The sequence below is a fragment of the Pan paniscus genome, chromosome 12 (assembly GCF_029289425.2).
Source record: "Pan paniscus chromosome 12, NHGRI_mPanPan1-v2.0_pri, whole genome shotgun sequence".
NCBI lineage: Eukaryota > Metazoa > Chordata > Mammalia > Primates > Hominidae > Pan > Pan paniscus.
In genome coordinates, this window is record NC_073261.2 from 34,391,224 (window position 1) to 34,463,312 (window position 72,089).

The window sequence follows — 72,089 nt, forward strand, 5'->3', positions numbered from 1 at the left end:
TGTGATGATTGCATTCAACTCACAGAGCTGAACACTCCTATGGAGACAGCAGTTTTGAAACTCTCTTTCTGTGGAATCTGCAAGTGGATATGTGGACCTCTTTGAAGATTTCTTTGGAAACGGGAATATCTTCACATAAAAACTAAACAGAAGCATTCTCTGAAACTTCTCTGTGATTTTGGTGTTCAACTCGCAGAGTTTCACACTGCTTTTCATAGAGCAGTTCTGAAACATTCTTTTCGTAGTGTCTGCAAGTGGACATTTGGAGAGCTTTCAGGCCTGTGGTGGAAAACGAATTATCGTCACATAGAAACGAGAGAGAAGCATTGTCAGAAACTTTTTGGTCATTATTGCATTCACCTCACAGAGTTGAAGGTTCCTTTTCAAACAGCAGTTTCCAAACACTCTTTCTGTGGAATCTGCAAGTGGATATTTGGACCGCTTTGAAGATTTCGTTGGAAACGGGATACTCTTCACAGAAAAGTTAAACAGAAACATTCTGAGAAAATTCTTTGTGATGTTTGCATTCAACTCACAGAGTTGAACTTTCCTTATGAGAGAGAAGCTTTGAAACACTCTTTTTCTAGAATCTGCAAGTGGACATTTGGAGGGCTTTGAGGCCTGTGGTGGAAAAGGAAATATCTTCCCGTAGAAACTAGATAGAAGCATTCTCAGAAACTACTTTGGGATGATTGCATTCAAGTCACAGAGTGGAACATTCCCTTTGACAGAGCAGTTTGGAAACTCTCTTTTTGTAGAATCTGCAAGTGGAGATATGGACCGCTTGGAGGCCCATGGTAGTAAAGGAAATAACTTCATGTAAAAGCTAGACAGTAGCACTCTCAGAACCTTCTTTGAGATGTTTGCATTCAACTCACAGTGTTGATCCATTCTTTGATAGTTCATGTTTGAAACACTCTTTTTGTAGAAACTGCAACTGGATAATTTGACCCCTCTGAGGATTTCATTGGAAACGGTAAAAACCGCACATCACTAAACTGAAGCATTCTCAGAACTTTCTTCCTGATGTTTGTATTCAACTCAGAGTGTTGAACCTTTCCTTGATAGTTCAGGTTTGAAACATTCTTTTTGTAGAAACTGCAAGTGGGTATTTGGACCTCTCTGAGGATTTCGTTGGAAACGGGATAATTTCAGCTAACTAAGCAGAAGTAGTCTCAGAATCTTCTTTGTGATGCTTGCGTTCCAATCCCAGATTTGAACCTTCCTTGGAAAGTTCAGGGTTCAAACACTCTTTTTGTAGAAACTGCAAGTGGATATTTGGACCTCTTTGAGGACTCTCGTAGTAAGGGAAATAACTTCATATAAAAACAAGACAGAAGCATTCTCAGAAAATTCTTTGGGATCATTGAGTTGAACTCACAGAGCTGAACATTCCTTTGGATGGAGCAGGTTTGAAACACACTTTTTGTAGCATCTGCAAGTGGATATTTGGACCTGTCTGAGGATTTCGTTGGAAACGGGATAACTGCACCTAACTAAACGGAAGCATTCTCAGAAACTTCTTTGTGATGTTTGCGTTGAAATCCCAGAGTTGAACCTTCCTTTGATAGTTCAGGTTTGAAACACTCTTTTTGTAGGATCTGCAAGTGGATATTTGGACCACTCTGTGGCCTTCGTTCGAAACGCGTATATCTTCACATAAAATCTAGACGGAAGCCTTCTCAGAAACTTCTCTGTGATGATTGCATTCAACCCACAGAGCTGAACACTCCTATGGAGACAGCAGTTTTGAAACTCTCTTTCTGTGGTATCTGCAAGTGGATATGTGGACCTCTTTGAAGATTTCTTTGGAAACGGGAATATCTTCACATAAAAACTAAACAGAAGCATTCTCGGAAACTTCTCTGTGATGTTGGTGTTCAACTCACAGAGTTTCACACTGCTTTTCATAGAGCAGTTCTGAAACTTTCTTTTCGTAGTGTCTGCAAGTGGACATTTGGAAAGCTTTCAGGCCTGTGGTGGAAAATGAATTATCGTCACATAGAAACGAGAGAGAAGCATTGTCAGAAACTTCTTTGTGATAATTGCATTCACCTCACAGAGTTCACGGTTCCTTTTCAGACAGCAGTTTCCAAACACTCTTTCTGTGGAGTCTGCAAGTGGATATTTGGACCGCTTTGAAGATTTCGTTGGAAACGGGATACTCTTCACAGAAAAGCTAAACAGAAGCATTCTCAGAAACTTCTTTGTGATGTTTGCATTCAACTCACAGAGTTGAACTTTCCTTATGAGAGAGAAGCTTTGAAACACTCTTTTTCTAGAATCTGCAAGTGGACATTTGGAAGGCTTTGAGGCCTGTGGTGGAAAACGAAATATCTTCCCGTAGAAACTAGATAGAAGCATTCTCAGAAACTACTTTGGGATGATTGCATTCAAGTCACAGAGTGGAACATTCCCTTTGACAGAGCAGTTTGGAAACTCTCTTTTTGTAGAATCTGCAAGTGGAGATATGGACCGCTTTGAGGCCTATGTTAGTAAAGGAAATAACTTCATATAAAAACTAGACAGTAGCATTCTCAGAAAACATTTTGTGACGACTGAGTTTAACTCACAGAGCTCAACATTCCTTTGGAGGGAGTCGTTTCAAAACACACTATTTGTAGAATCTGCAAGTGGATATTTGGACCTCTCTGAGGATTTCGTTGGAAAAGGGATAAACCGCACATAACTAAACAGAAGCATTCTCAGAACCTTCTTCGTGATGTTTGCATTCAACTCACAGTGTTGAACCTTTCTGTGATAGTTCAGGTTTGAAACACTCTTTTTGTGGAAACTACAAGTGGATAATTGCACGTCTTTGAGGCCTATCATAGTGAAGGATATAACTTCATATAAAAACAAGACAGAAGAATTCTCAGAAAATTCTTGGGGATGATTAAGTTGAACTCACAGAGCTGAACATTCCTTGGGATGGTGCAGCTTCGATACACACTTTTTGTAGAATCTGCAAGTGGATATTTGGACCTCTCAGAGGAATTCTTTGGAAACCAGATAATTTCAGCTACCTAAACAGAAGCACTCTCAGAATCTTCTTTGTGATGTTTTCATTCAACACACAGTGTTGAACCTTTCTTTGATAGTTCAGGTTTGAAACACTCTTTTTGTAGAATCTGCAAGTGGATATTTGGGCCTCTCTGAGGAATTCGTTGGAAGCGGGATAATTTCAGGTAACTAAGCACAAGCACTCTCAGACTCTTCTTTGTGATCTTTGCATTCAAACCCCAGAGTTGAACTTTCCTTTGAAAGCTCAGGTTTGAAACACTCTTTTTGTAGGATCTGCAAGTGGATATTTGGACCACCCCGCGACCTTCTTTTGAAACGGGTATATCTTCACATAAAATCTAGACAGAAGCATTCTCAGAAACTTTTCTGTGGTGACTGCACTCAACTCACAGAGTTGAACACTCTCATAGATTGGGCAGTTTTGAAACTCTCTTTTTGTGGAATCTGCAAGTGGATATGTGGACCTCTTTGAAGATTTCTTTGGAAACGGGAATATGTTCTCTTAAAAACTGAACAGAATCATTGTCTGAAACTTCTCTGTGATGTTTGTGTTTAACTCACAGAGTTTCACATTGCCTTTCATAGATCAGTTCTGAAACATTCTTGTCGTAGTGTCTGCAAGTGGACATTGGCAGAGCTTTCAAGCCCGTGATGGAAAACGAATTATCATCACATAAAAAGTAGAGAGAAGCATTGTCAGAAACTTCTTTGTGATGATTGCATTCAACTCACAGAGTTGAAGGTTCCTTTTCAAACAGCAGTTTCCAAACACTCTTTCTGTGGAAGCTGCAAGGGGATATTTAGACCTCTTTGAAAATTTCATTGGAAACAGGATAATCTTCCCAGAAAAGCTAACCAGAAGCATTCTCAGAAACTTCTTTGTGATGTTTGCATTCAACTCACAGAGTTGAACTTTCCTTATGAGAGAGAAGCTTTGAAACACACTTTTTCTAAGATCTGCAAGTGAACATTTGGAGGGCTTTGAGGCCTGTGGTGGAAAAGGAAATATCCTCCTGTAGAAACTAGATAGAAGCTTTCTCAGAAACTACTTTGGGATGATTGCATTCAAGTCACAGAGTTGAACATTCCCTTTGACAGAGCAGTTTGGAAACTCTGTTTTTGTAGAATCTGCAAGTGGAGATATGGACCGCTTTGAGGCCTATGGTAGTAAAGGAAATAACTTCATATAAAAACTAGACAGTAGCATTCTCAGAAAACCCTTTGTGATGACTGAGTTTAACTCACAGAGCTGAACATTCCTTTGGAGGGAGCCGTTCCAAAACACACTATTTGTGGAATCTGCAAGTGGATATTTGGACCTCTCTGAGGATTTCCTTGACAACGGGATAAACCGCCCATAACTAAACAGAGGCATTCTCAGAATCTTCTTCGTGGTGTTTGCATTCAACTCACAGTGGTCAACCTTTCTTTGATAGTTCAGGTTTGAAACACTCTTTTTGTATAAACTGCAATTGGATATTTGGACCCCTCTGAGGATTTTGTTGGAAACGGGATAAACCGCACAGCAGTAAACAGAAGCATTCTCAGAACTTTCTTCATGATGTTTGCATTCAACTCACAGTGTTGTACCTTTCTTTGATAGCTCAGGTTTGAAACACTCTTTTTGTAAAGACTGCAAGTGGATATTTGGACCCCTCTGAGGATTTCTTTGGAAATGGGGTAAACCGCACCTAACTAAACAGAAGCATTCTCAGAACCTTCTTCATGACGATTGCCTTCAACTCACAGTGTTGAAACTTTCTTTGATATTTCAGGTTTGAAACACTCCTTTTGTAGAACCTGCAAGTGGATAATTTCACCTCTTTGAGGCCTATAGTCGCAAAGGGAATAACTTCATATAAAAACAAGACAGAAGCCTTCTCAGGAAATTCTTGGGGATGATTGAGTTGAACTCACAGAGCTGAACATTCCTTGGGATGTAGCAGTTTCGAAACACACTTTTGTAGAATCTACAAGTGGATACTTGGACCTCTCTGAGGAATTCTTAGGAAACGGGATAATTACAGCTAACTAAACAGAAGCAGTCTCAGAATCTTCTTTTGATGTTTGCATTCAAATCGCAGAGTTGAACCTTCCTTTGATAGTTCAGGTTTGAAACACTCTTTTTGTAGGTTCTGCAAGTGGATATTTCGACCACTCTGTGGCCTTCATTCGAAACGGGTATATCTTCACATAAAATCTAGACAGAAGCCTTCTCAGAAACTTCTCTGTGATGATTGCATTCAACTCACAGAGTTGAACACTGCTATGGATAGGGCAGTTTTGAAACTCTCTTTTTGTGGAATGTGCAAGTGGATATGTGAACCTCTTTGAAGATTTCTTTGGAAACGGGAATATCTTCACAGAAAAACTGAACAGAAGCATTCTCTAAAACTTCTCTGTGATGTTTGTGTTCATCTCAAAGAGTTTCACATTGCTGTTCATAGAGGAGTTCTGAAACATTCTTTTTGTAGTGTCTGCAAGCGGACATTTGGAGAGCTTTCAGGCCTGTGGTTGAAAACGAATTATCATCACATAAAAACTAGAGAGAAGCATTGTCAGAAACTTCTTTGTGATGATTGCATTCACCTCACAGAGTTGAAGGTTCCTTTTCAAACAGCAGTTTCGAAACACTCTTTCTGTGGAATCTGCAAGTGGATATTTGGACTTCTTTGAAGATTTTATTGGAAACAGGATAATCTTCCCAGAAAAGCTAAGCAGAAGCATTCTCAGAAACATCTTTGTGATGTGTGCATTCAACTCACAGAGTTGAACTTTCCTTTTGAGAGAGAAGCTTTGAAACACACTTTTTCTAGAATCTGCAAGTGTACATTTGGGGTGCTTTGAGGCCTGTGGTGGAAAAGGAAATATCTTCCCATAGAAACTAGATAGAAGCATTCTCAGAGACTACTTTGGGATGATTGCATTCAAGTCACAGAGTGGAACATTCCCTTTGACAGAGCAGTTTGGAAACTCTCTTTGTAGAATCTGCAAGTGGAGATATGGACCGCTTCGAGGCCTATGGTAGTAAAGGAAATAACTTCACATAAAAACTAGACAGTAGTATTCTCAGAAAACTCTTTGTGACGTCTGAGTTTAACTCACAGAGCTGAACATTCCTTTGGAGGGAGCTGTTTTGAAACACACTATTTGTAGAATCTGCAAGTGGATATTTGGACCTCTCTGAGGATTTCGTTGGAAGTGGGATAAACCACACATAACTAAACAGAAGCATTCTCAGAACCTTCTTCATGATATTTTCATTCAACTCACAGCATTGAACCTTACTTTGATAGTTCAGGTTTGAAACATTCTTTTTGTAGAAACTGCCAGTGGATATTTGGACCCCTCTGAAGATTTTGTTGGAAACAGGATAAACCGCACAGAGCTAAACAGAAGCATTCCCAGAACCTTCTTCGTAATGTTTGCATTCAACTCACATGGTTGAACCTTTCTTTCATAGTTTAGGTTTGAAACACTCTTTTTGTAGAAACTGCAAGTGGATAATTGCACCTCTTTGAGGCCTATCGTAGTAAAGGGAATAACTTTACATAAAAAAAAAGACAGAAGTATTCTCAGACAATTCTTGGGGGTGATTGAGTTGAACTCAAAGAGCTGAAGATTTCTTGGGATGGAGCAGTTTTGAAACAAACTTTTTGGAGAATGTGCAAGTGGATATTTGGACCACTTTGAGGAATTCGTTGGAAACGGGATAAGTTCAGCTAACTAAACACAAGGAGTCTCAGAATCTTCTTTGTGATGTTTGCATTCGAATCCCAGAGTTGAACCTTCCTTTGAAAGTTCAGGTTTGAAACACTCTTTTTGTGGTATCTGCAGTGGATATTTGGACCGCTCTGTGGCCTTCATTCGAAACGAGTATATCTTCACATAAAATCTATACGGTAGCATTCTCAGAAACTTTTCTGTGATGACTGCATTCGACTCACAGAGTTGAACACTCCTTTTGAGAGCTCAGTTTTGAAACTCTCTTTCTATGGAATCTGCAAGTGGATATGTGGACCTCTTTGAAGATTTCTTTGGAAACGGAATCATCTTCACATAGAAACTATACAGAAGAATTCTCAGGAACTACTTGGTGATGTTTGTATTCAAATTCCAGATTTGAACTTTCCTTTGGAAAGAGCAGCCATGAAACACGCTTTTTCTATAATCTGCAAGTGGACATTTGGAAGGCTTTGTGGTTTGTGGTGGAAAAGGAAATATCTTCACATAAAAACTAGATAGAAGCATTCTCAGAAACTACTTTGTGATGATTGCATTCACCTCACAGAGTTGAACATTCCTATTGATAGAGTAGTTTGGAAACACTCTTGTTGTAGAATCTGCAAGTGGAGATTTGGAGCGCTTTGAGGCCTCTGGTAGTAAAGGGAATAGCTTCATATAAAAACTAGAGGGAAGCATTCTCAGAAAATACTTTGTGATGATTGAGTTGAACTCACGGAGCTGAACATTCCTTTGGATGGAGCAGGTTTGAAACACACTTTTTGTAGAATCTGCAAGTGGATATTTGGACCTCTCTGAGGATTTTGTTGGAAACGGGATAACTGCACCTAACTAAATAGAAGCATTCTCAGAAACTTCTTTGTGATGTTTGCATTCAAATCCCAGAGTTGAACCTTCCTTTGATAGTTCAGGTTTGAAACACTCTTTTTGTCGGATCTGCATGTGGTTATTTGGACCACTCTGTGGCCTTCGTTTGAAACGGGTATATCTTCACATAAAATCTAGACGGAAGCCTTCTCAGAAACTTCTCTGTGATGATTGCATTCAACTCACAGAGTTGAACACTCCTATGGAGACAGCAGTTTTGAAGCTCTCTTTTTGTGGAATCTGCAAGTGGATATGTGGACCTCTTTGAAGATTTCTTTGGAAACGGGAATATCTTCACATAAAAACTAAACAGAAGCATTCTCTGAAACTTTTCTGTGATGTGTGTGTTCAACTCACCGAGTTTCGCATTGCTTTTCATACAGCAGTTCTGAAACATTCTTTTCGTAGTGTCTGCAAGTGGACATTTGGAGAGCTTTCAGGCCTGGGGTGGAAAACGAATTATCGTCACATAAAAACTAGAGAGCAGCATTGTCAGAAACTTCTTTGTGATGATTGCATTCAATACACAGAGTTGAAGGTTCGTTTTCAAACAGCAGTTTCCAAACACTCTTTCTGTGGAATCTGCAATTGGATATGTGGATAGCTTTGAGGATTTCATTTGAAACGGGAATATCTTCATATAAAATCTACAGAGAAGCATTCTCAGAAACATCTCTGTGAGGATTGTATTGAAGTCCCAGAGTTGAATCTGCAAGGGATATTTGGATAGCATCGAGGTTTTCATTGGAAACGGGAATATCTTCGTATAAAATCTACAGAAGCATTCCCAGAAACAACTCTGTGATCTTTGCATTGAAGGCACAGAGTTGAACATTCCCTTTCATAGAGCAGGTTTGAAACTCTGATTTTGAAGTATATGGAACTGGTCATGTGGAGCGCTTTGTAGCCTATGTTGAAATAGGAAGTATCTTCCCATAGAAACTAGAGAGAAGCTTTCTCAGAAACTAATTTGTGATGTGTGTACTCAACTAACAGAGTTGAAACTTAGCAGTTTTGAAACCCTCTTTTTGTAGAATCTGCAAGTGGATATTTGGATAGCTTTGAGGATTTTGTTACAAATGGGAATATCTTCATATAAAATCTAGACAGAAGCATTCTCAGAAACATCTTTGGGGTGTTAGCATTCAGGTCACAGAGTTGAACATTCCCTTTGAGAGAGCATGTTTGGAGCACTCTTTTTGTGGAATCTGGAAGTGGACATTTAGATTGATTTGAGGCCTATGGTGAAAAAGGAAATATCTTCGCATAAAAACTAGACAGAAGCATTCTCATAAACTTGTTTGTGATGTGTGAACTCAACTAACAGAGGTGAGTCTTTCTTTTGATACAGTAGTTTTGAAACACTCTTTTTGTAGAATCTGCAAGTGGTTATTTGGATACCTTTGAGGGTTTCGTTGGAAACGAGAATATCTTCGTATAAAATCTACAGAGAGGCATTCTCAGAAACATCTCTGTGATCTTTGCATTGAAGTCACTGAGTTGAACATTCCCTTTCATAGAGCAGGTTTGAAACAGTGATTTTGAAGTATATCGAACTGGTCATTTTGAGTGCTTTGTTGCCTAAGTTGAAATAGGAAATATCTTCCAATAGAAACTAGACAGAAGCATTCTCAGAAACTAGTTTGTGATGTGTGTACTGAACTAACAGAGTTGTACCTTTCTTTTGATAGATTGGTTTTGAAACCCTGTTTTTGTAGAATCTGCAAGTGAATAATTGGAAAGTTTTGAGGATTTCATTGGAAACGGTAATATCTTCATATAAAATCTAGACAGAAACATTGTCAGAAACATCTTAGGTATGTTTGCATTCAAGTCAGAGAGTTGTACATTCCCTTTCATAGAGGAGGTTTGAAACACTCTTTTTGTAGTATCTGGAAATGGAAGTATAGATCTCTTTGAGGCCTATGGTGAAAAAGGAAATATCTTCCCATTAAAACTAGATGGAAGCACTCTCAGAAACTGCTTTCAGAGGTGTTTACTCAACTAACACTGTTGAACCTTTCTTTTGATAGAGAAGTTTAGAAACACTCTTTTGTAGAATCTGCAAGTGGATATTTGGATAGCACTGAGGATTTCGTTGGAAACAGGAATATCTTCATATAAACTCTAGACAGAAGACTTCTCAGAAACATCTTTGGGATATTTGCATTCAAGTCACAGAGTTGAACATTCCCTTTCATAGAGCATGTTTGGAACACTCTTTTTGTGGAATCTGGAAGTGGACATTTTGATCACATTGAGGCCTATGGTGAAAAAGGGATTATCTTCGAATAAAAACTAGACAGAAGCATTCTCATAAACTAGTTTGTGATGTGTGTGCTCAACTAACGGAGCTGAACCTTTCTTTTGATAGAGCAGTCTTGAAACACTCTTTTTGTAGAATCTGCAAGTGGATATTTGGATAGCTTTGAGGATTTCGTTGGAAACGGGAATATGTTCATATAAAATCTAGACAGAAGGATTCTCAGAAACATCTCTGTGTAGATTGCATTCAAGTCCCAGAGTTGAACATTCCCTTTCATAGAGCAGGTTTGTAAACATGAGTTTGTAGTATGTGGACCTGGACATTTTGAGTGCTTTGTGGCCTGTTGTGAAAAAGGAAATATCTTTCCATAGAAACTAGGCAGAAGCATTCTCAGAAACCAGTTTGTGATGTGTGTACTCAACTAACAGGGTTGAACCTTTCTTTTGATAGAGCAGTTTTGAAACACTCTTTTTGTAGAATCTGCAAGGGGATATTGGGATAGCTTTGAGGATCTCGTTGGAAACGGGAATATCTTCATATAAAATCTAGACAGAAGCCTTCTCTGACACAACTTTGGGATGTTTGCATTCAAGCCACAGAGTCGAACACTCCCTTTCATAGAGCAGGTTTTAAACACTCTTTTTTTGGAATATGGAAGTGGACATTTAGATTGATCTGAGGCCTATGGTGAAAAAGGAAATATCTTCACATAAAAACTAGACAGAAGCATTCTCATAAACTTTTTTGTGATGTGTGAACTCAACTAACAGAGGTGAATCTTTCTTTTGATACAGCAGATTTGAAACACTGCTTTTGTAGAATTGCAAGTGGTTATTTTCATAGCTTTGAGAGTTTCATTGGAAACGGGAATATCTTCATATAAAATCTACAGAGAAGCATTCTCAGAAACATCTCTGTGATCTTTGCATTGAAGTCACAGAGTTGAACATTCCCTTTCATAGAGCAGGTTTGAAACTCTGATTTTGAAGTATATGGAACTGGTCATTTTGAGCCCTTTGTAGCCTATGTTGAAATAGGAAATATCTTCCCATAGAAACTAGACAGAAGCATTCTCCGAAACTAGTTTGTGATGTGTGTACTCAACTAACAGAGTTGAACCTTTCTTTTGATAGAGCAGTTTTCAAACTTTCTTTTTGTGGAATCTGCAACTGGATATTTGGATAGCTTTGAAAATTTCGTTGGAAACGGGAATATCTTCATATAATATCTTGACAGAAGCAGTCTCAGAAACATCTTTGGGATGTTTGCATTCAAGTCACAGAGTTGTACATTCCCTTTCATAGAGCAGGTTTGAAACACTCTTTTTGTAGTATCTGGAAATGGACATTTAGATCGCTTTGAGGCCTACGGTGAAAAAGGAAATATTTTCCCATAAAAACTAGACGGAAGCATTCTCAGAAACTACTTTCAGATGTGTTTACTCAACTAACACAGTTGAACTTTTCTTTTGATAGAGAAGTTTTGAAACACTCTTTTTGTAGAATCTGCAAGTGGATATTTGGATAGCTTTGAGGATTTCGTTGGAAAGGGGAATATGTTCATATAAAATCTGGACAGAAGCATTCTCAGAATCATCTCTGTGAGGATTGCATTGAGGTCCCAGAGCTGAACATTCCCTTTCATAGAGCAGTTTTGAAAACATGATTTTGTAGTATGTGGAACTGGACATTTGGAGCGCTTTGAGGCCTGTTGTGAAAAAGGAAATATCTTCCCATAAAAACTAGGTAGAAGCACTCTCAGAAACCAGTTTGTGATCTGTGTACTCAACTAACAAGGTTGAACCTTTCTTTTGATAGAGCAGTTTTGAAACACTCTTTTCATAGAATCGGCAAGGGGATATTGGGATAGCATTGAGGATTTTGTTGGAAACGGGAATATCTTCATATAAAATCTAGACAAAAGCCTTCTGAGAAACATCTTTGGGGTGTTAGCATTCAAGTCACAGAGTTGAACATTCCCTTTCATACAACATGTTTGAAGCACTCTATTTGTGGAATCTGGAAGTGGACATTATGATTGATCTGAGGATTATGGTGAAAAAGGAAATATCTTCGCATAAAAACTAGACAGAAGTATTCTCATAAACTTTTTGTGATGTGTGAACTCAACTAACAGAGGTGAATCTTTCTTTTGATACAGCAGATTTGAAACACTGCTTTTGTAGAATCTGCAAGTGGTTATTTGGATAGGTTAGAGGGTTTCGTTGTAAAAGGGAATATCTTCATATAAAATCTACAGAGAAGCATTCTCAGAAACATCTCTGTGATCTTTGCATTGAAGTCACAGAGTTGAACATTCCCTTCCATAGAGCAGGTTTGAAACTCTGATTTTGAAGAATATGGAACTGGTCATTTTGAGCGATTTGTAGCCTATGTTGAAATAGGAAGTATCTTCCCATAGAAAGTAGACAGAAGCATTCTCCGAAACTAGTTTGTGATGTGTGTACTCAACTAACAGAGTTGAACTTTTCTTTTGATAGAGCAGTTTTGAAACCCTCTTTTGTAGAATCTGCAAGTGGATATTTGGATAGCTTTGAGGATTTCATTGGAAACGGGAATATCTTCATATAATATATTGACAGAAGCATTCTCAGAAACATCTTTGGGATGTTTTCATTCAAGTCAGGGAGTTGTACATTCCCTTTCATAGAGCAGGTTTGAAACACTCTTTTTGTAGTATTTGGAAATGGACATTTAGATCACTTAGAGGCCTATGGTGAAAAAGAAAATATCTTCCCATAAAAACTAGATGGAAGCATTCTCAGAAACTACTTTGAGATATGTTTACTCAACTAACACAGTTGAACCCTTCTTTTGATAGAACAGTTCTGAGACACTCTTTTTGTAGAATCTGCAAGTGGATATTTGGATAGCTATGAGGATTTCGTTGGAAACTGGAATATGTTCATATAAAATCTAGACAGAAGCATTTTCAGAAACATCTCTGTGAGGATTGCATTCAAGTCCCAGAGTTGAACATTCACTTTCATAGAGCAGGTTTGAAAACATGATTTTGTAGTAAGTGGAACTGGACATTTGGAGTGCTTTGTGGCCTGCTGTGAAAAAGGAAATATCTACCCATTAAAACTAGGCAGAAGCATTCTCAGAAACCAGTTTGTGATGTGTGTACTCAACTAACAGGGTTGAATCTTTCTTTTGATAGAGCAGTTTTGAAACACTCTTTTTGTAAAATCTGCAAGGGGATATTTGGATAGCATTGAGGATTTCGTTGGAAATGGGAATATCTTCATATAAAATCTAGACAGAAGCCTTCTCAGAAACATCTTTGGGATGTTTGCGTTCAAGTCACAGAGATGAACATTGCCTTTCATAGAGCAGGTGTGAAACACTCTTTTTGTGGAATCTGGAATTGGACATTTGGATCGCATTGAGGCCTATGGTGAAAAAGGGAAAATCTTCGAATAAAAACTAGACAGAACCATCCTCATAAACTGGTTTGTGATGTGTGTGCTCAACTAACAGAGCTGAACCTTTCTTTTGATAGAGCAGTTTTGAAACATTCTTTTTGTAGTATCTGCAAGGGGATATTGGGATAGCTTTGAGGATTTCGTTGGAAACAGGAATATCTTCATATAAAATCTAGACAGAAGCATTCTCAGAAACATCTTTGGGGTGTTAGCATTCAAGTCACAGAGTTGAACATTCCCTTTCATAGAGGATGTTTGAAGCACTCTTTTTGTGGAATCTGGAAGTGGACATTTAGATCGATTTGAGGCCAATGGTGAAAAAGGAAATATCTTCGCATAAAAACTAGACAGAAGCCTTCTCATAAACTTGTTTGTGATATGTGAACTCAACTAACAAAGGTGAATTTTTCTTTTGATACAGCAGTTTTGAAACACTCTTTTTGTAGAATCTGCAAGCAGTTATTTGGATAGCTTTGAGGGTTTCGTTGGAAACGGGAATATCTTCATATAAAATCTACAGAGAAGCATTCTCAGAAACATCTCTGTGATCTTTGCATTGAAGTCACAGAGTTGAACATTCCCATTCATAGAGCAGGTTTGAAACACTGATTTTGAAATATATGGAGCTGGTCATTTTGAGCGCTTTGTAACCTATGTTGAAATAGGAAATATCTTCCCATAAAAACTAGACAGAAGTATTCTCATAAACTAGTTTGTGATGTGTGTGCTGAACTAACAGAGTTGAACCTTTCTTTTGATAGAACAGTTTTGAAACACTGTTTTTGTAGAATCTGCATGTGGATATTTGGATAGCTTTGAGGATTTCCTTGGAAACGGGAAAATCTTCATATGAAATCGAGTCACCAGCATTCTCAGAAATATCTTAGGGTTGTTAGCATTCGAGTCAGAGAGTTGAACATTCTCTTTCATAGAGTATGTTTGAAACACTGATTTTATAGTATGTGGAACTGGACATTTGGAACGCTTTGAGGCCTATGGTGAAAAAGGAAATATGTTCCAATAAAAACTAGATGGAAGCATTCTCCTAAACTTGTTTGGAATGTGTGCACTCAACTAACAGAGTTGAACCTTTCTTTTGATAGAGCAGTTTTGAAACACACTTTTTGTAGAATTTGCAAGTGGATATTTGGATAGCTTTGAGGATTTCGTTGGAAACGGGAATATGTTCATATAAAATCTAGACAGAAGCATTCTCAGAAACATCTCTGTGAGGATTGCATTCTAGTCCCACAGTTGAACATTCCCTTTCATAGAGCAGGTTTGAAAACATGATTTTGTAGTATATGGAACTGGAAATTTGGAGCACTTTGTGGCCTGCATTGTAAAAGGAAATATCTTCCCATAAAAACTAGGCATAAGGATTCTCAAAAACCAGTTTGTGATGTGTGTACTCAACTAACAGGGTTGAATCTTTCTTTTGATAGAGCAGCTTTGAAACACTCTTTTTGTAGACTCTGCAAGGGGATATTTGGATAGCTTTGACGATTTCATTGGAAACGAGAATATCTTCATGTAAAATCTAGACAGAAGCATTCTCAGAAACATCTTTGGGATGTTTGCATTCAAGTCACAGATTTGCACTTTCCCTTTCATAGAGCAGGTTTGAAACACTCTTTTTGAGGAATGTGGAAGTGGAGATTTGGATCGTATCGAGGCCTATGTTGAAAAAGGGAATATCTTCGAATAAAAACTAGACAGAAGCATTCTCATCAACTAGTTTGTGATGTGTGTGCTGAACTAACAGAGCTGAACCTTTCTTTTGATAGAGCAGATTTGAAACACTCTTTATGTAGAATCTGCATGTGGATATTTGGATAGCTTTGAGGATTTCATTGGAAACGGGAATATCTTCATATAAAATCTAGACAGAAGCATTCTCAGAAACATCTTTGGGGTGTTAGCATTCAAGTCACAGAATTGAACATTCCCTTTCATAGAGCAGGTTTGAAACACTCTTTTTGTGGAATCTGGAAGTGGACATTTTGATCGCTTTGTGGCCTATGGTGAAAAAGGAATTATCTTCCCATAAAAAGTAGGGAGAAGCATTCTCAGAAACCAGTTTGTGATGTGTGTACTCAACTAACAGGGTTGAACCTTTCTTTTGATACAGCAGTTTTGAAACACTGCTTCTGTAGAATCTGCAAGGGGATATTTGGATGGGTTTGAGGATTTCGTTGGAAACAGGAATATCTTCACATAAAATCTAGACAGAAGCATTCTCAGAAATATCTTTGGGATGTTTGCTTTCAAGTCACAGAGTTGAACATTCCCTTTCATAGAGCAGGTTTGAAACACTCTTTTTGTGGAATCTGGAGGTGGACATTTGGATCGCATTGAGGCGTATGGTGAAAAAGGGAATATCTTCTAATAAAAACTAGACAGAAGCATTCTCATAAACTTGTTTGTGATGTGTGTGCTCAACTAACAGAGCTGAACCTTCCTTTTGATAGAGCAGTTTTGAAACACTCTTTTTGTGGAATCTGCATGTGGATATTTGGGTAGCTTGAAGGTTTTCATTGGAAACGGGAATATCTTCATATAAATTCTAGACAGCAGCATTCTCAGAAACATCTTTGGGGTGTTAGCATTCAAGTCACAGAGTTGAACATTCCCTTTCATAGAGCAGGTTTGAAACACTCTATTTGTGGAAACTGGAAGTGGACATTTGGATCGCTTTGAGGCCTATGGTGAAAAAGGGAATATCTTCGCATAAAAACTAGACAAAAGTATTCTCATAAACTTGTTTGTGATGTGTGTGCTCAAGTAACAGAGTTGAACCTTTCTGTTCACAGAACAGTTTTGAAACACTCTTTTTGTTGAATCTGCATGTGGATATTTGGATAGCTTTGAGGATTTCGTTGGAAACGGGAATATCTTCATATGAAATCGAGACACAAGCATTCTCAGAAATATGTTAGGGATATTAGCATTCGAGTCACAGAGTTCAACATTCCCTTACATAGAGCAGGTTTGAAACACTCTTTTTGTAGTATCTGGAAGTGGACATTTTTAACGCTTTGAGGCCTATGGTGAAAAAGGAAATATCTTTGCATAAAAACTAGACAGAAGCATTTTCATAAACTTGTTTGTGATGTGTGAACTCAACTAACGGAGGTGAATGTTTCTTTTGATACAGGAGTTTTGAAACCCTGTTTTTGTCGAATCTGCAAGTGGTTATTTGTATAGCTTTGAGGGTTTCATTGGAAACGGGAATATATCCATTTAAAATCTACACATAAGCATTCTCAGAAACATCTCTGTGATCTTTGCATTCAAGTCACAGAGTTCAACATTCCCTTTCATAGAGCAGGTTTGAAACAGTGATTTTGTAGTTTCTGGAACCGGTCAGTTGGAGCGCTTTGTGGCCTATGTTGAAATAGGGAATATCTTCCCATAGAAACTAGACAGAAGCATTCTCAGAAACTAGTTTGTGATGTGTGTACTCAACTAACAGAGTTGAACCTTTCTTTTGACAGAGCAGTTTTGAAACACTCTTTTTGTAGAAACTGCAAGTGGATATTTGGATAGCTTTGAGGATTTCCTTGGAAACGGGAATATCTTCATAGAAAATCAAGACAGACGCATACTCAGAAACGTCTCTGAGATGTTTGCATTCTAGTCACAGAGTTGAACATTCTTTTTCATAGAGCAGGTTTGGAACACTGATTTTATAGTATGTAGAACTGGACATTTGGATCGCTTTGAGGCCTATGGTGAAAAAGGAAATATGTTCCCAGAAAAACTACACAGAAGCATTCTCAGAAACTACTTTGTGATGTGCTTACTCAACTAACACAGTTCAACATTTCTTCTGATAGAGCAGTTCTGAAGCACGATTTTAGTAGAATCTGCAAGTGGATATTTGGTTAGCTTTGAGGATTTTGTTGGAAACGGGAATATCTTCATATAAAATCTAGACAGAAGCATTCTCAGAAACTTCTCTGTGATGTTTGCATTCAAGTCACAGAGTTGAACATTCCCTTTCATAGAGCAGGTTTGAAACACTCTTTTTGTAGTATCTGGAAGTGGACATTTGGAGTGCTTTGAGGCCTATGGTGAAAAAGGAAATAACTTCCCCTAAAAACTAGACAGAAGAATTCTCAGAAACAAGTTTGTGATGTGTGTACTCAACTAACAGAGTTGAAGCTTTCTTTTGATAGAGCAGTTTTGAAACTCTCTTTTTGTAGAATCTGCAAGTGGGTATTTGGATAGCTTTGAGGGTTTTGTTGGAAACGGGAAGATCTTCATATAAAATCTAGACAGAAGCATTCTCAGAAATATCTCTGTGATGTTTGCACTCAAGTCACAGAGTTGAACATTCCCTTTCATAGAGCAGGTTTGAAACACTCTTTTTGTAGTATCTGGAAGTGCACATTTGGAGCGCATTGAGGCCTATGGTGAAAAAGGAAATATCTTCCCATAAAAACGAGACAGAAGCATTCTCAGAAACTTGTTTAGGATGTGTGTACTCAACTAACAGAGTTGAAACTTTCTTTTGATAGAGCAGAACACTAAATTGAAGTTTAAAATAATTGTAACAATTGCATCTTATATAGCAGGTGAGATTTCATAGTTTGGTTCAAGTAGTTTTCAAGTGACAAATTTTCAAGGTTTTTAGTTTTCAAGAGTTGTGCAACTTCGTCAGCCAGAAATCAAGCAAAAGGCTAGATAAGTAGCAGCAGGTGCGGGATTCTTGATATTGAAACTTTTAGGACTTTTCTCCTTAGGGATTCCAATGTTGTACATTTTATTTCCAGTATAACCCCTATGCATAGGATAAAGTAGTTTCACATGTTTCATTTTTCTAATTAGTTATTTGGGTCTCAAAATGTCCAGTTTATCAAAAAATCTTGTGCTGTGTACTGGGGACCATCTACTATAGCCTGATCATTGAATTTTTCAAGAACTTAAAGGGTTCCCTAAGTCCAAGGAAGACAATCAGTGTCCACAAGTCAGGAGGAGAAGGGGAAAGGGCATTCTAATCATTGCTTTGTTTTCATTGATTCTGTTGCTGCTTTCTTGCCATTGAAAGTACTCTTGCAGTCTGGTAATCATTATCCTCTGCCACCAGGATGCCCTTTCTATTTGAGATCCCTCAATCTTCATGTTGATCCATAAAAAGGCTTCAAAGTTACAACTATTTTTTTAGTTCCCAGACTAACAAAAATAATCTAGCTTTTTGTCTTGACTACCAACCACTCTGGATTTGTTTTTTTTTTTTTTTTTTGAGATGGAGTCTCACCCTGTCATCCAGGCTAGAGTGCAGTGGCGCGATCTTGGCTCACACAACCTCCACCTCCCAGGTTCAAGCAATTCTCCTATCTCAGCCTCCCAAGTATCTGGGACTATAGGCACACACCACCACGCCCGGCTAATTTTTGTATTTTCAGTAGAGATGGGGTTTCACCATGTTGGTCATGCTGCTCTTGAACTCCTGACCTCAGGTGATCCACCTGCCTTGGCCTCCCAAAGTGCTAGGATTACAGGCATGAGCCACCATGCCCGGCCCACTCTGGATTTAAGGACAGTTCTTCCTTCAATCAGCAGCCAAGGAGTCCTGATTCCTGATTCTAATTAAGAAGTTTAACTTGGTATTCTATTTATGATGGAAGGATGGCTGAACGAAGGGAGACTCAAACAACAGATGAAGGCAAAATACTCTGTACTGAATTTTCAATGTAATCTTAAATTCTATGTTTAATTGAGATGACCCAAATTCTTTTTTTTTTTTTTGATACGGAGTCTCGCTCTGTTGCCCAGGCTAAAGTGCAGTGGCATGATCTCGGCTCACTGCAACCTCCGCCTCCCGGGTTCACACCATTCTCCTGCCTCAGCCTCCCAAGTAGCAGGGACTACAGGTGCCCGCCACCACACCTGGCTAATTTTTTGTATTTTTAGTGGAGACGGAGATGACCCAAATTCTTAACTGCCTCATAAATACTGTTAATATATTGAAAGTTTTGCCCTAGGCTTTTATTAAAGTCAACTATATAGAAAAAGTTTCTCCTATCTTGAAATGTATTATTAAAGACATCATCCCCAATAATATTCCATATTCTCTGTTTAGGAACCCCAATTGTTTTCAAATTCAAGAATTCAGAGCAATCTACTTGTTACAAAAGAGTAGAATGGATAATGGGCACCACATCCTGGAGTGTATTTTAATAAAAATTCATGTAAGATGGTTCAAAATTTCATTAACTACTTTATATTAAAAAAATGCCTGGGAGAATTCTGTTTCTAGCAGAGTGGCAGACTGATGCCTTGAACAACCCTCTTATTACAAAGCTGAATACTCCACATGAAAACAAATCTTTTCAAATGCATTGTTAAGCTGTGAAGAGAATAACGAAAGTTCTAAGAAACCAAAATCTAAATGAAAACACAAGTCCAGGCAGGCACTGAAAACCTAAAAAAAAAAAAAAAAAAAAAAAAAAACTGAAGAGGCCAATTGTTGGCAAGCATGTGGAACAGCAGGAACTCTTTAAGCTGCTGCTGGTGGCGGAGGCCAAGCCACTGTGCTCCCAGAACACAACACAGAAGCCTCCACACTGAAGCAGAGCACAGGTGCCCTGGAGTCTCCACCCCACCCAGGGATCCTCCAGCAGAAGTGTGTGTGCCCCTGCATACCTGCAAGTCCCATATCCAGACCTAGTGTTCAGGGCTGTGGGATAACAGCCAAAAATAGGAAATCATTTTACTCATCAATGGAAAAATGGTGACACAGTCATATAATGGAACTCAACAATGATGATAAATCAATGTCTGCCATAGACAAGAACATGGATGTGTTCTGTAATACTGAACCAAAGAAGCCAGGCTAAATAGAATGTGCTGTATTTTATAGAAGTCACAACCAGGCAGAACAAATCTACATCAGGAACTGGGAAAGTAGCTATTTTGTGGGTTGGGGCAGCAGTGCCTGGGAGAGGCCACAGGTCAAGGCTACTGCTTGATCCAGGGCGTGGCAGCCTGGTGTGCTACAGTTCATCTAGATGCACACTTATGATTCGGGCACTCTTCTGTATGGACATTAACATTTCAATAAAAAGCTTATTAAAACATTAAAACTTTCAGGAAAATCCACATTGCTTCAGTAGAAATTAGCACATTAACGTTTAAAAAATACATGTATATGGTGGGGGAAAAAATAGTTCAAAAGAGTATCCAGTGAAAAGTTTAAGAGGGAGTGATGCCAGCAAGGGGCTGATCAATAGCCCAGTAGCCCCAGCACTCCCCTCAGAGAAGGAACTGACATTGTGCCCCACCCCCATGGACCAGCTGCTGCTGCAACGTGCCCTCCTGGACCTGGACCACTTCGGGAGCATGTCCCACCCAGGGTGAGCAGCCACTGCACCCTTCTTCCATCCTCAGGCTTTGTTGCTCTATATCACACCCACCTAGTGGCCCACCACCCCCGAGCCGCTGTTACACTGTCTTAGGCCATTTAGTGTGGCTGTAACACAATACTCGAGACTCGGGGTAACTTATTTTATAAAAAAGGTTTATTTGTCTCACCCTGCTTGTGTCTGAAAAGTCCGAGATCGGGCAGCACAACTGGCGAGGGTCTTATGCTGCTTCATCTCATGGGGAAAGTGGAAGGCGAAACAGGTGTATGCAAGGGGCTCACATGGCAAGAGAGGAAACACGAGAGTCTAGGAAGCTGAACTCACTCTGATAACAATCCACTCCTGGTAACTAATCCAGTCCCATGAAAAGGCATTAATCTATTCATAAAGGATCTGCCCTGTGACCCAAATAACTCCCACTAGGCCCCACCTCCCACACCACCACATTTGGAATCAAATTTCAAATGGATGAAATTTCAAATGGCTGGTGGGAACAAATGATATCCACATCACAGCATACACCCCACCTGTGGGGCCACGCTGCTGTGCCCCTCCCCTCCCAGCTGCCATTGCACCCTGCCCCTTGGAGCCTGAGCTGACTTGGTGCCCTGCTTTCCAGGGAGTCAGTGCCTTGGCCAGTCTGAGCAGTCACATCCCCCACTGCACGAGAGCTGAAGCACTGCCCTGCTTCACAGGGAATCAGTGACTTGGCTGAGCTGAGCAGCCACACCTGCCTGGGATGAGCCAACATGGCACCCCCATATCCCAGGAAAACAGCATTGGCTGAACTGGGGTACCTTGCCCTTCAGGACAAACAACTGTAGAACCCTGCTTCCTTGGAACTGGACTAGCCCTAGAGAATCTGAGTTGCCCAGGCACCTGCCTCCCCAGGGAGAGAAGTAGTTGCTGCACTGGTCCCTGTTCCCGAGGGCCCAAGCCACAGTAGTGCTCCACCATTCTGGGGTCCTTGCTGATGCTGCGCCTGGCCTTACAGGGACTGAGATGCTGCTGTGTCCCACCACTGCAGGGTCCAGAGTCACTATCATGTCACTCCCATGTCCAGAGTCACTCCCATCCCCTGGGAGTTTACTTCTTAAACTCTTCGCAAAAACAGAGTGAGAGGAAATAATTCCAAACACATTTTACCAGGCCAGTATCACCTTAATACCTAAGCCAAACCAAAACACACACACACACACACACACACACACACACACACACCAAACAAACAAAAACTACAGGTCAACTTCTCCAATAAATTAAATACTGATGCAAACATCCTAAAAAAATTTTAGCAAATAGAATTCAACAACACATCAAAAACATTATACATCATGTTTAAGTGGGATTTATCCCTGGCATGCAAGGCTGGTTTAAAATATGTAAATCAATCAATGTGATATATCACATTAACAAAATGAAAGATAAAATGACATGGTCACCTCAATTGATTCAGTAAAAGCATTTAACAAAGTTTAGCAACCTTTCTTGATAAAACCTCTTCATAGTTTATGTATAGAAGGAAAGTTCCTCAACATAATAAAGACCATTTATGAAAAACCCACAGTCTAATCATAGTTAGTGGGGAACAACTAAAGCTTTTCCACTAAGATTGAGTACAAGATAGGGATGGCCAGCCTCATCACTTTTATTCAATAGAGTGCTTGCAAGAGCAATCAGATGAGAAAAAAAAGGCAACTAAATTAAAGAAGTAAAATTATCTCTATTTGCAGATGACAAGATCCTTTACGTAAAAAACTCCAAAGATTCCACAAAAAACTGTGAGAACTACTAAATCAATTCAGTTAAGCTGCAAGGTATAAACTCAACATATAAAAATCAGTTGCATTTCTGTATACAAATTACCTAGCTGATGAAGCAATCAAGAAAATAATCTCATTTACTATAGCATCAAAGAAAAACAAAAACTTAGGAATAAATTTAACCAAGAAGGTGAGAGATGTGTACACTTAAAAACCATAAAACATTGATGAAAGAAATTTAGACATGAACAAATGAAAAGACATCCTATGTTTATGGATCAGAAGAATTAATATTGTTAAAATGTTCACACTACCCAAAGCAAATATACAGATTTAACACAATCCTCATCAAAGTTCTGATGACATTCTTCACAGAACAGAATAAAACAATCCTGGCCAGGCACAGTGGCTCACGCCTGTAATTCCAGCACTTTGGGAGACCACAGCGGGCGGATCACGAGGTCAGGAGTTGGAGACCAGCCCAGCCAACATAGTGAAACCCTGTCTCTACTAAAACTACAAAAATTGGCCGGGCATAGTGGCATGTGCCTGTAGTCCCAGCTACCTGGGAGGCTGAGGCAGAAGAATTGCTTGAATCCAGGAGGCAGAGGTTTTAGTGAGCTGAGATTATGCCACTGCACTCCAGCTTGGGTGACAGAGTGAGACTTCGCCTAAAAAAAAAAAAAGAAAAAAGAAAAGAAAAGAAAAAACAATCCTGAAACTCATATGGAACCACAAAAAACCCCAAACAGCCAACAGATAACTGTGAAAGAAAAAGTTGGAGGCATCACACCTCTTGATTTAAAATTGTATTACAAAGCTATAGTAATCAAAACAGTATGGTGCTGGCATAAAAACAAAAAAATAGACCAATGGAACAGAACAGAGACCTTTGAAATAAATCCAAACATATACTGTCAACTAATTTTTGACAAGGGCAAACAAGACAAGACAATGGTAAAAAAGATAGTTTCTTCAATAATAGGATTTTCACATGCAAAAGAATAAAATTGGACCCTGATCATACACCATACACAAAAATCAACTCAAAACAGATACAAGACCAAAGACCCAAATAAGACCTGAAACCATAAACCTCCTAGAAGAAAACATAGGGGGAAAGCCTCTTGACATTGGCCTTAGCAATAATTTTTTGGATATCGCACCACAGGCCAGGCTACAAATGTAAACATAAACAAGGAGGACTGCATCAAACTAAAAAGCTTCTGCACAGCAAAGGAACAACCAACAAAATGAAAGGGGAAGCTACAGACTGGAAGAAATATTTGCAAACCACATATCTGATAAAGTGTTAATATCCAAAAATCAGTAAAGAACTCTTACAACTTAATAGCAGAAAAACAACCCAGTTGAAAAATGGGCCAAATAGGAAATGACCAATAGGAAATGGGGAGATATACATTAAAATAATACAAAGTAGCAGACATGTAGGATGAACAAGTTAGAGATCTAGTGTACATCATGAGGGCTATAGTTAATAAAAATATATTGTCTTTGGGATTTTTGTTAAATAAGTAGATTTTAGCTGTTCCTGTCACACAAACAAAAATCTAACTATGTGAGATGGTAGCTATGTTAATTTGCTTCACTATAGTAACCAGTTTACTATCTATATGTATCCTTTAAGATCATGTTGTCAACCTCAAATATACAAAATAAAATTTATTTTAAAAAAGAAAAGTTTGTCTTCAATCCAGAAAGAACCACTATTACCATTTTTTGGTGTTCCATTCCAAAATATCCCACAAATATACAATTGTTCAATCAAATTTAACGTTAGACTTTATACTTGAACATTCAAAGTACGTAAGAAATTATAGAAAAGTGTCTGTGTGACTCCCTGTCTGTAGAGCACAGGCTTCATCTCCACTAACACACACACGACCAGTACCTTATACAGAGAGTCCTTGTTTGTCTTTAGTCTGACACCATGGGCGAGCCCGAGGTGGCCCGTGGTCCACATTCCTGACCAGGTGTCTTTCTCACCCACTGGTTTCAACAAAGATGTTACTGGGTTATAGAAGGCTGGGATGGAAACAGAATACCAAGTTCGCATGAAGACAATATCTGAAAAGAGGTAATTTACTTTAACATTTTCAAAAGAAGATTCATATCCATATTGCAAAGAAACAAAGAACAAAACTTTCACTCCAAACTTCTCTACCTGGCTGCAAAGTATTTGAAGGGAAAGCTCACTAAGGAAACTATTCTCATAGATCACAGAACTGTTACTGGGTGTGGCCAGGGGACTGCAGACACCAGGCGAATGGGCACACCGCATAAGACTGGGAGATCTAAGGCTGGAGCTGCTCAACTCTCTGGAGACCTGACTCCAGCCTCTCGTCACACTGGCTAGAAGTCAAGCATGAATGGTAACACCCTGCCCTGAACACTACTTAAGACACTCACCGCTCATCCGCAGCTTATCCTCAAAGCTAGCCTGGAAAGCTCCTTCTGGAGCTCAGAGTGCTCTCTTGATCTGCCCCCTTATCCCACTGACAGTTCGAATCACAGCATCTTCAAATTTGGCCACTTCCAAGGCAGAATTAAACATTCCCTACAGGTATAGCAAGATAAACACACACACACACACACACACAAAATCATATACTTTATGCTTTACTTCTTACTTCAAACATACATCCTTGATTAAAGAACAAAAACAACTCACTGAAGGGTGATAAAATAATCAAAATGTACTTGCCCCTGAAAGTGGAATTACTACCTCAAAAAGAATACAACTCTTTCATTTTCCCCAAAATAATCATGTGAGTTCATGGGCATGCTCATCACTGCTGTCTGTGTGGAAGAGAAGATCGAAGAGTGATTTACTGGACTGAATTGGCCTAGGAAGCCTTTGCTGGCATCTCTCAGACTGGACTGCAGCCCAGATCCTTTTACTCAGATGCATGCACTTAGAACATGAAAACATAAGATAAATGCCGGTGGTATTATTACCTTATATTGCAAGAACATTTTATGACTTCCTAACTCTGTGTTTTCAATAGAAACATCCCCACTAATGAAATTGTCAATAAATGCTGCTCAAACTACCCTCCCCAAATACTGTAAAACAGTACATCCGTTTCTCTGTACCCTTGCCAAGTTGTCTGCAAATGCTTTGTCGATTTTTCTACTGAGTTAGACAAACTTGTGATTTTTTCCCTTTCTTAACACCAATTTAAAAAGTAGGAAACAAAACCTAGTGGATAAAATGACATATTTTCAATATGAGTTCTGTGGCAGTCTCACATGGAAGTCAGGAGTAACAGCCTCAATTCCTAAACAGCTGTTTACCACTGCTTTTTTGAGCATATTTAAGTAATACAGAATATAAAGGAGCAAACAAAATATGAAATTTATAAAAGATTTCAAACACTTTTCTAAAAATATGAGGCCCACATTTTAGAGGTATTTCATTCCTTTTCTCAAACAATATGGACATTTATAAATATGAGAATATATAGATATACAGACCTTAATAAATGAAGTGTTCTTGAAAATTTTATATGGAAAACCAGTTAGCTTTAATTTCTTCACAATTTTTATGGATTTATCCAGATCAAGGACAACTCCTGTGGCAGCTATCCGAAAATCAGGCTAACAGGAGCCCCAAAATTTGAAAATAGGAATAATATTAGCAAGAGAAAAACTTCAATTCTATGTAACACAATAAATTACCAAAGTGAATTTTACTTACAATTAGCTAAGAAAAACAAGAGAGACCATCTGAACTTGCAACCCAGTGGTTTGACAAAAGCAATCCAAAACTTTAAAGTTGGTAAGCCAAACTAACAAGGGTGACTTGAGGCCAGGCACAGTGGCTCATACCTGTAATCCCAGCACTTTGGGAGGCCAAGGCAGGTGGATCACCTGAGGTCAGAAGTTTGAAACCAGTCTGGCCAACATGGCAAAATTCCATCTCTACTAAAAATACAAAAATTAGCTCGGCATGATGGTGCACACCTGTAATCCCAGCTACTCGGGAGGCCGAGGCAGGAGAACCGCTTAAACCCAGGAGGCAGAGGTTGCAGCGAGCCAAGATCGTGCCACTGCACTCCAGCCTGGACGAGAGAGTGCGACTCTGTCTCAAAAAAAAAAAAAAAAAGAAAAGAAAAAAAAAGAAAAAAAAGGCTACTTGAGCACTTTGCTGAGAGTGATTTCAGAGGAATGTAATTTTACTATAATGATTTATTTGGAACGAAATGGAAAAGAAAAATACAGTTGCAATGTTTAGGAAATTAAAATTTGGACCTCCAGGGAAGATTCCATCTGCTCATTATTCTGCTTTCTTCTCTGTTAAATGGGACCAGTAAACCCTGCCCTGCCTGACTGGTCAAATGAAAATGGAGTGAACAGACTGCTACCCCAGCACAGCTGCAGGGAGTCTTGTGTCTGGGTGGTCTCTGATGGCTCCTCATAACCTCATATAGTGCTTAGCACATGGTGAGCACTGCTTAAATACTTGCTTAGATAAATAAATGCAAAAGATGCACAAAAATAGGAAATGTACCATTATAATTCTTCCACCTCCCCTCCTCTAATCCCACACCCTACTGAAAAGGATGTACAAAGATTAAAAGCAAAGGGAAATTTACTTTATAATAATAAAAATGAGTAATTTTCAACTTAAAGTCTCATGTACTTAATAACCCACATTCAGGATATATTTCTCAAACCAATCTGTAAAAGAAATCATCCAAGATAGTTATCATTATGCCACTGACAGACTGTATTGCCAAGAAACCAGTTCCCTGTGGAGTGATAGGGTCTTAAAGGAAAAGGAAAAAAAGAAATATAGCAAACCAGAAATTTTAGATTCTAGTTTAACATACTGGATACGGACATTTAGATTTGGATATAGATTTACATATATACTCCAAACCACCTCCCCGCTCCCAGAAAACAGAAACATCTTAGGAGTGGAATTTTATGAAAGGAAAAGCACAAAGCTAAAATAACGCAGCCTGTAAGACGTGCAATTATCCACTTGTAGTTTCCACAAAAAGAATGTTTCAAACCTGAATTATCAAGGAAAGGTTCAACACTCTGAGTTGAATACAAACATCAGGAAGAAAGTTCTGAGAATGCAATAGGCAAGTTATTGTAATCATATTTTACCCCAAAAGGCTGCTCCACAATGCATGTGCCGTGGGGTATACTTTAGAAGCCTTTGTCTTCCATTGTGGTCTTCAATATAATAGAGCAGGATGGTCTGAAACCTCCTCCACCCTACAGAAAATATGATTGGATCTTGGGACTTGAGGATTTTCTTATACCAGCGATGTTTCTTCAGACGCATCTGAGGGGGATGAGAGGGTAAGACGATTGATGGAGGGGAAATCCACAGAGCCTCAGGCACCAAATATGCAGCAAAGGGACCCACCTGCACGTGTCCAACATTTCCCTCGCTGTTGCCCAAGCCACCCAGGATAATGGGGTAATGGGGGTCAAAGTTCTGCACAAATTCACAGGGAACATTTTCAATCTCAACGCGGACGTACATCCCAGGTCGAAAACCATCATACTGAACTCTGGCTTCATCATCTTGATCTTCAAGTTCTACGTGATTCAGCTGTACATGACGGGGTGGGGGGGGAAACCTGTATGCTGTTATTTGTAATAAACATAGGATTAACATGAACAAATAAGCAATTTCTAAGTAAAGGAACTGTGGACAGAATTATGTAGGCTTTATCCTATTAAAAATACTATACATTTGGCCGGGTACAGTGGCTCATGCCTATAATCCCAGCACTTTGGGAGGCCGAGGTGGGCAGATCACATGAGGTCAGGAGTTTGAAACCAGCCTCGCCAACATGGTGAAACCCCGTATCTACTAAAAATACCAAAATCAGCTGGGCATGGTGGTGCGTGCCTGTAGTCCCAACTACTCAGGAGGCAGAGGTGAGAGAATCACTTGAACCTGGGAGACGGAGGTTGCAGTGAGTCAAGATCGTGCCACTGCACTCCAGCCTGGGCAATAGAGCGGGATTCCATCTCAAAAAACAAAAAAACCCTACACATTTTACCTCTACAGTCTGTTCAGAATATGTCCCAACCGTTTTCTTCTCTCCTGCTCCAAGGGACAGCAAATGTAGATAACTGTGGAGCCCTGCATGCTCGAACATTGGAAACATCCCCAGTCTACACTTTCTTTCCTTCCTCTCCAAATAATTCTTTCACACTTTTCCCTTGTCTTCAAACACCCACCACCACCCTCACCTTCACTCAGCTGATGGCTGTTTCCTGATTCACTCCAAAACCAAAAGAACCTCTACGGTCAACCCTCTACCAGGGTTTCCTCCCATATCCAGCCTTATCAGAGCTCTGACCTGGCCCATCGAGGAGCTATGTGTGGCTATTTAAATTAAAATTAATTACATAATATTTAAAATGCAGTTCCTCAATCACACTAGTCACACTGGAAGTGGTCCATATCAACTTGCAGCCAGTGTTACAATATTGGGAAGCACAGACGTGCATCTCCATGATCACAGAAAGTTCTACGGGCAGCTCAGGCACAGATGATTTGTCCATGCTTCGGCCACACATCACTTGCTCACTAGACACCATCCACTCTTCCTGGACTTCATTCCAACAGCTCTTCCCTCTGTTCTCTCTCTTACCTCAAAACTTTTTGATTCCACTTCTTCCACCAAAAACTGCTTCATTTCTCTGCTTCTCTCTGCAGCAAAACCCCACAAAAGTTTTCCACAGTTGCAGCCTCCAGTTTTTCTGCTCCCATTCTCCTACATCCATGAAAATTGGTGTTTGCCAAGATCGCTGAAGGCCTCCACGCTGAAGGACTCCTCCAGTGGTCAACTCTGCCTTTACCGTAGTTAACACTGCAGCGGGATCTGAACAGTGCTTCGCCTCCGTGTACAACTGGACTCCGGCGTGCCTGCATGCTCACACTGCTTCTCCCTCTCCCTCCTAGGCACTGCTCAGGCCTCACGGCCACAATCGCCCCATCTCGCCCATGCCAGTCTTGCTCTTCCCAGTCACTCTGCACTCACTCCCCGGCCACCTCACAGAGTTAAGTGGCATCTACATGCTGAGGGCTGTACATCTAAGTCCCTGGCCAGACCTGTCTCTCCAGACTTGACACTCCGCTTGTCTGCATGATACCCAGCCGAACCAAACATCATCTTCCCAAAACTGCATCTGCAGACAGTTTCCTATCTAACCTGCAACAACCCATCCTTCCAGGAACTTCCAGTCGCCACCCTCATTTCCTCTCACACACCCCACATTCAGTCCACCAGGAAATCCTACTGACCCAGCTTCCAAATAAACTCTATCCGGGTTTGACTCTTTGTCTCATCTCCACTGCCAGCCCTCTGGTTTGTGCCACCAGACTGATCTCTACCAGACTGATGTCTTGGCAGAGTGATCTGATTACCTGAATGTCTCTCCTCTGCTCAAAACCCTCCAAGGACTCCCATTTCAGAGTGAAACATTCAGTCTTTTCCAACGGCCCACAAGGCTCTAGGTAATTTTAAATTGTAAATGGTGTGAAGCAAAAACTTCAGAGTTAGCCTAGTCATGCCTTTCAAAGGTCAACACAGACTAGCAACCACTAAGCTAATGCCTAATCAGGAAACAGTCCTTTGACTAGATGAAGATCTAGGATGAAACTCCGTTTCACAAATCATATACCTAATCTGTTCCAGCTTACACAGGCACTCCTGGCCTCACTAACAAGACACAACTCAGATGCTCACCATCAACTGTACACACATTTCTGTGTCTGTCTCCTTCAGAGTGACATCACCACCTCCAGCAACCTGCTCAGCACCCCCAGGCAGGAGGGCCACACCATCTCCCTTTATCTCCGCATCTGACCTTATACTCCACATGTCCTTCTGAACTCTGACCAGGATGAGTTTTCAGACCACTTCCCCTGGGAGCTCTGGTGTGTCCATAAGCCACACGGGCCACTGATCACCTGCCATTCAAATCAGGGAGCAGCGATTGGAATAGGCAGCATTGGCTTGCACTGAAATGAACACACTGTCTCAGATCACTACATTGTAAAAGTCTCAAAAGTAGAGACAATGTCTCAGTCATTTCGGTTTCCTAATTCTTGTTACAAAATAGGTATGGATCTTTTTCTGGTGATCTTCTGACTGTAGAAACAATGAGCTCACTGCATGAATAAACACACTCACATGCATCTACCCAGGAGTCCAAATGAAAGGCACAGAAGCAGGATAGGAAGCAGGGACCCAAAGAAAGTCAGGGATTCCTGCACTATGTGATAGTCTTGACAAGGGGCTGAGAGGAACTGAGGTTTCTCACCTGTGCTTCCTTCTGCATTTCTCCTTTAAGATCATCAAAATATGTGCTTTCTCCTTCATCATATTCTGCATCAAACATCTCCTTCAGTTTTCTCTTCTTATCCAAATGCTTTTTCTTGGCACTTTCTTCTTCGTCGGGGTCAATTTCTTCCTTGTTTCTCTATATCTTCATTCTTAAATTTCCAGAAGAAAAAATTTTGTGTATGTTTATGAAGGTCTTTTCTTTAAACATTACGTTTTTTAAAGTTCTATTTAAACAAAAATCTTAGCAAAAATCTGTTATCATTATCAATAAAACAAAACAAAACACAACATAACCTTTGTCTCTGAATAACATGGTACTGCTACAGGAAATTGTTACATCTGCATTACAATTAGCTGCTATTCCTTAAGCTGGCTGGGAACACAAACTAGAATAAAAATAACAGACATGTCCCTCACCCAGATGCTCCCAGACCCGGTTCTAAAGAAATATTAGGGAGAACAAGGACTTCATTCTTTTAAATGACACTTAAATTTAAAAAGAGGAGAATGATGGCAATGGTTGAATGTAAGTCTGAGAAGCTAAGACTTCTGTGAGTGAAAAATCACAGTGGTCTTGGCAAATGACTATGGCAAGAAACAGTAGTAACTGTCGTCCAAAACTTAACAAGTAAACAAGAAAGCTTCTCTTTTGTCCCCACATCCCCACCCTTTAGGAAGGAATCTATCCATCCAGTCTGCAATCTTCACACATCACCAGTAAGATTTGCATTTCTCAGTGTGGGCCTCTCTCAGAACACAATGACCAAGAACAGCCAGCTATGACAAAGTCATACCTGAGTGTCGGGGCCCGATTTTCCCTTGTGCACGTCCCCTGTTTCCAAGTCTTCAAAGTCACCGTAGAGCTCCTCTGGGAAAAGAACACCCAAAGGCTGCTCTGTGAGCCAGGCATGCATGTGCTGCTGGCCCCACCCACGACAGGCCCACAATGCGCTCCGCGTTCCAAGCCTCAGTCTTACTGTTCCCGTCACTAGACACACAGGCAAAACTTTGCACTAGGGAATGCTTCGTAAAACAGTTAGTATTTCATCATCTGTTTAGGTAAACTAAATTGACCCAATCCACATTTCCGCACTTCATGTCAAAAATCCCAATCTCAATTTTTCCAGTATAGATAATGGACACTCTTTCGTCTTTTTTTTTTTTTTTTGGAGACGGAGTCTCACTCTGTCACTCAAGCTGGAGTGCAGTGGCACGATCTCAGCTCACTGCAACCTCTGCCTCCCAGGTTCAAGCAATTCTACTGCCTCAGTCTCCCGAGTAGCTGGGATTATAGGCACCCGCCACCAGGCCTGGCTAATTTTTACATTTTTAGTAGAGATGGGATTTCACCATATTGGACAGGCTGGTCTTGAACTCCTGACCTCGTGATCTGCCCTCCTCAGCTTCCCAAAGTGCTGGGATTACAGGCATGAGACACTGCAACCGGCCAATGGACACTTTTTATGAAAGACACAGAGGTCTATCTGTGTCCCCCAAATGAATAATTCAAAGAGTGAATGGAAAAGTCCCATGCTGATAACCAGCACATGTGAAAAGGAGTCTCAATGTAAGTTCAACACAACACAATCGTGTAACACACCTAGGGGAAATTTTAGATCATGTAAAACATAGCATTTAGATTAAGAGTAGAGCCCCAAACCACACCAAACCCATGGGAAGAGCTTATTCACTCATTCAGTCCTTCATTTGTTTTTGGAGCTCTGGGTTCAATTATAGTTCCCACTCTTAAAAGAAATAGACAAGTAAGGCTGGGTGCAGTGGCTCACACCTGTAAACCCAGCACTTTGGGGGCCCGGGAGGCAGAGGTTGCAGTGAGCCATAATTGCATCACTGAACTCCAGCCTGGGTGACAAAGTGAGACCCTGTCTCAAAAAAAGGAAAACAAAAGAAAGAGGCAAGTTAAAACTCATTTGGGAGAGCAATGTTTAGAAGGCTATTAAAACATTTTCACATAAGGGCCAAAGAACCAGGTAGATGTTATAAAAGATAGGAAGCTCCTATTTGTAATAAAAGCAAAAAAGGATAAAATAGGAATAAACCTAACAAGAAGTGCACCAGAACTTTATTTATTTAAAAAAGAAGAAAAGCTTTAATATGCTACCAGAGGACAAAAGGAACAGCATCACTACCAACACTCGTAAGTGCTCTCCATACCAGGCACTGTGTTAAGTACTTTCCTTGCCTTAACCACATTCTTCAACCCAAGGAAGTAGATGTTGTAAATATTATATACTGAATAATGGTATGTCCTCATTTGAAAAGGAAGACTCGACATCACAAATACGCCAATTCTCCCTTTAGCCCAGTTACAACCCGAACCCACCACTAAGGATTTCTGGTCTAGAGAAGATAACACATTATACCCTCCTAAGAAATGTAACCCAAACTCTAGAAATAATAGACAGGAGATGATCAATGGAGAATTCCGAAAGGTGGACAGAAAAAGGCTGCTGAGGGACTCTAGGAATAGGGAATGCATAGTGGCCAGGTGTCTCCCTGGACCTCATCCAATAGGACGGTGACCCAGGCCCAGAGTTTCCCAACTCCCAACGTAGCAATAGAAGGCAACCCAGGCAGACTCAGTCCCCGCAGATCAAAGGAGATCTTCCCCACAACAAGAAAACCAGCTCCACACACCAACACAACCACCATTCCCCACCCACCTAGCTGCAGCAGGTGGCCCAGCCTGGGGCAGCTCCCCTGTTCCCTCAGGTGGGCAACAGCAGGGACTGGTGGGAGAATCCCAGTGATACATATTAGCCAAACAGACCAAAATAACACCATGAAGGCTCTGAAATTAAATTGCCATTGGAATCACAGCCCACAAAGTAGACCAAGACCTACAGACTAAACCTAAATAGGAGGACTGCCTGCAAAAATAAAAAAATTACATAGGCAGATGTTGGAACCACCTGACTCATCACTTATAACAGTCAGTATAAAAATGCTTCAACAAGCAACTACAAATCCTATGGCAACAATCAAAGAACTGAAAACGTCAGCAAAGAAACTGAAGAAGAATCAAATGGAAATTAAAGAAATATAAAATACAGTAACAGAAATTTTAAAAAAATCTAACTGGATGGGCTCTATTGAGTAAAAGTGGAGATGACAGAGGAGAGAATCAGAGAAGCTGAAACCTGATCAACAGAACTCACCCAGTCTAAACAAGAGAGAGAAAATAACCTGAAAACAAATGAACAGAGCTGCACGGACCTGTGGGACGATAACAAAAGACCCCACATTTATGTTATCTGAGTCCCACAGGAGACCAGAGCCGCGAAAGCATGCAAATAACTAATTCCTGAGGGTTCCCACATTTGGTGAAAGATATAAACTTACAGATTCAAGAAGCTGAGCAAACCTCAAAGTATACCAAAAGAAAGCAACACTGATTAAACTTTCAAAACTAAAAACAAAGAGCAAAAATGGCAGAATGCCTGTAGGGACACGCCAACTCAAATGCCATGGAGGCCAGAAGGAAGTGGCACAACATTTTCAAGTGCTTAAAAAAACCAACCAAACAAAAAAACTCTTGGCTGCAAATTCTATATCCCATGAAACTACCCTTCAGAAATGAAGAGAGAAATAAAGACATTCTCAGAGGAAGAGAATATAGGAACTTGTCACTGGTCAATTTAGAAATGCTAAAAAGTGGCTACAGAAATATGTTCTGTCATTTCCACAATACAAAAAATTAAAACAAAAAATCAAAATAAAAAATGGCTACAGAAAGTTCTTATGCAGAAGGGATGAATATGGGACTATGGGAGGAGGGACAAAGGAAAGACCAGAAATGTGGATACATACACGAGACAATCCACAGTTCTTAAAATCACATTTGACGACTGAAACAAAAACTATACCACCACGTACTACTCAAGCCAGTGATTTATACAAGTGGAAAAGGTAAAGAGACAAAAATGCAAGGCAGGTTTCCACACTTTGAAGTGGTAAATACTGGTACCAGTAGACTACTATATTACAATACACATATTGTAACATCCAGAGCAAACACTTTAAGACTATACAAACAGATACACGCAACAACATTATACAGAAATAGATCAAGATGGAGGGAAAGAAAAAGGAAACAAGCAAATAATAAAAACATCAGACATAAGCAATTATGTAACAATAAGCACCTTAAATGTAAATGGTCTAAATAAACCAAAAGACAGATTGATGGAGAGCCTATAGTAAACACATGGTCCAACTAAATACTGTTCATAAGAAACTTCAAACTCACTTAAGGACCTAAGTAGGTTGAAAGTAAAAGAATGGAGAAAGATATCCTGTGAAATCATTAATTTTTTAAGGAAGCAGGAGTGAATATATTAATATCTCATGAAGTAGACTTCAAGCAAAATAATTTACCAGAGCTGGAGAGGGTCTTCACTGAACTTTAAGATCTAAAATTTCCTATGCTGCCTTGACATCTTTGAGCCTCACAGGGCCCCAAAGGCCTAGCCGTGGGTTTTCCTGTTTCTACCAGACACCCCCTACCCCGCCACCCAACAGGAAAGGCTCCCCACCTGGCTAGTTCTTTTATCAGCCAGAACAGTTGCACCTCAGCCTAAGAAGTTTCACTTCACCTGTCTGCCAGCCCATGAATTTATTCAAACAAGCCAATTGCTCTCCCCCTCGGGAACCATTGGTCATTGTGTGCTCTTGTTACTACCAAGCCTGCCTGCTTCCTCAGCCCCCAGCCCTCACTCTGCTACAGAGTGCGGTGCCCATCTGACCCTGTGTGGCATGCAGTGCCCTCCTCTGAGCTGTGGGTATATGTGACTAAAACACTGCTGTCAATCTCATCCATCCACGCCAGGTGTCGTGTTCAGCCATCTCCTACACTTTAGGGCAGGGACCCCTCCTTCACCAATGGGGTGAAAAGGAAGTGACCATAACAACTGCTTAATGACAAAAGGATTAACCCACCAAGAAGACATCTACTTCAACATCCTCCTCTTAGCAACTGTTAAAACTAGGCAGAGGCCGGGCACAGTGGCTCATGCCTGTAATCCCAGAACTCTGGGAGGCAAAGACAAAGGATAGCTTGAGGCCAGGAGTTCGAGCCTGGGCAACATAGCAAGGCCTCATCTCTCCAAAAAATTTTAAATTTAGCCAGGTGTGCCGGCACACACCTATAGTACCAGCTACTCAGGAGGTTAAGCCAGGGGAAGTACTTGACCCTAGGAAGTCAAGGCTGCAGTGAGTCATGTTCGTGCCACCGCACTCCAGTGTAAGTGACAGAGTGAAACTAGGCAGAAAAGGAGCAAGGATTTACAAAAGATCTGAACAGTCAACCAGCAAAATTTGACATCCGTATAACACCCCACTCCCCAACAGCAAGACACACACATTTTTAAAGCCAATAGAAATCTACCAAGATGAGGTACACTTGGGGCAATAAAAGAAATCACAGCAAATCTTGCTGTGCGCCCCTCTGCGCCGGCGCCTGCGCCGTGCCCCTCTCTGCGCCTTCTTTTCTCACCATGGGGAAGCGTTTGGGGGCCTCTTGAGGGACCCCCTAGATGCTTCTACTCAGAGCCCCCAAAGCAGGGGAGCCTCCACTCCTCTGTCTGCAGCCTCCCCTGTCGGTTCTCGCTACCCAGGGTTCAGTGGCCTGGGGGCTGACGGAGGTGGTCGCCTCTGCCAAGGCCCCTCCCGGCACCTCCCTGGCTCATCCAGCCCACCTTCCTCCCACGCTGGCTCACGCAAAGTGCTCTGGTCACCAGGAGCCCTTCCTGACCAGCCCCGGCCCCTTCTTGGCCTTCGCCCATCTGGCCTCCCCTGGAGCCCTGACCTGGGTGCCGGGCCTGCTGGGTCCAGAGCCCACCCCGCCCTGAACAACCCCGAGTCTCAGCCACCCTCGGCTCTTACCCTTTCGCAGCTGGGGAGTGGAGCCTGGGCCTGCGCCTCTCCGCGCCTGCGCCGGCGCTGTGCGCCTCTCTGCGCCTGCGCCGCCGCTGTGCGCCTCTCCGCCGCTGTTCGCCTCTCCGCCGCTGTCCGCCTCTCCGCCTCTCCGCCGCTGGCCGCCTCTCCGCCGCGCCGCCGCTGTCCGTCTCTCCGCTGCTGTCCGCCTCTCCGCCGCGCCGCCGCTGACCGCCTCTCCGCCGCTGACCGCCTCTCTGCCGCTGGCCGCCTCTCCGCCGCGCCGCCGCTGTCCGCCTCTCCGTCGCTGTCCGCCTCTCCGTCGCTGACCGCCTCTCCGCCGCTGTCCGCCTCTCCGCCGCGCCGCCGCTGTCCGCCTCTCCGCCGCGCCGCCGCTGTTCGCCTCTCCGCCGCTGACCGCCTCTCCGCCGCGCCGCCGCTGACCGCCTCTCTGCCGCTGTCCGCCTCTCCGCCTCTCCGCCGCTGGCCGCCTCTCCGCCGCTGTCCGCCTCTCCGCCGCGCCGCCGCTGACCGCCTCTCCGCCTCTCCGCCGCTGACCGCCTCTCCGCCGCTGACCGCCTCTCCGCCGCGCCGCCGCTGACCGCCTCTCCGCCGCTGTCCGCCTCTCCGCCGCTGGCCGCCTCTCCGCCGCGCCGCCGCTGTCCGTCTCTCCGCCGCTGTCCGCCTCTCCGCCGCTGTCCGCCTCTCCGCCGCGCCGCCGCTGACCGCCTCTCCGCCGCTGACCGCCTCTCCGCCGCGCCGCCGCTGACCGCCTCTCCGTCGCTGTCCACCTCTCCGCCGCGCCGCCGCTGTCCGCCTCTCCGCCGCGCCGCCGCTGACCGCCTCTCCGCCGCGCCGCCGCTATCCGTCTCTCCGCCGCTGTCCGCCTCTCCGCCGCTGTCCGCCTCTCCGCCGCGCCGCCGCTATCCGTCTCTCCGCCGCTGTCCGCCTCTCCGCCGCGCCGCCGCTGTCCGCCTCTCCGCCGCTGTCCGCCTCTCCGCCGCGCCGCCGCTGTCCGCCTCTCCGCTGCGCCGCCGCTGACCGCCTCTCCGCCGCGCCGCCGCTGACCGCCTCTCCGTCGCTGTCCACCTCTCCGCCGCGCCGCCGCTGTCCACCTCTCCGTCGCGCCGCCGCTGTCCGCCTCTCCGCCGCTGTCCGCCTCTCCGCCGCGCCGCCGCTGTCCGCCTCTCCGCCGCGCCGCCGTTGACCGCCTCTCCGCCGCGCCGCCGCTGTCCGCCTCTCCGCCGCGCCAACGCTGGCCGCCTCTCTGCCGCTGTCCGCCTCTCCGCCACGCCGGCACCGGCGCTGTGTGCCTTTGCAAGGGCGGAACTGCGTTCTCCTCGGCACAGACCCGGAGAGCATTGCGAGGGCGGAGCTGCGTTCTGCTCTGCACAGACCTTGGCGCACTGCCTCGCTTTGGGACAACTCGGGGCCGCATGGACGGTGAATAAAATCCTTCCTGTTTGCAGCCATGTTTGTGGTTGGTGGCAGCGATGGACACTGCAGCCAGCCAGAGTGTAGAAAGGCATCGGGGTAAGTGCGCTATCCAGGCTGCACTGCTGGTGGCCTGGGACGGGTTGGGAGCCCTATCTCAGGCGTCACTGCCCGTCTTGGGTGGCTCGTTGGGTGTGCTATCTGGGGCTGTGCTGCCTGCACCGGGCAGGGCGGTTTGGGGGCTCAAACCGGGGCTGCACTTCCTTTGGCGGGGAGCCGGTTGGGGGCACTATCCCAGACTGTATTGCTGGCAACAGTGAGGTGGGTTAAGTGTGCTATCTGGGGCTGCACTGTGCGGCTGTCGGGGGTGGGGGGGTGGCGGTTTTGGGTTGAGGGCGCTATGGGGTGCTGTAATGCCCATGGTGCGGGGAGGCGGGGCAGTTAGGGTATGTTGGGTGTGCTATTGGCGGGGGTGACACTGCTGGTGGTAGGGGGCAGGGTGGGTTGGGGGCCACATCAGGGGCTGCACTGATTGCTTTAGCTAGGATTTCTGGTACTATGTTAAACAACAGTGGTGACAGGGGGCATCCTTATCATGTTCCAGATCTTAGAGGAAAAGCTTTCCATTTTTCCCCATTCCATATGATTCTAGCTGTGGGTGTCTTTCCTGTAGTTTTTATTATGTTGCGGTATGTTTCTTCTGTGCCCGTTTCTTTGAGGATTTATAGCATGAAGGGATGTTGAATTTCATCAAATGCTTTTTCAGTTTCAGTTGACATGATCATACTGTTTTTGTCGTTTATTTGGTTGATATGATGTATCACATTGTATGTTGAGTGACTCCTGCATTCCAGGGGATACATCCCACTTGATCATGATGAATTATCTTTTTAATGTATTACTGAATTTGATTCACTGGTATTTTGTTGAGGATTTTTGCATCAATATTAGAGATCCTGGCCTGTAGTTTTCTTCTTTGATGCTTTTATCTGATTTTCGTATCACAGTAATAATGGTCTCATAGAATAAGTTTGGAAGTATTCCCTCCTGTTTTTCAAAATAGTTTGAGCAGGATTCGTACTAGGTCTTTAAATTGTTTGGTGTGAAGCCATCAGCAGTGAAGACGTCAGTTCCTGGGCTTTTCTTTACTGGGAGACTTTTTCTGATGGCTTCAATCTCATTACTTGTTACCAATCTGTTCTGGTCTTGGATGTTCTCATTGTTTAACCTAAGTAGGTTGTATGCATCTAGGAATTTGCCAATTTCTACTAGGCTTTCCAATTTATTGGCATATAATATCCAGTTATGATCCTTTGAATTTCTGAAGTATTAGTTGTAATGTCTCCTTTTTTTAATCTGTTGATTTTATTTATTTGAATCTTGTCTCTTTTCTTAGGCTGGTTAAAAGTTTGTCAATTTTGTTTAGCTTTCCAGAAAACCAACTTTTCGTTTAATCTTGTGTGTTTTTTATTTCAATTTTGTTTCTGCTACGATCTTATTTATTTTCTTATTTTCGGTTTAGTTTGTTCTTACTTTACTAGTTCTTTAAGATGTATTGTTTATTTGAAGTTTTTCTTTTGTTTGGATAGTAGGCACTTATAGCTGTAAATCTCTGCCTTTGTACTGCTTTCTGCGCAACAAGTTTTGGTATACTGTGTTTTCATTACCCTTTGTTTCATGAAATTTTTGAATTTCTGTCTTAGTATCTTCATTGACCCGCTAGTCATTTATTCAGGAGGGTAGTGTTTAACTTCCATGTGATTGTATTGTTTCCAAAATTACTTTTCTTATTGATACCTAGTTTTATTCCTTTGCAGTGAAAGAAGATGGCCACGGAGACAGACAGCAGCGTGGTCAGAGTGGTAGGAGCCAGCCATCAGGGAGAGCTGCTCCATGCCTGGCTGCTGGGAGCTAGAGCCTGCGGCCCACTGGCTTGCCTCACTGTAGTTGGTGGTGGCGGTGACAGAGACTGCAGCATGACCAGAGTGGTAGGACAGGGGCTATCCAGGGCTGCACCTTTCACAGTGTGGGGTGGGTTGGGGGCGCTATCCAGGGTGTCATTGTCTGCATTAGGGGTACTGGTTGGTAGCACTGCACAGGGCTGCACTGCCCACGGCAGGGAGGGTGGGTTATGGGTGCTTTCTGGGGCTGCAATGCCCATGGAGGAGGACAGGTTAGGGCATATCGGGTATACGCTACTGGCGGCATTGGGGGACAGAGGTGAGGGGCGCTATTGAGGGCAGGACTAGCCATGGAGCGGGGGCGAGTTCGGTGCTATCAGGGGCTGCACTGCTGGCGGCAGTCAACAGAGTTGGCATCCAAGGAAGGAGTGGTTCTCCTCTCCCTGACTGCACACTCCAGAGGGCGAACCACTCTTGGTCATACTGGAGTACGGCAGGGCACGCAGCGTTTGCATGGGAATCCTGAGCATGGCAGAGCCCCCACACCCACCGTGGTTCCTGGGCCTGTGCACTCTGGGTCTGTGCCTCAGAGGCTGCCAGGCACCCCTGGGGACACCACGGGGGACAGGGCCCTGTGTGTGGAGGTGTCCCGAACAGGAATTGGCACCTGGGTGCGGAGGGCTGGCTGGGTCTGAATTTGTCTGCTTCTCCTGTTCCCCGAGGAGTGCAGCCCCAGTGGGCCCAATGGTTCCTGTGGAGTGGGGAGCTGGGTGCTGTGGTGTCTCCAGCACCCACCCCAGACCCCAGTTCCCGGCCAGCTTGGGCCAAAAGGAGAGGCTGGACTTTGGAGGGTGGGTGTGAGTGCCTTTGCTGAAACTGGCCCCTGCCACCCAGTGGCCAGCATGACAAGTTGAGGCTCTAACGCTTCCACTCCTCACAACTTCCTCTAGGCTTTTCTGGCTTTGCCCGCCCAGCTGCTCCGTGCCAGGAGGAGGAGGAGACACCTAGAGCCTGCAACACCACGACTCGCCTCGCTGCGGGTGGGTGGCAGTGACGGAGACTGCAGTGCGCCAGAACGGTAGGAGAGCGGCCGCGCTAGGAGGGCAGGCGGCTGCAGGCAGGGTTGGGAGTCAGGCTTACAGTGATGGACGGGCTGCAGCAGTGGCCAGGTGGTAGGAGCCTTGTAGGGAGGGCTGGTGCATTGGCAATGGGCCTGGCTTTGCCCTGTGCCTGCCGTGGATCTGGCCCTGTACTGCCCTGCCTTGCCCTGTACCTGCCCTACTGTTACCTGGACTCTCGGCCCTGTCCTGCTCTGGTCCCATCCTGTCCCTGTCTTGGCCCCGTGCTACCCTGTCCCTTCCCTGGTCTTGCCCTGGCATTGGCCCTGCCCCGAACCTGCACTGGCCTGACCTTGGCTCTGGTCCTGGCTCTGGCCCTGCCCCTTGTCCTGACCCTGGTCCTGTCATGGCACTGGCCCTGCCAATGGTCATGGTCCTGCTCCTGTTCTGGCCCTGACCTGGCCTTGGAAATGTCCTGGCCCTGCTTTGGCCCATCCCTGCCCTGGCCCCACCATGGGCCTGCCTGTTCTGCCCTCTCCTGGCACTGACCTTGCCCTGTCATGGCCCAGTGGTGCCATTGCCCTGCCTTACCCTGCGCTGGTTGTGCCTTGGCCCCGCTTGGTGCTGGCCACTCCCTGGACCTGCCCTGGACCTGCCCTGACCCTGCCTTGGCTTTTGCCCTGCCCTCACTATGGCCTGGCCCCGGCCCTAGCCTTGGTCCTGCCATATCCCTGGCCCTGCCCTTATCCAGGCCCTGCCCCTGCTGCTGCCCTGGCCCTGGCCTGGAACCTGGTCCTGTCAAGGACCTGCCCTGACTCTGCCATGGCCCTGGCCCTTCTCTGCCTTGTTCCTGGCCCTGACCCAGACCCAGACCCTTTCCTGGCTCTGCACTGGCCTTTCCCTGGCCCTGAGCTGGCAGTGGTCTGCCTCTGGTCTTGCCATCACCCTGCCCTGCTGTGCTCCGGATGTGTCATCACCCTGCCCTGGCCCTACTCTGCCTTTGACCCTGCCCTGGCCTTACCTTGGCCCTCACCCTAGTCTTCGCTAGGCCCAGCACAGACCTGGCTCTGACCCTGGCCCTGGTCTTTGTCCTGCCATAGCCTTGGCCCTGAAGTGGACTTGGAGGTGTCCTGGCCCCGGTGTAACATGGCTCTGCATTGGCCTGTCTCTGCCCTGTCCCAGTACTGACCCGGCCACGCTATTTCCCTGCCCTACCCTGCCTTGGCTGTGCCCTGGCTCAGTTCTGGCCCTGGCCCCGGCCCTGCCCTGGACATGCTCTGACACTGCCTCAGCCTTGGCACTAGCCTGGCTCTTTCTTGGCATCAGCCCTGCTCTCTCTGTGGACTGGCTCTTGTCCTGTCCTGCACTGGCCATACCATGCCCTGCCCTGCCCTGCCCTGACTCAGCCCTGACTCAGCCTTGGCCTTGGCATTGCCCCTGGTCCTGCCATATTTCTTGCCCTGTCCCTACCCTAGCCTTGGACCTGACCCTTACCTTGCTCTGGCCCTGCCCTTGCCCTAATGCAGCCCCTGGTCCTGTCATGGCCCTGCCCTGGACCTGTCCTGGCCCTGGCCCTTCCCTGCTTGAGACCTTGCCCTGGTTCTCCCATGGCCCTGACCCTGAAATGCCTGGCCCTCCCCTGGCCTTGCCCTGCTCTGGCCCTTGCCCTGACTCTGGTCCTGTCACTGACCTAGCCCCAGCCCTGTTGCTGGTCTTACCATGGCCCAGACCCTGCCTTGGCCCTGCCCTGACACTGTCCTGGACCCTGGCTGTGCCAAGAACCTGTACTGTCCTTGCCCTTGTTTTGCTCCTGCCCCGAACCTGGTCCTGCCCAGGCCGTTTCTATGGCCCTGGCCCTGGCCCTGCCCAGGTCTTGGCACTGGCCTGGCCCTGCCCTGCCCTGGCCCTGCCCTGCCCTGGCCCTATGCTTTCCTGGCCCTGCCTTGCTGGCCCTGGCCCTGCCTTGGCCCTAGCCTGGCTTTGACCCTGCCCTGGCCCTACCTTGGCCTTCACCCTAGCCTTACTTGGGCACTGTGTTGGACCTGGCCATAGCACAGACCTGGTTGTGGCCCTGGCCCTGCCGTGGCTCTGGCCCAGACCCTAGCCCTGCCAGGTACCTGTCCTGGCCCAGCTCTGGGCCTGGCTTTGTCCCTAATTCTTAGATGACCCTGGCCCTGCCCCTGCCCCTGCCCTTGCCCTTGCCCTGGCCTTGGACATGTCTGTGGTCCTAACCCTGGCCCTGCCCTGGAGCTGCCACTGTCTTGGCCGTGCCCTGGCTCTGGCCCTGCCCCGGCCCTGCCCTGGCCCCAGCCATAGACCTGCCCTGGTTGGTCGTGCCCTACCTTAACCCTGTGCTCCCCTGGGCCTGCTCCACCCTGCCCTGGCCCTGCCCTCCCTTTGGCCCTGCCCTGACCCCACCTTGGCCCTCACACTGGCCCTAGCACAGACCTGGTCCTATCTGTGGCCTTGGCCTGGCATTGACCCCTGCTCCTGACCCTGGTCCTGCCATGGCCCTGGCCCTGCCAATGACCCTGGCAGCCCTTACCCTGGCCCTGTCTTGGCCCTGGCCCTGAACTGGCCCTGCCCTGACCCTGGCCCTGAAGTGGATTTGCAGGTGTCTTGTCCATGGTTTAACCTGGTCTTACCATGGCCCTGTCCCTCCCCTGGCTCTGTCCTGGTCTTGTGCTGACCCTGACCCAGACCTTGGCCCTGCCCCAGCCTTGTCCTAGACCTGGCCATGGCCCTGCGTCTGCCCTGGACCGGCGCTGGCACTGGCATGGACCCTGGCCCTGGCCCTTCGCTACTTAAGGCCATACCCCGGCCCAGCCCTGGTCCTGACCCTGTCCTGGCCCTAATTTGGCCTGGCTCTACCCTGGCATGCTATTCTGGCCCTAGCCCTGACCCTGTCCCTGTCCCTGTCCTGCTCCTAGCCCCGTTGCTGGTCCTGCCATGGCCCTTGTCCTGACATTGCCCTTTGCTGGTTCTGGCCCTGGCCCTGTCCCAGCCCTGCTCTGGCCCTGGTCTGAACCCTGGCCCTGCAATAGACCTGCCTTGGTCCTGCTCAGACCCTGGCTCTGGCCCTACCTCTGCCCTGGCCATACCCTTGCCCTGGCCTGGACCCCGGTCCTGGTCCTTGTCCTGCCCCAGCCGTGGCCCTGGCCCTGCCCTGCCTGTGCCCTGTTCTATCCTGGGCTGGCCCTGCCATGGCCTGGTCTTGCCATTGCCCTGCCCTAGCCTGCCCTGCTTGTGCCCTAGATCTGCCCTGGCCTTTGCCCCTGTCTTGCTTCTAGCCTTGACTGAGCCCTGGACCTTCCCTGACCTTGCCTCAGCCCTGGCACTACCCTGGCCTTCCCTTGGCATTTGCCCTACTCTCTCTATGGCCTGGCTCTGGTCCTGCCCTGCTCTGCTCTTGTTCTGTCCAGGCACAGCCCTGGCCCTGGCCCTGGCCCTGCCGTATCACTGGCTCTGGTCCTGCCCTTATGCAGACCTGACCCTGCCACTGCCTTGGCTTTGGCCTGGACCTTGGCCATACAGTGACCCTGCCATGACCCTTTCCTGGTCCTGGCCTGGAGCCTGGCCCTGCCAAGGACTCGCCCTGGCTCTGTCATGACCCTGGCCCTTTCCTGGATTTGGATGTGTCCTGTCCCTTATTTGCCCCGGCCCTTCCCTGGCTCTGCCATACCCCTTCTCTGGGGTAGGGCCAGGGTCAGGACCAGACCAGGGCAGGGTCAGGACCAGGGTAGGGCCATGGTAAGGCCTGAAGATGGGAAGGGCCAGGGCAGCGGCTGGACCAGGGAAGGGTCAGGGCCAGGGATGTAGTAGGACTAGGGGCAGAGCCGGCGGCACTAGGGCTGAGCCAGGGCAGAGCAGGAGAGATTACTTTAGGCTATTACGTAAAATTTTTATTTTAGATTTTTAAGATAACTATAGTAGTAGTAATGTCTATACTATGTTGTTTGTAATAGTAATATTTGCAGTAATCACTAAATTTTAACTAATACTATCTTTGCTTTCAGTAGTGTTCTATGAGTATAGTTTTATCAACATGTAAATATGTGAGGCATTGATTCTCATAATAATTCTATGTGCTAGGTACTTAAAGCATCCCCATTTTCCAAATGTAGGAAACAGGCATAAAGAAGGTAAATACTTGGCCAGATTACTCCTGTAATCCCAGCACTTTGGGAGGCCAAGGCAGGCAGATGGCTTGAGCTCAGGAGTTTGGAACCAGCCTGGGCAACATTGTGAAACCCCATCTCTACTAAAAATGCACAAAAAGAACTAATTTAAGTTTCTTGTAGGATTCTGGTTATAAACCACTGGTCAAACACACAGGGCATGGATAGGGCAGGGCCAGGGACAAGGTCAGGCCAGGAAGCGGCTGGGGCCAGGGCCAAGGCAGGGCCAGAGCTGGACTTGGAGGTGTCCTGGTCTGATTTGCCCTGCCCCAACGTTGGCCCAGCCCTGCTCTGGCACGTCCTGTCATGCCCTGTCCCTGGCCTGAGCATTGGCCCTGGCCCTGTCCTGCTTCTGGCCCTGCCCCGGAGTTGACCAGGCACTGCCATGGCCCAGTCCTGCATTGCCCTGCCCTCCTCTGCCCTGGTGCTACCATGGCCCTACTTGGGCCCTAGCTCTGCCTCGACTCTGGACCTGCCCTGACTCTGCTCAGCCCTGGATCTATCCTGACTCTGCCTTGGTGTTGCCCTCCCATCTCTATGGCCTGGCTCTGGCCATGCGTTGCACAGGCCATGCTCTGCCCTGTGTGCCCCAGCCTGGGCCCAGCCCTCATCCTATCATATTCCTGACCCCAGCCAAACCCTTGTTCTGGGCATGACCCTGCCGTGGCCCTCTCCTGGCCCTTCCTTGGTCCTGCCCTGCCCTTCCATGCCCTGGCCTTGCCCTCACCCTGCATTGGCCCTGCACTGGTCCTGCCCTGCCCTGGCACTGCCTTGGCCCCGGCCCTGCCTTCTCCCTGGCCTTGCCTTTTGCCCTGCCCTGGCCTGACCCCAGGCCTACTGAGTCCATGAAATGGCCCTGGACCTGCCTTGCCATCCTCTGTCCTGGCCCTGTATTGTCCCCACCATGCTCTGGTCCAGCGCTTGCCCTAGCCCTGTTGCTAGTCCTGCCACTGCTATGGCCCTGCTCTGTTTTTGGCCATGCCCTGTGCTACCCTAGCCCTGCCCTACCTTGGCCCTACCATGGCCTTCTCCTACCCTGGCCTGGCCCTACACTGGCCTTTTCTACCCTGGCCTTGCCCTTCCCTGATCTTGCCCTGCCCTGGCCTTGCCCTGCCCTGGCCTTGGCTTTGCCTTATCCTGGTCCTGGTTCTGCCCTGACCCTGGCCTTGCTCTGGATCCTCTCTGGTTCTGCTTTCTCCCTGGCCCTGCCCTTGCTCTGGCCCTGTCCCTGGCCCAGCCTTGACCCTGACCCTGGCCCTGACAATCCCCAGGTCTGACACTGGCCATGCTTGGCCCTGGCCCCTCCTTTTGGCCCTGCCCTGGCCCTGCCTTAGCCCTGTGCTATCTTAGTCCTGCCCTGGCCCTGAACTCGCCCTGGCCCTACCCTCACCCTACACTGGCCCCGCCCTACCCTGGCCTTGCCGTGCCCTGGCCCTGCCTTTGGCCTGCTCTGGCTCTGGTTCTGCCCTGGCCTTGCCCTTGCCCTGGACCCTCCCTGGCCATGTTTTTTCCATGGTCCTTCTCTGGCCTTGCCCTTGCCCTGTCCCCTTTCTGGTCCTGCCATGTTTCTGGCCCTGCCCTGTCCATGTCCTGGACCTGACTCTGGCCCTGGACCTCCCTGTCCCTGCCCTGCCATACCCTGGCCCGTTCCTTGCTCTCCACTGGCCCTGCCCTGCCTTGGCCCTGTGCTACCCTAGCCCTGCCCTGGCCTTCTGCTGACCCTGATCCTGCCATGGCCCTGGCCCTGCCGTGTCCCTGCCCTGGCCCTGGTTCTTCCTTGCTTCTGGCCCTGGCCTTGGTCCTCTCATGTCCCTGGCTGTGACCCTGCCCCTGGTTTTTCTCTGGCCATGACCCTGCCCCAGTTCTGTCCTATCCCTGGCCCTGTCTCAGTTCTGTCCTAGCCCTGGCCTTTCACAGTACTTTATGCTTAGTAAGGGCTCCATGGTGTCTGTGAGTTGAATGTTGTGTTCATAGTATCTGCCAAAACAGAAAGAAAAAAAAAATATTTTGATAAGAAGTTAAAGCTTTGTATATAATATGCCTTGAATTGTCAGTGCCTGTTATTAGTTGTATTACATATAGGTCATGGTTTTGTACACATAAGTCCAAACCATTGATACTGTTAAAAGGATATATGAATATATGAAAGAATGTATAAACGTAAGAATGTATCAGTATCTAATGACCTTTCCAAATTAATTTTTAATTTTAGCTCTATTAGATTTTTCTCAGTGTAACAAATGTTTATTCCTATGTAATTAAGGGTGTATTTCCTGTCCAGAATATTCATATTACCTAATTGAAAATTATATGATACAAAAATATAATACTATTTTTAGGCCAGGCATGGTGGCTCATACCTGTAATCCCAACATTTTGAGAGGCCAAGTTTGGAGAATCATTTGAGTCCAGGAGTTGACCAGCCTGGGCAACATAGTGAGACCTTGTCTTTATTAAATAAATAAATAAATAAATAAATAGGTTGGGCACTGTGACTCATATCTGTCATCCCAGCATTTTGGGTTGCCAATGCAGGAGGATTGCTTGAGCCCAGGAGTTTGAGACCAGCCTGGGCAGAATAGCAAGACTCCATCTCTGCAAATAATAAAATATTAACCAGGTGTGGTGCGCACCTGGGGTCCCAGCTACCTGGGAGGCTAAGGTGGGAGGTTTGCTCGAGGCTGCAGTGAACTGTGAATGCACCACTGCATTCCAGCCTAGGCCACAGAACAGGACCTTGTTTATAAATAAATAAGTAAAAATATAAATAAAAATAAGTAAAAATAAATATAAGTAAATATAAATATAAATACATATAAATATAAAAATGCATACATGAAAAGAAACAATTTTTAAATTTAACATCACTGAGGGCATCCTATCCATTTCATTTCATGATTCCATTACATCATTTCACTTAGATGAAATGATGAGATGACTTGAGATGAGATGAAATGATGAGATGAAATGACGAAATGATGAGATGAGATGATGAGATGAAATTTTGAGATGAAATGGTGAGTAGAAATGATGAGATGAAATGATGAGACGAAATGACAAAATTGAAAAGAAATTGAAAGGAGATGAGATGAGATAAAATGAGATGAAATGATGAGATGATGGATGAAATGATGAGATGAAACGAGATGAAATGATGAGATGAAATGAAATGAAATAATGAAATGATATGAAATAATGAAATTGAAATGAGATGAGATGAAATAATGAGATGAAATGAGATGAACGATGAGATGAAATGAGATGAAATGAGATGAAAAATGAGATGAAAAATGCGATGAAATAATGAAATGAGATGAAATGAAATGAAATAATGAAAGGAAATTATGAAATGCAATGATGAAATTGAAATGAAATTGAAATGAGATGAGTTGAAATGATGAGATGTAATGATGAAATGAAATGATGAAATGAGATGAAATGAGATGTGATGAAATGAGATGAAATAATGAGATGAAATGAGATAATGAGATGAGATGAAATCATGAGATGAAATGATGAAATGAAATGAAATGATGGATGAAATGATGAGGTGAAATGAGATGAAATGTAATGAGATGAAAAGAAATGACATAATGAAATGAAATAATGAAATGAGATGAAATAAAATAATGAAATGATGAAATAATGAAAATGAAATGGAAATGATGAGAAGAAATGATGAGATGAAATGATGAAATGATGAGATGAGATAAAATGAGATGAAATGATGAGATGAGATGAAATATGATGAGAGGAAATGACATGATGAATGAAATGATGAAATGGAATAATGAAACGGAAATGATGAGATGAGATGCAATGAGTTGAAATGAGATGAAATGATGAAATGATGAGATGAAATGAGATGTGATGAAATGATGACGAGATGAAATGATGAGATGAGATGTGATGAAATGATGACATGAAATGATGACATAAAATGAGATGAAATGAGATGTAATGATGGAATGAGATGAGATGAAATGAGATGAAGTGATGAGATAAAATCATGATATGAAATGATGAATGATGAGATGAAATGAGATGAATGATGAAATGATGAGATGAACTGATGAAATGAAATGAAATAATGAAATGAAATTGAAATAAAATTGAAATGAGATGAGATGAAATGATAAGATTAGATGATGAAATAAAATGATGAAATGATGAGATGTGATGAGATGAAATGATGAGATGAGATGACATGAAATAATGAAATGAAATAATGAAATGAAATTGAAATGAGATGAGAAGATACGAGATGAGATGAAATGATGAGATGAAATGATGAAATGATGAGATAAGATGAAAAGAGTTGATGAGATGATGAGATGAAATGAGATGAAAAGAGATGAAATGATGAGATGAAATGATGAGATGAAATGAGGTGAAATGAAATTAGACGAAATGTAATGAGATGAAATGAAATGACATAATGAAATGAAAAAATGAAATGAAATAATGAAATGAGGTGAAATTAAATGAGATGATGAAATTAAATGATGAAATGAAATAATGAAATGGAAATGATGAGATGAAATGACGAGATGAATCATGAGATGAAATGATGAGATGAGATGTAATGATGAGGAAATGATGAGATATAATGAAATGAGATGAAATGAATGAGATGAAATGAAATAATGAAAGGAAATTGAATTGAGATATGAGATGAAATGAGGTAAGTTGATGAAATAAATGATGAGATGAAATGATGAAATGCTGAGGTGAGATGAGATGAAATGAGGAGATGAAACGATGAGATGAAATGAAAGGATGAGATGAAATGATGAGATAAGGTGAGATGAGATGAAATGAGATGAAACGAGATGAAATGATGAGATGAGATGAGAAGAAATGATTTGATGAAATGAGATGAGATAAAATGATGAGATGCAATGCAATGAAGTGAAATGAAATGAAATAATGAAATGAAATTGAAATGAGATGAGATGAAATGAGATAAAATGATGAGATGATGAGAAGAAATGAGATGAAATGATGAGATGAAAAATGAGATGAAATGATGAGATGAATTGAAATGAAATGAAATAATGAAATAATGAAATGAAATGATGAATTGATATTGAAATGAAATTGAAAGATGAGATGAGATGAAATGATGAGATGAAATGTTGAAATGATGAAGAGATGTGACATGAAATGATGAGCTGAAATGATGAGATTAAATGAAATGAAATGAGATTAAATGATGAGATGAAAAATGATGAGATGAAATAAGATGAATTGAGATGAGATGAGATGAAATAATGAAATTAGGTGAAATAATGAAATGAGATGAAATAATGAAATAAAATTGAAATGAGATGAGAAGAAATGAGATGAAATGTTGAAAAGAAAGGAGGAAATGATGAGATGAAATGATGAGATGAAATGAATTGAGATGAAATGAGATGAAAAATGATATGAAAAATGATATCAAAAATATGAAATGAAAGATGATATGAAATGACATAATGAAATAAATGAAATTAGATGAAATGAAATAGTGAAATGAAATGATGAAATAATGAAAATGAAATGGAAATGAGATGAGATGAGTTTTGATGAAATGATGAGATGAAATGATGAGATGAAATGAAATGATGAGGTGAAGTGATGCACTGTCACGTGTGTGTCTTTTTCCCAACCAACAAAAATTATAATTCATTAATTTTAATTTTATTATTTAAGAATATTCTTAAGAGTTGAAGGAAAAATAATATCTGTACATTATGGGTTACAATTAAGTATAAATAATACATAAATACATTAAAACTTACAAAGAATATGTTTCGGAATCGAATATACCATGCTTCTGTGATGACAGTTATTTCATGCTGGTTGTCACAATTTTACATGAAAAACTAATGAAAAGTTTTTAACTGTTTCTAAAAATAACAGTTTCCAAAACAGTTTTACATTCAAAATATGAAAAAGATGTCTTTGTGTTCCATAATCTGATGAGATTTTCACACTCTGCACATGATAATTGTTAGATTTTTATTGTGTTGATAAATTGTATATCAAATAAAAAATGTTATTACCTCTTAAATTAGGATTTTTAGGTGATATAGGCAGAAAGGAAGGCAAGTTTTTATAACTTTGTCTAAATGAACTTTCTAAATGCCTGAGTATTAAAAGATAGCATGTCTATAAATCACAATGTATATATTACTGTATGACCTAGGGCCAATCAAAACCGTTACCTCTGATAACATTATATTGTGCCCAGTATAAAATAGATATAATAATACCTCAAACTTAAATCCAGGCATTGTCATTGAATATCTTAAGAATATGCAGCAAAGGTGCTTTTAAAAATACAAGCTAGTGATTGTACTAAATTTGTAAATCACATAGGATAGTGGGTCATTTTAAGAATATTATTTCGCTCTTTCCTTGCCTAACGCAGCCATGGCTCGTGGTCCCAAGAAGCATCTGAAGCGGGTGGCAGCTCCAAAGCATTGGATGCTGGATAAATTGACCGGTGTGTTTGCTCCTCGTCCATCCACCGGTCCCCACAAGTTGAGAGAGTGTCTCCCCCTCATCATTTTCCTAAGGAACAGACTTAAGTATGCCCTGACAGGAGATGAAGTAAAGAAGATTTGCATGCAGCGGTTCATTAAAATCGATGGCAAGGTCCGAACTGATATAACCTACCCTGCTGGATTCATGGATGTCATCAGCATTGACAAGACGGGAGAGAATTTCCGTCTGATCTATGACACCAAGGGTCGCTTTGCTGTACATCGTATTACACCTGAGGAGGCCAAGTACAAGTTGTGCAAAGTGAGAAAGATCTTTGTGGGCACAAAAGGAATCCCTCATCTGGTGACTCATGATGCCCGCACCATCTGCTACCCCGATCCCCTCATCAAGGTGAATGATACCATTCAGATTGATTTGGAGACTGGCAAGATTACTGATTTCATCAAGTTTGACACTGGTAACCTGTGTATGGTGACTGGAGGTGCTAACCTAGGAAGAATTGGTGTGATCACCAACAGAGAGAGGCACCCTGGATCTTTTGACGTGGTTCACGTGAAAGATGCCAATGGCAACAGCTTTGCCACTCGACTTTCCAACATTTTTGTTATTGGCAAGGGCAACAAACCATGGATTTCTCTTCCCCGAGGAAAGGGTATCCGCCTCACCATTGCTGAAGAGAGAGACAAAAAACTGGCGGCCAAACAGAGCAGTGGGTGAAATGGGTCCCTGGGTGACATGTCAGATCTTTGTACGTAATTAAAAATATTGTGGCAGGATTAATAGCAAAAAAAAAAAAAAAAAAAGAATATTATTTCAATCTATAAACGTGGATGTCTTTCCTTTTTTATGTTTAATTTCTTTCATTAATATTTCTCATTCTTGTTGTCGAAATCTTTTACTTCCTTGGTTAAATTTATTTCTAAGTACATTTTTGTAGCTATTGTAAAAGGAATTGCTTTCTTAATTTCTTGTTTCAGATAGTTTACTATCAATATATAGAAATGCTACTGATTTTTATATGTTGATTTATATCCTGCAACTTTATTAATTTCATGTATCACCCCAAGAAGCTTTTGGTAGAGTCTTATTTTTTTCCATGTATAAGATCACATTGTCTTTAAACAAGTACAATTTGACTGTCTCCTTTCCAATTCAGATGTCCTTTATTTCTTTCTCTCATCTAATTGTCCTGGCTAAGACTTTCACTATGTGAAATATGATTGGTGAGAATAGGCATCCTTTTCTTGTTCCAGTAAAATCTTTTTCTTGTTCACAGTAAAATCTTTCACCTTTTCCACACTCAGTATGATCTTAGCTGTAGATTTGTCCTTTATGTCCTTTGTGTTAAGGCATATATTTTCTATACTAAATTGTTGAGAGGTTTTTTGTCATGTAAGAATATTTAATTTTGCCAAACGCTTTTATTGTGTTTATTAATTTAATCATATGGTTTTCAGTATATATCCAAAGGAAAGAAAATCAGTATCTCAAAGAGTTACCTGCACACCCATGTTTATTACAGCACTATTCACAATAGCCAAGATATGGAATCAACAAAAGTGTCCATCAACAGATGAATGGATAAAGAAATGTGACATACATATATAATGGAATATTATTTAGTCATAATAAACAACAAAATCCTGTTATTTGTGGCAACAAGAATGCAAGTGGGGGGCATTATGTTAGGCGAAATAAGCCTGGCATAGAAATATAAACACCACATAACTACATGTTCTCACTTATGTATGGAAGCTAAAATTTTTAATCTCGTAGAAGAAGATAGTAGAGTTTTGGTTACCATATCCTGGAAAGAGTAGGAGAAAAAAGAGTATAAGAAAAATGTGGTTAATACATACAAAATTACAGCTGGAGAGAAGGAAGAAGTTCTAGTTCTCTACAGCACTGTTGGGTGACTGTAGTTAACGGGAATTTATTGTGTGTTTTCAAATAACTAAAATAAAAGATTTTGAATATTCTCACTGCAAAGAAATAATACATGATTTAGGTAATGGATATGATAATGACTCTGACTTGATCTTTACGCATTGCATAAATATATCAAAATATCACTCTGTACCCCATAACATGTACATTTATTATATGTCAATTAAAGTAAATTTAAAAGAGAAAAAATGAGGTAAAGGTAAATGTACAGAATTTAATTACTTTTTCTTCTATAAAACCTGAGTCAGTACCAAGAAGAATCAATTTATTAGTTTTGTAAAATAAAAAAAATCAAAATCACCAAAAAAGAGCAATATCCAAGAAAACATTGAAAATGAAACACAACATTTAGTAAGAATAGAAAACTTGGGCACTGTATCACCCTGTTCCTAGATACCAATTTACTGGTGGCCATTTAAATAGAATTTTATTCTATCTAATTCATTTATACTTCCAGAGTTTGAAATTACATTTTACCTACAATAAATGAGATAACACTTGTAAATTATATGGTACTCTGCCTAACACACGTTAATAACTCAATACATGTTAGCAATAAACTTTTAGTATAGTAGTCAAAGTATTAATTTCTCACATTTCAATTTCCTTCAAAGACATAAATACAACCTTTCTAATGACTCCTTGTTCATCAAGATACCTCTTCAAATTATTCTATTTGTTTTATTCAGTATATTATCTGTGTATACCGATATTACACTCTTTTCTTTTTTTGAGATGGAATCTCATTCTGTTACTGATGCTGGAGTGAGGTGGCATGATCTTGGTTCACTGCAACCTCCACCTCCCAGGTTCAAGCGATTCTCCTGTCTCAGCCCCCAAGTAGCTAGGACTACAGGTGCACACCACCATGCCTGGCTAATTTTTGTATTTTTAGTACAGTCAGAGTTTCACCCTGTTGTCCAGGCTGGACTCGAGCTCCTGACCTCAGGTGATCCACCCACCACGGCCTCCCAAAGTGCTAGGATTACAGGCATAAGCCACCGCACCCAGCATGATATTGCACTCTTGGATTTTGAACACTGAATATCTTCTTGAAAGATTACACCTCTTTACCTCTTCGTGCTTCAGAAATTATTTTCCTTCAAGTGTTCTAAGAGTCTAATGAAGAATGAAGTCATGTTTTATCACTTTTGTCCTTAAAGATTTCAGACATGCTGAAACTGATTGAAGTATCATTTGCTACCAGATAGATTAGTTATCTCTAGTTGTAGGAGTGGGTACATCTTTAATGGTATATTTTGGGTTATTGTCTTAGTTTTGATGTAGTATTCTATCAACAATTTATTAAACCTGGCATCCTTGGGTGAGCATGGACTTTTCAACTTTGGTGTTATATTGTGTTTGCTTTTAAAAACTGCTTTTGAGGCCAGGTATGGTGGCTCTTGCCCATACCCAGCACTTTGGGAGGCCAAGGTGGGCGGATTACCTCAGGTCAGTAGTTCAAGACCAGCCTGGTCAACATGGCAAAACCATGTCTCTACTAAAAACACAAAATTAGCCAGGCATGGTGGTGCATGCTTGTAGTCCTAACCACTCGAGAGGCTGAGGCAAGAGAATCACCTGAACCTGGGAGGCAAAAGTTGCTAGGTTGCTGTGAGCCAAATTCGCACCATTGCACTACAGCCTGGGTGAAAAGAGCAAAACTCTGTCTCAAAAAAAAAAACAAAAAACCCACCAAAAACTGCTTTTGAATGGAGTTGTACATACAATTTTGATGAAAAAAAATATCAAGTGCATAAGTTCATAATAGAAAAACCAATAATACTCCAGGCACAAGTTAGTACTAAAAAAATTATGTTGAATATTCTCTAATACAACATGCTTTTTCCCTTCATGAACAATTTGTGTTTTACTGAGAAGAGTCATTGTTTATGGTAGACATTAGACTACAGATGAATATGCACTTTAAACACTCTTAGTTGCTTTCTTAATTTTATATCTGCTGCTTTATGCTTCTGTTTATTTTCATTCTTTCCAATGTCCACATTCTAGTAAATTTGAATATTTTAATCCAAGTTTATATACTATTTAATATTGCTTGTATAGTTGAGTATTTTTAAGACTCAAAAAGGTTTACAGAAAGAAGAAAAAGATCAACATGTTATTAATCATTTAAAGATCATTTTGAAATCTTTGACCTTTATATTTTAATGAATAAAATATTAGTAGTTATTAGTATAAAATAATTTATGTCTTTTGGACTTAGCATCCAGTATTTCTTTTTTAATAAAGAAAATAATTATTCTCTTGCAATGTACTATGTTTACCTGGGTTTTGAAAAGTGATGTTTCCTAATATGAGAAAGCCATTTACATTTTTAAATCTACAAAGGCAAATGGAATGGTACTAAATTATTTACATAATAATGTTTAGATGGTGGCCCTTATAATATTCTTTCTATACTTCCTACAGAGTTGAGGATAGGCAATCCTAGAATATTTCTGGGAGCTAATCCTTTAGCTTGATGAATGAAACAAGACTTTTAAATAAAATTAAACTTTCAAATTATCCAGGTAATGGGCCTGTCTTTTAATTCAATGGATATGGAGCATAATGAATTATCCCCTGTTCATTGGGTAATAAGTTCTCATTCTTAATTTATAATACTCAAAATGTCCTTTAATTTTTAATTTTTGATAGTCATATCATTATCCCTAGGTATTTTAGCTTCTATCTTAAATTCTAAAATAATTTTGAAACAGGAGAAAGTATTCTTTATTACTATATGTATTAAACATCATGGTTTTCAAATTTAACTGCAAATGTATCTTTTCATTGCTTCTTGGTGATGCCCTTCACCCTATCCATATTGTCACTACCAAGTGGTGATTACTTTTCAGGTTCACATACTTATTCTTTAGAAAAATCTTCTCTGTGCCTTATAAAGAATATGATTGTTGGCATTCAAAAGCCAGCGAAATATACATTATTAGCCTGTTGCCTAACTCATTTCTTTAAGAAACTACACTAATTACCCACATATTTATGTTTTTATTTCCTCATTATTTCTGGAGAAAACAAATATTGCTAACATGATATTTGTAAGAGAGAAAAAAGTCTTTTCTTGAAAAGTGCTGTCATTGTAGTACTAACTTATAGTATCAACTTCTTTATCAACTCCTTATACACTTTTTATTCTGAGAGAAATAAAAAAAGCTAAAAGTGAAATGACTTTTTTAACTCTCCATATTATAAGCACCCATCTTGGCAATTTAGGGTCTTTATAGTTAGGGTAAGTTGTGTCATACCGAGGTTACAAAATAAAAAGTATTTGGTCTCTTTGGGCCTTTCCTTATTCAGTAATACTGTCAGTTTGGCTTTTTTTGTAGGTCAACTTATTGAACTCAGTATTCTGAAATAATGTGTTTACTATCTTTTGATAAGCATTTAAAATATTAGATTTATTGTTACTTTTCTGCCTTCATTGGGCTGGAAGAATAATTGTTTCACTCCACAAAAACCAAGTTGCAGAGAAAAACACATAGACATTCAACTGCATAGCAGAGAAACTTGACTATTTTCTGCAATTTTAAAGTGTATATTGAATAAAACCATCTTTTTATTTTCTTTTTTGCTCACTGGCAAATATTAACAACATCAAGTGCGTTATTATAATGTTGTCTAGTTAAAAATCTCAAAAAGTTTTCATAATTGCCATTTAAAAATGTATAAATAAGTGACCTAATGTTAATTTTTATTGTCTGAGACCATGTCTGTTATTTCACTCTTTAAATTCAGTTAGTAATGCAGAACCTAGCACTTAGTAGATACTCAAAAATTATTTGCTGAATAAAAAAAGGTTAAACATGTAATATACACAAAATGTACTGGAAAAAATGCACCAAACAATTTTGTTATACCAGTTTAATGTAAATATTGCCTTTAAAAATAATATAGTTTTCAGGTGTCTACAGTGATTTTGTAATATTTGTGCACATATAAAATAATATTTCCAAAAATGTAATCCAGTGTGGAAATATACTTTCTAAATTCTAGATTTATAATTTAGGGTTTAAATTATAAAATCATTAAATAAGACACAAGTGAAATATAGTCAAATATCCCCTTGGAAAAAAATTAAGTGGCCTCTAAAGTGAGGTATTCATATATGTAATTTTACAATCCTCTAGTGATAGATTTAATTAAATATGCCACCAAATTGGTTAATTCCTACAGTGTTAAAAGAGAAGCACTAACAATGCCAGTGACCATGTAACATGGATTTAAGCTACAAGTCATAGAAATGTGATGAAAAGCCTCAGCACTGTAAAACCGAGGGTGGAGGAAAGCTTTTCCTCTCTCAAATGAGCTTTGCGAGGTATACTTCTTGAAGGATAGGAAGTTGAAGTGTTCAGGACTTTTATGTCTATTCTACTTTGGCTTAGTTTACATGATTCTTAGTTTATTAGCCTAGAAATGGCCAAGAAAACTTAAGGCTCAATAATTAGTTATAAATATGAAATATCCCCAATTTTTAAGATAAAAACAACTTATAAATGTATTTGTCTGTAAAAATTGTGTATATTTTTACAGAACATCTCTTTCTTTCTTTCTTTTTTTTTTTTTATACTTTAAATTCTAAGGTACCCATCAACAATGTGCAGGCTCGTTGCATATGTATACATGTGCCATGTTGGTGTGCTGCACCCATTAACTCATCATTTGTATTAGGCATATCTCCTAATTCTATCTCTCCTCCCTCCCCCCACCCCACAACAGGCCCTGGTGTGTGATGTTTCCCTTCCTGTGTCCAAGTGTTCTCATTGTTCAATTCCCACCTATGAGTGAGAACATGTGGTGTTTGGTTTTTTGTCCTTGCGATAGTTTGCTGAGAATGATGGTTTCCAGCTTCATCCATGTCCCTAGTAAGGACATGAACTCATCATTTTTTATGGATGCATAGTATTCCATGGTGTATATGTGCCACATTTTCTTAATCCAGTCTATCATTTTTGAACATTTGGGTTGGTTCCAAGTCTTTGCTATTGTGAATAGTGCCGCAATAAACATACGTGTGCATGCGTCTTTATAGCAGCATGATTTATAATCCTTTGGGTATATACCCAGTAATGGGATGGCTGGGTCAAATGGTATTTCTAGTTCTAGATCCCTGAGGAATGGCCACACTGACTTCCACAATGGTTGAACTAGTTTACAGTCCCACCAACAGTGTGAAAGTGTTCCTATTTCTCCACATCCTCTCCATCACTTGTTGTTTCCTGACTTTTTAATGATCACCATTCTAACTGGTGTGAGATGGTATCTCATTGTGGTTTTGATTTGCATTTCTCTGATGGGTCTATTTCTTTAAAACAAAGGGAGGGGAGTCTCTCATTTACATTAGTTTTTTTCATAGCCTTTTGGACTTTGCAATTTCTATGTTTTGGAACCTATTTCTTACAGTTTTTCTATGCTAAACTCTGTCCTGGTCAGTTCCAGAGTGTATGAAGAACCAAATGATGTAATTGTATGTGACCTGGCTGTAGTGGAACAAATTTGACTCTTAAGTATGCAGGCTCTAATTTTCCTGCCTGGTTTTGGTAAGTATTCCTTACATAGGTTTTTTCTTTGAAAATCTGGGATTGAGAGGTTGATGAATGAAAATTAATCCTTTCACTTTGTTGTATGTAGGTTTGCAATAATTAGGTCAGAGTGGAGTTTTAAGGTCATGAAGGGGGCTGATGACTTACAAATAATGGGCTCTGATTGGGCAACTACTCATCTGAGTTCCTTCCATTTGACCTAATTAAGCTTGTGAAATTTACACTAAGCCATGAGCTCATCTTTAAAAAGTTTTATTAAAAGATTTTCAGCTGTTCCAAATGGGACTTATGAGTGGAATGTGTTTTAAAGGATCATATCAGATGAATGAAAGGTATTTGATCCTTTCTTTCCTTAATAATAAAATGATGGTTTGGAAAAATAGGCTACAGTCTAACCACAGTGCTATTATTAGCCTTTCTGGTTAAACATAGGTCTAAGCCTAAGTATGTCAATACAACAAATACTGTTTCATTTCTAGTAATAAAAAAAAAGTCTTTCTGGCATAAGGATGATTTTAATCTGGTTATTTTGAAACATTTTTGTAAAATAAATTTACGTCTATAAAGAACATTTTTATTTGTAAGGAGGGGTATGTCTCTGTGCACTGGAAGAGAGGGAGGACTAAATCACTGGGAAGTCTTATGATAAAGAAGCCATTGGCTTAAATCAGCAAAGCAAGCCGTCCCTTGGTTTAAGGTGTTTTTCCTGGCCATCCTGTCTTGACTGGAACTTTACCTACACCTTCCTTTTTGGTTTAGGCAAATTATAGTGTCTAAACCTGAAGTCTCAGCTCTGTGTCTTTGAGATATAAATGTTCTACCATGTCTTCTCTGGAACCTGATAACTATCTATCTCTTTAAAATGCAAGTCTAGGGAGATGACTCATCAGAAAAAGAAGAAAAAAGAGGTATTTGGAAATTGTGCAAATTAAAGCAGCCCCTGATGCCAAAGTCTACACATTCCTGAGTGAGTCAGTTCTGGCCAGTTCTAGCTGGGTCAAGAGAGCTCTGCTGGGCAGGCCTGAAGAGCAGCTGGATGGCAGACACCTGAGGAGCCAGGTGCCTGAAACTTCCTCCACCTGCTTGAGGAGCACCAAAGCCCAGGTGCTGGCTGGACAACCCCTTCTAGCTGCCTAAGCCGGTGGCAGAGGAAGGAAAAAAGGTCAGAGGCAGAGTGTTGAACCCTGCCTCCCATGTGGGTGGAAGATGCCTGTTGCCAAACTAGGGCCCAGCTTGCCGGGTGAGGTGGGTGAACTGGTGATCCCCTGAGAGAGCAGACGTCAGAACTACATGATCCCAGACTTCACCTCGACCAGTGAAGGAGAGAGAGGGTTAATGTTAACTGCAGGAGGCCCACTCTAGCCTTAAATTCTGTAATTCAAACCCTTCCCTTGGAGACAAAACAAATGTAACAAGGAATTCTGAGGTCAGGGGACAAGAATCACAAGTTCCCTAGTGGGAGACTGAGGAGGCAGTGTCCTTTCTGTCCTTGGTCTACTGGCTAAGAACCTTCCTCAGCCTGACCTTTCCACATTGCACTTTCAGCTCTGTTTGCAATTTTCCTCCTTTAGTGCTGAGGGAATCCCAGTGTTTGATCCTGAAATCTATATGTTCCTAATGGGTGGTTAAAAAAAACCTCAGCAAGAGAAGCAGAAAATGTTTCCTCTTCCTGAAAAACTGTAGAAAGGCAGGCACCATTCTGGGTGGGATATGGTCCTTGCAAAAGTCTTTATGGGTTTTTTTTTTTTTTTATTTTGAGATGAAGTTTTGCTCTTGTTGCCCAGACTGGAGTGCAGTGGTGTGATCTCTGCTCACTGCAAGCTCTGCCTCCTGGGTTCAAGAAATTCTCCTACCTCAGCCTCCCGAGTAGCTGGAATTACAGGCACCTGCCACCATACCTGGCTAATTTTTTGTATTTTTAGTAGAGATGGAGTTTTGCCATGTTGGCCATGTTGGTCTCGAACTCCTGACCTCAAGTGAGCCACCTGCTTCTGCCTCCCAAAGTACTGGGATTACAGGCGTGAGTCACTGTGCCCGGCCAAGATTCTGTTTTGATAGAACACTTGTGTCTCTCTCACCTTGTATTTAGAAAAGTTAGAAAGTAAAGGATAATGTATATAGAAAGCTTTTTGAAGACTCTTAAGAAGTTCATAAATATGGGGCACTATGATTATGCATATGAAAATATTTCCTATCAGTTGGCAGTTACCACCTCTTATAGTGGCATGGAACCTCTTGAGTTAAACCAAGGCTCAGTGAGATTTGGTGATTTAGGTAGTGTCATTTTATGAACAAGGGGGACCCTACTCAGGTCTTTTATTTTATTATACTTCTCTTTGACATTCACTCCAGTTAAAGAACTCTTTCAAAAGACCTCATGCCTGGTCTCACGGAGATTCAAAGGTGTTTGAGTCCTTCCTTATTATGCCCTTGGAAGATACTTTGAGGACCCCAGTGATGAATCCCAAGAACTCTGTCTCCATTATCCCTGGTATAGGGCACCTCATCACTCTGGTGTTATCCCTGAAGGGCTTTCATAATAATGTGCTTAAAGAGTCCCCTATTATGTCCTTCAGGATGGAGCTTGACTTGCCCAAATTGCTATGTACATGTTAAAGAGAGGCTGGAACTGAAGTTGGTCATTTCTCACTGGATCAGTCAACAAGATTTGAGTACTTTCTGTGTGCTCTGCATCATTCTGAGTACTCTGGGGGACAGAATAAGGCATGGCTCCTGCCTTCAAGGAGTATGGAATTTAGTAGAAGATGACAACATACATGATTGTAAATCTATCTACATGAGAGTGCCTAATTGTGAGATTCCTAATAAACGGCAAGATATGTTCTGAAAATGTGAAACATAAATGAGGTTGAAGAAATTGTGAAAAGTTTAGCAGAGGAGGAATAATTCATCAGGTTCTTTAAATACAAGTAAAGGGGAAAGGAAGGACCATTTTTAAGTTTAGAAATTCCAAGCGTTAGTGGTGAGGTTGATTATGGTATGTCTTCTCATTGATGAGGGAGGAGACTGGTGAATAGTGGAAAATAAAGTTAAATAGCTAGGGTGGGGCCAAATTATGGGTTTTAATAAAAGCCAGGCATAGAAATTTAGATTGGGGTGGTAGAAAAAGGAAGGCTTTAAAAGTTTTTGAGCCAATGAATGACATCATACAAGTTCTATATAAAGAGCAGTGATTTCAGGATGGGAGAGAATGGCATCAGGAAGACCCACTTGAATGCTGGTAAGTAATGTTACTAACAGTGCCATTAGTAACATTAATGTTACTAGGGCCTGGACTGATATGCTGATGGAAGTGAGAATGAAGAATAAGGTGGGATGAAAGAGATTTTGACAAGAGTTTTTTTTATTATTATACTTTAAGTTTTAGGGTACATGTGCACATTGTGCAGGTTAGTTACATATGTATACATGTGCCATGTTGGTGCGCTGCACCCACTAACTCATCATCTAGCATTAGGTATATCTCCCAATGCTATCCCTCCCCCCTCCCCCCACCCCACCACAGTCCCCAGAGTGTGATATTCCCCTTCCTGTGTCCATGTGATCTCATTGTTCAATTCCCACCTATGAGTGAGAATATGCGGTGTTTGGTTTTTTGTTCTTGCGATAGTTTACTGAGAATGATGATTTCCAATTTCATCCATGTCCCTACAAAGGACATGAACTCATCATTTTTTATGGCTGCATAGTATTCCATGATGTATAATGAACCTGAAACGGGAAAGGGCGAGATTAACTAAGCCTGTTTGCCATGGACAGCAATGGAGTTGCTAGAAGATTAGCTGTGTGGAAAAATTATGCATTTACCTTTGGGCATAATAAAATGCAATTGACTCTCCATATTCATGGGTTCTGCATCCACTGATTCAAACAACTGTGGAACATAATTGTCAGAAAAAACAATACAATGATAAAAAATGATACAAATAAAAAACAACATGGTATACCAACTATTTACATAGCGTTTACATCGTATTAATTGTTATTAAGTAATCTAGAGATGATTTAAAGTACATAGGAGGATGTGTGTAGGTTATATGCAAATACTACACTATTTTATACCAGTAACTTGAGCATCCATGGATTTTGGTATACAAGGGGGATCCTGGAACCAATTCCCCATGCATATCAAAGGATGACTGTATGAGTTATCTGTAAAATGGTTTGGTTGAAATGTTTAGAAAACAGCTAGAAATACAAGACTGGCTGTTGGATGAAAAAAACATAGGACTAGGAAATTCAGGTATGCTAGTCTTTTTGAGTATTGCTTAAAGCCATGGGAAAAGAGCTCTCTGTGAGTTCCAAGACAGATGCAAGGACTGGCATTCATGCACAGCTTCTAACAGACAAATCTGAAGAGTTCTTAGTATGCATGTTGACTGAAATTACTTTAGAAGTAATTTTTATCCTGGTGATAAAAGGCATGTAAGGCTATTTTAGGAAATTGAAAAATGCAAAAAGTATAAAGAAAAAGAAAAGATAATCATTAATAGTACATTAGTAAACAAGATTTGACTAAAGATATGACTTTCCTCCCGCTTGTTTTCTTATGCATATAAAGGGATAGGAAATATGTATGTATGTATGTGTGTGTATAGGATCATGCACTATATATAGCTTGCTTCTTTTTCCGTTATGATAATTTTCCCATGTCATGAATTACGGCTTGCAAGTGCTTATTCTTAAAGGGCTGCATTATTTTTCATTATTTGGATTTATTATTTAATTGGAGCTCTATTATTGAACATTTAGATTGCTTCCAAAAGTTTTTGCTCTTGTTAATATATTGTAATAAACTTCTGTGAAACACATACTCTTCACCTGCTACTTACATATGACTTCTGTAAGCAGAGACCTCTGTATCCCCAGGACCTAGAAGGTTACCTGGACATAGTAGTTGCTTAATTAAAAAAAATTATTGATTGAATGAAAGAAGACTATTAAATGTTCAGTTCTTCTTTTTTTATTCTGATTCCCTGTGTATCCAGGGGCCTCTTATTTGGCTGCATGTATGAGTTTGGCTGTAATGAAAGTATTGGCTGTATATGACCATAAACAGGCATTCCTATTTCTGTCACAGTTATATTTGTCATTCTGTATTAATACATCTATATCCTGATTTCTATTGAAGCATGGTTAATTTTGTTTGCTTCTAAGCAATGTAGCTACCCTACTGATGCTGATAAAATTAAATTTCTGAACCTATAAGACTGAGGATTGGGCCTAGGTTGTGGTAAATTGGCAAGATAATGGATGCTACCCTGTCAAGAGCCCTCTGAAGAGAAAAGTCTGCCACCCTTCACCAGGTAGAAACTCCTGGCAGTGCCACATTTTCCAGTTTGACGCCCTGTGATACCCTGAAAAGACAGATGTTTGACTCTTTTCAAATAATATTTTAACATATTTTAAGATGCAAAGGCATTGTGTCGGACTTTTTTCTTAAGATTGTATTTCATTACCACTCAGAAGTTAGCTTCCAAAAGAAATAAGTGTGTGCAAAGGTTTATGATAGTGGTGTAGAGAAGTTTTTAAAATAAATGTGCATCTTTTATGGTAATAAAAGCACATTATGAAGAATTTTTTAGGACCAGTTCACAGATTCCTTGTGCCTGGGGAAAACTTTATTAGAAAATTAGATAATTTCTAATTTGATTAGGGGAAGTCTAATGGGAAAACTTTTTAACTGAGCAGTCCAATTCGAAACATGAATATCTGTGCTGGAAGCTTCTATTGAACTTTACTTAAGTCACATCTAAGACCCTTTGCCTGTCAGTCCACCATTACCCTAACTGTGGTAGAAATTCTTTATATGACACCTAGATCTTTTTTTGTTGCACTTTTAAGCTGTGTAGGAAACACACTGCCCACATGTTCATACAACACAGAGTGATTATCCACTTAGTTCCTAAAAAGTTGTATTTGGTTATGGGGTTTGATCCCACTTGTCCAGGGTTTAGGTCAGCTACTAAAGATTAGGATATCTGGGTACCTCTTACTGGAGAATCCATTCCTGTTTTCATTTCATTCCTGGGGGCAATATTCAATCTGGTGTGGCCCTCTGTATTATAAAATGTTTCCCAGATTGTGTTTATCTGAAATACAAATCCAAGAAGAAGCATGGTGTTAATTGCTGTGTAAAAAAGATTCCAGAGTCAAGAGCTTGAGAAGTTCTATTCCTTCCTTCATAGGTTCAGTTGTTTAACCCAGCATTTTTCAAACATATTTTACTCCTAGAACCTGTTTTTCCTCAGACATATTTAAGAAAAAAGCATTTTGTAGAACACATTTGGACAAATGATACTTTGTATCATTGCTTTGTTTTTTAAATTTTAGTTTGACTCAATTTTACAGTTTCAGGATTTTGTTTCTGTTTCAGGTTTTAAGCTTTTCTTTTATAAATAGTTACTTTCCTAGTCTGAAATCTATACATTGTTTCAGTAATGAATTCATTATGTAAATTTGCCCATCATTCATCTAAAGGGAATAAACGTTAAATTGTTTTTTTAAATTTTGACTTGTGTCACATATGAGAATATAAAGTATATCTGTACAATAAAGGAAAATGAAACATCAAAGTATCTACCTGAGGTTAAGAAGCAGAACTTGGCTGGGCATGGTGGCTCACATCTGTAATCCCAGCACTTTGGGAGGCAGAAGTGGGAAGATCACTTGAAGCCAGGCTTTGGAGACCAACTTGTTCAATAAAGGAAGACCTCATCTCTAACAACAACCACAACAGCAAAAAATTAGCCAGGCACGGTGACACATGCTTATAGTCCCAGCTACTGGTGCAGCTTCGAACTCCTGGTCTCAAGCCATCTTCCCACCTCAGCCTCATGTTGTAGTGAACTTTGTTATGCAGTGTCTCCTATTCTACATGTGCAGGAGTATTTTTACAGTATGTACCTGGAGTGGAATTGCTTGGTCATTGGGCATGTGTGTGTTCAGCTCTATTGAGTGGCATCATACTGTTCTCCAAAGCAGTTGTACCAATCTACACCCTCACCAGCAGTGAATAGTCTTCCCATTGCTCTTCCTCAATGAAACTAGATATTCACAGCCTTTTAGGTTTTTCCTAGAGTATGAAGTGGTATCTCTTTGGGGTTTTAATGTTTATTTCCCTGATTAGAATTGTAGTTGAGCATCTTTTATTATGTTTATGGGCCATTTATGTTTTCTCTTCTGTGAAATTCCTATTCGGGTTTTTTGCTCATTTTAAATGTTGTTGTTTGTGTTTTTCTAATATAGGAATTTTTCACGCAATCAAGATGCACGTATGTTGTTCAGAATAGTACCTGAGACAGAAACAACTTTGTAGGAATAGCTATCATTACATTACCATTGTATTTAATCCTTTGTTTTTATGTGTTACAATTATCTTCTGCTAATTTGTGGCTTATTTTTCATTCTGTGATGCTAATTTTTTAACCTAGTATTCTATTATTTTAAAAATACACAATCTTGAGTAGTCTACATGTTCATAACCATGACATATTCATGTTGCATATGTTCTGTGTCATAACCCAGAACTTTCTTTTTTTTTTTTGAGATGGAGTTTTGCTTTTGTCACCCAGGCTGCAGTGCAATGGCGTGATCCTGGCTCACTGCAACCTCTGCCTCCTGGGTTCAAGAGATTCTCCTGCCTCAGCCTCCCGAGTAGCTGGGATTACAGGCACCTGCCACCATGCCCAGCTAATTTTTGTATTTTTAGTAATGACGTTGTTTCGCCATGTTGGCCAGGCTGGTCTTGAAATCCTGACCTCAGGTTATCCGCCCACCTTGGCCTCCCAAAGTGTTGAGATTACAGGCATGAGCAGCTGCACCCGGCCAACTTTCAATCTTAAGTACCATTTTTTGCTGCTGTTTCTTTTTTTGAACCCCAGGAAAAAATTAACTCATTTAATCCCCTATTCAAACTGCTACACTTTTATTTTCAGTGTTGTCGCCTGGTTGTAGATGCATTTGTCTCTCCAAATGCACTGTGATTATTTCAAAGACAAAACATTTTTGGCATTGTGATATATATATATGTATGTATATATGTATATAATATATATGTATGTATATATGTATATAATATATGTTGTATAAATATTTATTTATGTTTTATATATCATAAAAATTATATATAAAAATTATATATATATATAAATGCCACTTATCCCTAATATAGGGACTCGATTAGTTTCTGCTAGTGTGGAGACAAGTCATATCATGGCTAGGGGCCATGATGGTAGGAGCAGTCAGAGGATTTCTTGCATTGTGATGAATGCATATAAGTTAAGTAAGCCACTTATCAGTAGATTTGATAGCAGGATAATAGTTATATCACTGATACCTAGGCAGTACATGACACTCGGTAAAGAATAGATTAATCCTCATGCTCTTCATCTTCCTCCTAATCTCTTTACCTGTGCTGCCCTCCAGCTTTCAAAGTGCTCTGAGTCATCACTTACAGTGTTCCTTAGCTGCCCCTTCAGTGAGCCAGTGTTTCTGTGCCCCAGTGTTCCTGAGAGTTAGAACACAGAAAACAGAGCAGGCTCTTGCCCACATCACAGAACATGTTTGTCTCCCTGTGGATCCCGCACATTTGTTCATTAGAGCTCAGGAATTGCCAGAGACTGGCTTTTCTGGCAATGGACACTAGATTCTTCAGAAGGATATTGGTTGAAATCTTCCTGCTGTGACAGTTCCCTGCATGCAGGGCAGGAGTGTGTGCTTCTTCCCAGCAAAGGCAGAGGCAGGGCCTACAGAAACTGTGCCCGCAGCCTATAGTGATGGGGTCTATGAGGTAATTCAGGCAGATGAGGCAGGTGAGTTCTTTCTGGAAGGCTTATGGGAAGTCTAAGTCCATTTTTCTGAGGGAAGAAAACCAGAAGAATTTATTCTTATGCCATAGAGAGACAAAGATCTACACAAAGTTTGAATCAGGTTTTGAGTAGGATCCGCTCACAGGTTTAAATCTATAGCAGGATACGATTTTATTTTGCACATAACAAAAATGAAAAACTGAGGCACAGAATTCAAGCTTTGCAGAAAAATGTGTTGGCTCCCTAACCAACACACACACACACACACACACACACCTACTTTCCCAAATTATTTCCTCCTGTATGAAAAAAACTTAAGGCTGGGCACAGTGGCTCATGCTTGTAATCCAGCACTTTGGGAGGCTGAGGCAGCAGGATTGCTTGATCCAAGGAGTCTAAGACCAGCCTGGGCAACATGATGAGACCCTGTCTCTACAAAAAGAAAAGGAGGAAAAAATTAGCTGAGCATGCGAATAGTCCCAGCTACTAGGGAGGCTGAGGTGAGAGGATTGCTTGAGCCCAGGAGGTCAAGGTGGCAGTGAGCCGTAATCCAGCCACTACACTCTAGCCTGAATGACAGAGCAAGACTCTGTCTCAAAAATGAACAAAGAAAGAAAAGAAAGAAAGAGAGAGAGGGAGGGAAGGAGGAAGGAAGGAAGGAAGGAAGGAAGGAAGGAAGAAAAGGAAGGAAGGAAGTTTACAGAGTTTTTGAGGTGTTAGTGTTCCCTAAATTGTATGGTCTTCAGAGGTTTACCCTCCTATAGCTTCAAGGGGTGAGTCCTGACTGGTAGGCAAATCAATCACACTCTTACTTGCCAGTGATTCATTTAGGGAAGACAGCTAACTAAGCTCTTCCACTTTGATTATTTCATTTAATTGTAACAACCATCTTATTATGACTTCTTCAAAATTACCCTGCCAGTAAGTGTTGGAGGACTCCCCAGAAGCAGAAACCACCATGCTTCCTGCATAGCCTACGGAACCATGAGCCAACTAAAGGTGTTTCTCAGGTATTTCTTTATATCTTTGGCCAAAATTAAAGAGTTAGGCTTTACTCTCCAAGATACTGCAACAGACAAAAACAAGCCACCACTGTTTTCTAATGTTGTTTTCTTGTTAATTCAATCAACAAGTATTTTCTGGTAAGTTTAGTGTTCCAGAGACTGTTAACCTGGTGATGCACCGGTTAATAAAACATCCTTAAGAGAAATAAAAGTTTAAAAATAAACCAGATGATAAAATGCAGTAGTGTACACAATGCCACTTATCCACATGTCTTCTGTGTGTCACCCATGATCCAGAAAATGTCTTCAGTATAAGCCATTGATAAAGATGCCTGAAAAATTTACATATAGAAGACATAGTCACAAAATTATTTTTTTCCTTTGATATCCCTTGTTGCTTCAAACAGAATTTACCACTCCAATTCGATTTCTGAATACATGGGAGTTAATAGAAGACTCCTAATCCATTTATAGGATCTACACTAAGTAAAAAAATTAAAGACATCTGAAAACTATTTTGTGAGTCCTTATAATCCATATCAACAATCATGGAATATATTAAGTAATAGACCAAAAATTAATCATCATATTAACCAAAAACACATAGCAAGACAAGATAACTAAATATTTTCATTTGGAAATTGGGAAATTTAGTCAATTTTAAAACTCAGCAAATGAGATCATTTCACAGAAGCAACCTAGGTTTGCTGGTAAATTAAAATTTTGACATTTTGTTTTGGTTTGGGAGGGTAGTTCCTCTTCTGTAAATTGTGTACTCACATAAGAAATATATCTATGTTCTCACGGACACTTGCTGTAGAGGTAATAATATGAAGTTAGCTCAGGGATCAGGGCCTCACAGTGCAGTGCTGGTAGCTTTTTTTTTTTTTTTTTTTTTGCCCTGCACCTTGAGTAAAAGTTTCCTGAGGCCTCCCCGGAAGCAGAAACCACCATGCTTCCTGTATAGCCTATGGAACCGTGAGCCAACTAAGGGTATTTCTCAAGTATTTCTTTATAGCAATGCAGGAACGTACTAATACAGCTAAGCAGAGGCCATCAGGACCAGCAACAGTCTGAGCTGGATGAGAGACAAAGCTAAACTTTGAGCAGCAGCAGGAGCTGCCAGGGATTACAGAAAGGAAGGACGGACTCCTAAATTCCAGGATGTCTCCTTTAAGTCTGTAAGAAGCTCAGCCACTGTCTCCTTACCTGACTCCTCTGGGAAAGAGTTTCCCTAGGTTAAGCCATACAGGGATAGGGTAGGAGATGCCATTTGGATCTAGGAGCAGAGGGCAGAGCCTCAGCAGGAAGAGTGTCTCTTTGAGAAGGAGACACAGTGGAGCAGGTGTGTAGGTTCACAGGGCCAGCTATGGGTAGAGTCGGGTGTACATTTTTAGAAGCCACAATTCCCAAAAATCTCCTGACTATAACATCAGTGCACAGAGCCAGTCAAATGGAGGAGGAGTGGGTCCAGGCAATTCAGGAAGAAGGAAAGTAGCAAATGAGTGGTTGCAGGAGGACGCTTTTTCTGTCGAGGTCACTAAACAAAACATTGTCTCCTCCCCTTAACTTCAGAAACAATGGAGGGTAAAAGTGTTGCCTGGGCCCTGGGGACAAAGGCAGTAGATAACTTCTCTGTCGTGTTCTCCAGAAGGGCCCATTCCAGCCTCACAGTCCGAGAAGTCTGTTCGGTTCCCAAGTACTAGAGATGCTGCTATAAGGGACTCCCGAATTTCCTTCCTGAACCAGAGGCTGCCCAGCCTTTTCTTCCTGTTTTATTTTTTCCCAGGAAGAAACTTGCCTGTACAATTACAAGGTTCTACGGTTCTAAATTCCAATCTAGTCTTCCACATCATTTTGAAGGTATACTATTACTTGTCAAAGTGGGATGATAGAAGATATGTGTGGACATAAATTGTTGACAAGGAAAAAAACTAAAATAAGAAAATAAGAGAAAAATATATGTATGTACAGTGGTTAGCTAGAAATATGCCTTTTAAATATTTGGCATGTGGTATGTGGGCCTCAATGTGTACTATTGCACTAGCTTCCCAAATATTAAGGGATGTCTTTTAAAAGAAAAACCTCTTGCTAAAAGGTTAACAGTTAAAATAACCAGAGTGGCACAGGTACCAGTCATTAAGTGAAACCTTTCATCTTCCCAGAATAGTACCTGTTCCCAAGCCAGCTTCTTTGAAAATCACTTTTCTCTCCTTTACTATTTAGTTTACAGATTGTATAGTAACAATACAGAAACCACAATAGTAGCAAAAAAATAAAGAATATTTTTAAATGAAAACTCACATCCTAACTCTACCAAAACATGAAAATTAAACCTGAATGCCTCCCATTCCTGATATATTTTTCACCTAAATATTCAGCTCTGGGATTGCATTGTTTTTGGATTGAGTGGAAATTATTGCCTGGTCTTGAAATCTTCCATAATGTGTGTGTGTGTGCGTGTGTGCATGTGTGCGTGTGTGTGTGTGTATGTATGTATGTGTGGTGAATATACTTCTTTTTGTTCAGAGCAAAGATTTTTTCAATATGTATATTTATTTTAGGCAGATTATGCTAGTAATTTTCTACAAATGTGCTTTTTAAAAAATAACCTTTAATTTAAAAAAAATTATTCTTACTCAGTGGCCCACAATTGTTAAAAACGCTACTAATGGAGCTGGGTATGGTGACACACACCTGTCATCCCAGCTACTTGGGAGACTGAGGCAGGGGTATTGCTTAAACTTGGGAATGTGAAACCAGCCTGGGCTGATTTCCCAATCTCAAAAAATCAATCAATCATTAAAAAATAAAATAAAATAAAACACTACTAATAGCTTTTTAAAAAATAGTTATTAACCAATTTTCCTAGCACCTTCCTTTCCTCAGTGAAGTATAGAAATATGTGGTCAGGCACTGTGGCTCACACCTATAATCCCAATAATTTGGGAA

General features: G+C 41.8%; 2 protein-coding genes and 2 pseudogenes across 2 annotated transcripts; 2 read left to right on the plus strand and 2 right to left on the minus strand.

The window, feature by feature from the left end:
- Positions 1-20,883: 20,883 nt before the first annotated feature.
- On the minus strand, positions 20,884-30,979 carry LOC117978847 (ribosome biogenesis protein BMS1 homolog; annotated as a pseudogene).
- Positions 30,849-38,580, minus strand: LOC117978848 (eukaryotic translation initiation factor 3 subunit A-like). The gene is made up of 4 exons (XM_063594524.1): positions 38,460-38,580; positions 36,735-38,225; positions 31,625-31,698; positions 30,849-30,979 (listed from the first exon to the last, which is right to left on the minus strand). Exons 1-4 carry the CDS (start codon positions 38,578-38,580, stop codon positions 30,947-30,949), a joined length of 1,719 nt encoding a protein of 572 aa, XP_063450594.1. The 3' UTR covers positions 30,849-30,946.
- Positions 38,581-45,159: 6,579 nt separating this feature from the next.
- Positions 45,160-47,251, plus strand: LOC129397145 (uncharacterized; annotated as a pseudogene).
- A 4,422-nt stretch (positions 47,252-51,673) lies between these two features.
- Positions 51,674-52,567, plus strand: LOC129397144 (small ribosomal subunit protein eS4, X isoform-like). Its single transcript, XM_055107702.2, has one exon. The coding sequence runs from the start codon at positions 51,717-51,719 to the stop codon at positions 52,506-52,508; it is 792 nt and encodes a 263-aa protein (XP_054963677.1). The 5' UTR covers positions 51,674-51,716; the 3' UTR covers positions 52,509-52,567.
- Positions 52,568-72,089: the final 19,522 nt, after the last annotated feature.

Bases quoted from the DNA above. Each gene is read 5' to 3' on its own strand.
- LOC117978848 (XM_063594524.1), bottom strand. From the start codon at position 38,580: ATGGGCATTACAGCACCCCATAGCGCCCTCAACCCAAAACCGCCACCC. The intron at 38,226-38,459 runs GTCTGGGATAGT...GGCTGGCTGCAG, and splicing joins TCACTGTTGCCAGCAATACA to TGTCCATCGCTGCCACCAAC. The intron at 31,699-36,734 runs GTAAGAGCCGAG...TTCTTTTCCCAG, and splicing joins CACTCCCCAGCTGCGAAAGG to AGGAGCTCTACGGTGACTTT.
- LOC129397144 (XM_055107702.2), top strand. From the start codon at position 51,717: ATGGCTCGTGGTCCCAAGAAGCATCTGAAGCGGGTGGCAGCTCCAAAG.